Source organism: Papaver somniferum, chromosome 9 (assembly GCF_003573695.1).
Source record: "Papaver somniferum cultivar HN1 chromosome 9, ASM357369v1, whole genome shotgun sequence".
NCBI lineage: Eukaryota > Viridiplantae > Streptophyta > Magnoliopsida > Ranunculales > Papaveraceae > Papaver > Papaver somniferum.
In genome coordinates, this window is record NC_039366.1 from 43116967 (window position 1) to 43189055 (window position 72089).

Sequence of the window (72089 nt, forward strand, 5' to 3'; positions counted from 1 at the left end):
TCATAGCCATCCTCGAGATGTCGTCACCAGACACAATAAAAGACGTACAAAAGCTGAGCGGAAGTATAGCAGCATTGGGGCGATTCATATCTCGGTCGTCCGACAAATGCAAGGATTTCTTTAGCACTCTTAAAAAGGGAGAGAAATTCAAATGGATGGACACCTGTGAGGAGGCGTTTCAGAATATTAAGCTACATCTTGCAAGTCTTCCAGTATTACAAAGACCCGAGCCGTCGGAGGTCCTCACATTATACCTCGGAGCAACTTCATATGCTACCAGTGCAGTCTTAGTTCGAAATGAAGGGAACGAGGAAAATCCCATTTACTTCATTAGCAAGACATTGAGTCCGGCCGAGAAAAATTATACAAGGATGGAACAGATGATTCTAGTACTAGCTTTCGCCACCTTGAAGCTAAGGACATATTTCCAAGCCCATCGGATCCGCGTGCTCACAAAATCAGTTATTGAGGCGGTACTAGACAATGCAGGCTGATCTGGAAGGATCTCCAAATGGGGGGCGCAAATAAAACAGTTCAACGTTTTCTACGAAATGAGAACAGCAGTGAAGGCACAAGTAGTGGCAGATTTTCCACTAAGCGACAAAGATGAGGTCGAGGACATACCCGGAATGTAAGAAGAACGAGAAGACCCGACCGACTTACTCGATGCAAGTATCCCATCACGTTGGGAAGTATTCGTCGATGGGGCGTCAAACAAAGATGGGTCGGGACTTGGGATAGTCTTTACCACACCAAAGGGACGAAAAATGGTCCATTCGTTTAGATTGGAATTTAAGGCAACAAACAACGTCACCGAGTACGAAGCTGCGATTCACGCCCTGAGATTAATCGTCGAGATGGGCCTACAAGATGTAAGGATAACTAGCGACTCACAGTTGGTGATCCGACAAATCACGGGCAAATATGCAATTCACGGTCCAATTCTGCAGAAATACTGGGAGCTCGCCCAATTCTATATCAACCAGATCCCCAGCATCAAATTCCGCCACATATGCAGAAAAGAAAATCGACACTCGGACGCACTGACATACATCGCCTCCCAGCTCGCAGACCCAAGTGTGGAGGGAATTCGTGTCATGAGACTCCTCGCCCCATCCATACCAGAGACACCCGAGATATCTATCGACGTGGCTATCAATACGGCCGATAGATATCCATACGGAGATTGGAGAAAGCCGATTCATTCGTACTTGGAGACAGCCGAATTACCCAAGGGGCGACCCGAGATCAACAAGATCAAAAGCAAATCGGCCGCTTATGAGTTAAGAGATGGAATCTTATACAAAAAATCGTACTTGGGGCCCCTCTTAAGATGTTTGAGCAAAGAAGAAGGCCAGACAATACTGAACGAACTATATTATAGGGCAGCCGGAAATCACAGCCCTGGACAAAGTTTGTCAGCGAGAGCGAAAACGATGGGATACTTTTGGCCGTACATGAATGATGATGCAAAACAAATGGCTCGAGCTTGAGAAGAATGTCAGCAGTTTGGTAAGAAGATACATGCGCCATCTATAACTCTAAACTCGGTGGTGAGCCCTTGGCCCTTTGCCAAGTGGGGGATCGATATCGTGGGGCCATTACATGTGGGATCGGGGCAGAGAAAATACTTAATAGTAGCGACGGATTACTTCACTAAATGGGTGGAGGCGGCACCACTGAGACATATCCGTGACAAAGACGTCTTAAGGTTTATTTGGGAGCATATCATATGTCGTTTCGGAGTACCGGCGGCCATCGTCTCGGATAACGGAAAACAGCTCCAGGGAGAAAACATTGACCTACTATTTAACACCTACAACATCATAAAAAGCAAGGCTACCCCCATATACCCTCAAAGTAATGGGCAGGACGAGATCACAAACAAAACTATCGCCGATAATATGAAGAAAAAATTAGGTGGAGAGTACAGTAATTGGTGCGAAGAACTCTACAATGTTTTATGGGCCTATCGAACCACTCGAAGGGAAGCAACAGGGCTATCACCTTTCATGCTGACCTATGGAACCGAAGCGATAATACCAACTGAAGCAATGATACCAACCACAAGAACTTAAGCCTGGAGGCGAAACATATCGGCATATCTAATATTGGCCAAGCTCGATGACTTGGAGGAAACAAGGGAGATGGCGTTGCAAAAAATGTAGAATTACCAAAGGAGATTACAATGAGAATACAACAAACGAATTCGACCAAGAGAGTTTCAACCGGGGCAGTTAGTGTTGAAATATCTAGCCGATTGGGAACGTGACAAAACGGGCGGTAAACTAGCGGCAAGGTGGGGAGGACCATACACAATCGTGTCTAAAGCGGGCGAGGGAGCTTATCGATTACTCAAACCGGACGGCACACCCGAGCTAAAACCGTGGAAAGCACAACATCTGAAACTCTATTACCCATGAGGAGTTCGAGGGAAACAGGAAAACATACTTGTCATTGATTTCTTTAAAACCGCGAGGGGTAGGAAATATGACATGAGCGACCAATGGTCATTCGTACTCGGGGCAATGCCAGTGAGGAAGTGCCGAGGTGACTTACACTCGAATGGTCATTCGTACTCGGGGAAAAGCCAGTGTGGAAGTGCCGAGGTGACTTACATTCGAATGGTTATTCGATACTCGGGGAAGTGGCAGTGTGCAAGTGCCGAGGTAGCCTAAGGGTACCGGTGGTTGGAAGTCATATACCAAAGGTTGTTAATATGCGATTTATTCTCAGGCAGGTAACCTACTTACATCTGAAAGGTTACCCCCGACACCACCTGTCAGGGGATACGGACCACCCGAGGATTCATCGAAAGACGACGAAAGGCGAAAGAGGAACAATCAGCAGAGAAACACAAGGTCCGATAATACGACTGAATCCAAGCTGAGAGAGTTGGAGGAGAAGATAAGGAAGTTGTCAGGAACCGGCGAAGAAGACAAACTCGCTGAGTTTATAAGCGAGGCCGAGTGGACACCTTTCACCCAAGAGATAGAACTAAGGGCCTTCCCACCTAAGTGCACGCTCCCCACCTTCCCATCGAGGTTCGACGGCACGGGAGACGCAGATGAGCATTTTAAGATGTACACAATGTCCCTAATACAATGGAAAAAACACGAGGTGGTAATGTGCAAGTTCTTCTCTGCAAGCTTGGAAGGCGAGGAAAGTAAATGGTTCTACAACCTCGCACCAGGAACAGTCAACAGTTATGAGACTCTAGTCAAAGCCTTCCTTGAGACATACATGCACAACAGCAGACCTCGGCCCAGGGTCAACAGGCTATTCACCTTGGCCTGACGGTTCAGATAACCTCTCAAATCATTGACCGATAGATGGAGAAAATTGTGTACAGAGATTGGGAAAGTACCCGTCAACCAGCAGATATTCGGGTTTGAAAACGCACTTGGGACATCGAATCCCATCTGGGTAGCCATGTTCACTGAGAAACCACAAACGTTGAAAGAAATGAGGAGAATTTCATCTCTCTAGAAGAAATCCAGGAAGAGTCAAGAGATAGAGGAGTACAAGAAGCTAGTGCAGCGCCCGAGTCAACGTCGGACGATACTCAAAGACGGCCCGAGAAGAGACCGAGTCTGCCCGTGCGAGGAAATGGGAAGAAGGAATGGATAGCTAAAGGGAAGAGGCCAAGGCACGAGGCGAGAACGTACACCCCTTTGAATGCTCCACTGGAAGAAATCTTCAAAGAAGTAGAAAAAAGAGTGACATCATATACCCAGCTTCAAGAGGGATACATTTCGAAGAGACCAAGGATCACCCGGAATATTGCCATTATCATCAGTATCGAGGCCACTCTACAAACAACTGTCGAGAAGTGAAAGACATCGCGTGCAACACCTTATCAGAGATGGTTATCTAAGACAGTTCGTTTGACATCCAGCCCAGAGGACCGCAGCGCCCAATGCACCAGTCCATTAGGTTCGGATCGACAGATCCACGCAGTTTGTCAACACAATTTCGCATTTCTCCACTCAAGCGTACAATCTGAATCCCGGAATAATGTATAGAATCCACAAGAGAGATCATAGTGGGAAGGAAAAGCTTTTCCTATGGAACCATGGATGGTGCGACCTATCTTTTTCTCGGCCCAGGATGTCTCGATGAACGGCCAATCTCGCAGTGATCCTTTGGTTATTACCCTGCTAATTGAGGAATGGGGGTAAGAAGGATACTAGTAGATAGTGGGAGCTCCGTCGAAGTACTCTTCTACGATACGTTCAAAAGGATGGAGTTGTCGGATGATATACTCGTCCCGTCAACATATCGTATATGCGGTTCTAATGGGACGGTAACCATCCCGAAGGGCGAAGTAACTCTAAGGGTATCGGATGGAGGTGGCTACCTGGATACTTTAACCACATTCTGTGTGGTTGATGTTGCCTCGCCCTATGAAGCTATTATCGGAACACCATGGATCGCGGGAATCAAAGGAGTGGCATAGGCCTATTATCAAAGATTACGGTTCCCAACGTACAAGGGGATAGCAGAAGTAGTAGGAGATCCAGAGGTATGTTGTCACCATCTAAGGATCGACTCAAGCTTCAAGCCAGTCCGACAAAAGATGAGGAGAATCGCACCAGAATTACAGGCGGCCGTGGAGAAGGAGCTAAAGAAGTTACAAGAATCGGGAATAATTAGGAAATCGCACTACCCACAGTGGATATCTAACATGGTCGTGGTACCAAAGAGAAACGGAGGAGTCAGAATCTGTATCGACTTCAGCGACCTGAAAAAAGCTTGTCCTAAGGACAGTTTCCCTCTCCCAAGTATCGATCAACTGGTGGAATCTATAGTCGGGTATGAAGCACTGACGTTGATGGACGGATACGCGGGGTATAACCAGATCCCGCTGGCTCCCGAGGATCAAGAACACACCTCATTCTTCACACCAAAGGGCCTATACTGCTACACCAAGATGTCGTTTGGGCTGAAGAATGCAGGCGCCACATATCAGAGGTTGGTGGGAAATATGTTTGAGGACCAGATCCACAACACCATTGAGGTCTATGTCGACGATATGCTAGTAAAAAGTCGCCTAGCCAAGAATCACATCCGAGACCTGCGGGAAATTTTTAGAAAGATGAGAGAATATAAAATGAAAGTTAACCCGACCAAATGCGATTTCTGGGTCACATCGGGCAAATTTTTGGGATATATCATCACTCCAAAGGGGATAGAAGCAGATCTTGAGAAAGTCATAGCCATCCTCGAGATGTCGTCACCAGACACAATAAAAGACGTACAAAAGCTGAGCGGAAGTATAGCAGCATTGGGGCGATTCATATCTCGGTCGTCCGACAAATGCAAGGATTTCTTTAGCACTCTTAAAAAGGGAGAGAAATTCAAATGGATGGACACCTGTGAGGAGGCGTTTCAGAATATTAAGCTACATCTTGCAAGTCTTCCAGTATTACAAAGACCCGAGCCGTCGGAGGTCCTCACATTATACCTCGGAGCAACTTCATATGCTACCAGTGCAGTCTTAGTTCGAAATGAAGGGAACGAGGAAAATCCCATTTACTTCATTAGAAAGACATTGAGTCCGGCCAAGAAAAGTTATACAAGGATGGAACAGATGATTCTAGTACTAGCTTTCGCCACCTTGAAGCTAAGGACATATTTCCAAGCCCATCGGATCCGCGTGCTCACAAAATCAGCTATTGAGGCGGTACTAGACAATGCAGGCTGATCTGGAAGGAACTCCAAATGGGGGGCGCAAATAAAACAGTTCAACGTTTTCTACGAAATGAGAACAGCAGTGAAGGCACAAGTAGTGGCAGATTTTCCACTAAGCGACAAAGATGAGGTCGAGGACATACCCGGAATGTAAGAAGAACGAGAAGACCCGACCGACTTACTCGATGCAAGTATCCCATCACGTTGGGAAGTATTCGTCGATGGGGCGTCAAACAAAGATGGGTCGGGACTTGGGATAGTCTTTACCACACCAAAGGGACGAAAAATGGTCCATTCGTTTAGATTGGAATTTAAGGCAACAAACAACGTCACCGAGTACGAAGCTGCGATTCACGCCCTGAGATTAATCGTCGAGATGGGCCTACAAGATGTAAGGATAACTAGCGACTCACAGTTGGTGATCCGACAAATCACGGGCAAATATGCAATTCACGGTCCAATTCTGCAGAAATACTGGGAGCTCGCCCAATTCTATATCAACCAGATCCCCAGCATCAAATTCCGCCACATATGCAGAAAAGAAAATCGACACTCGGACGCACTGACATACATCGCCTCCCAGCTCGCAGACCCAAGTGTGGAGGGAATTCGTGTCATGAGACTCCTCGCCCCATCCATACCAGAGACACCCGAGATATCTATCGACGTGGCTATCAATACGGCCGATAGATATCCATACGGAGATTGGAGAAAGCCGATTCATTCGTACTTGGAGACAGCCGAATTACCCAAGGGGCGACCCGAGATCAACAAGATCAAAAGCAAATCGGCCGCTTATGAGTTAAGAGATGGAATCTTATACAAAAAATCGTACTTGGGGCCCCTCTTAAGATGTTTGAGCAAAGAAGAAGGCCAGACAATACTGAACGAACTATATTATAGGGCAGCCGGAAATCACAGCCCTGGACAAAGTTTGTCAGCGAGAGCGAAAACGATGGGATACTTTTGGCCGTACATGAATGATGATGCAAAACAAATGGCTCGAGCTTGAGAAGAATGTCAGCAGTTTGGTAAGAAGATACATGCGCCTTCTGTAACTTTAAACTCGGTGGTGAGCCCTTGGCCCTTTTCCAAGTGGGGGATCGATATCGTGGGGCCATTACATGTGGGATCGGGGCAGAGAAAATACTTAATAGTAGCGACGGATTACTTCACTAAATGGGTGGAGGCGGCACCACTGAGACATATCCGTGACAAAGACGTCTTAAGGTTTATTTGGGAGCATATCATATGTCGTTTCGGAGTACCGGCGGCCATCGTCTCGGATAACGGAAAACAGCTCCAGGGAGAAAACATTGACCTACTATTTAACACCTACAACATCATAAAAAGCAAGGCTACCCCCATATACCCTCAAAGTAATGGGCAGGACGAGATCACAAACAAAACTATCGCCGATAATATGAAGAAAAAATTAGGTGGAGAGTACAGTAATTGGTGCGAAGAACTCTACAATGTTTTATGGGCCTATCGAACCACTCGAAGGGAAGCAACAGGGCTATCACCTTTCATGCTGACCTATGGAACCGAAGCGATAATACCAACTGAAGCAATGATACCAACCACAAGAACTTAAGCCTGGAGGCGAAACATATCGGCATATCTAATATTGGCCAAGCTCGATGACTTGGAGGAAACAAGGGAGATGGCGTTGCAAAAAATGTAGAATTACCAAAGGAGATTACAATGAGAATACAACAAACGAATTCGACCAAGAGAGTTTCAACCGGGGCAGTTAGTGTTGAAATATCTAGCCGATTGGGAACGTGACAAAACGGGCGGTAAACTAGCGGCAAGGTGGGGAGGACCATACACAATCGTGTCTAAAGCGGGCGAGGGAGCTTATCGATTACTCAAACCGGACGGCACACCCGAGCTAAAACCGTGGAAAGCACAACATCTGAAACTCTATTACCCATGAGGAGTTCGAGGGAAACAGGAAAACATACTTGTCATTGATTTCTTTAAAACCGCGAGGGGTAGGAAATATGACATGAGCGACCAATGGTCATTCGTACTCGGGGCAATGCCAGTGAGGAAGTGCCGAGGTGACTTACACTCGAATGGTCATTCGTACTCGGGGAAAAGCCAGTGTGGAAGTGCCGAGGTGACTTACATTCGAATGGTTATTCGATACTCGGGGAAGTGGCAGTGTGCAAGTGCCGAGGTAGCCTAAGGGTACCGGTGGTTGGAAGTCATATACCAAAGGTTGTTAATATGCGATTTATTCTCAGGCAGGTAACCTACTTACATCTGAAAGGTTACCCCCGACACCACCTGTCAGGGGATACGGACCACCCGAGGATTCATCGAAAGACGACGAAAGGCGAAAGAGGAACAATCAGCAGAGAAACACAAGGTCCGATAATACGACTGAAGCCAAGCTGAGAGAGTTGGAGGAGAAGATAAGGAAGTTGTCAGGAACCGGCGAAGAAGACAAACTCGCTGAGTTTATAAGCGAGGCCGAGTGGACACCTTTCACCCAAGAGATAGAACTAAGGGCCTTCCCACCTAAGTGCACGCTCCCCACCTTCCCATCGAGGTTCGACGGCACGGGAGACGCAGATGAGCATTTTAAGATGTACACAATGTCCCTAATACAATGGAAAAAACACGAGGTGGTAATGTGCAAGTTCTTCTCTGCAAGCTTGGAAGGCGAGGAAAGGAAATGGTTCTACAACCTCGCACCAGGAACAGTCAACAGTTATGAGACTCTAGTCAAAGCCTTCCTTGAGACATACATGCACAACAGCAGACCTCGGCCCAGGGTCAACAGGCTATTCACCTTGGCCTGACGGTTCAGATAACCTCTCAAATCATTGACCGATAGATGGAGAAAATTGTGTACAGAGATTGGGAAAGTACCCGTCAACCAGCAGATATTCGGGTTTGAAAACGCACTTGGGACATCGAATCCCATCTGGGTAGCCATGTTCACTGAGAAACCACAAACGTTGAAAGAAATGAGGAGAATTTCATCTCTCTAGAAGAAATCCAGGAAGAGTCAAGAGATAGAGGAGTACAAGAAGCTAGTGCAGCGCCCGAGTCAACGTCGGACGATACTCAAAGACGGCCCGAGAAGAGACCGAGTCCGCCCGTGCGAGGAAATGGGAAGAAGGAATGGATAGCTAAAGGGAAGAGGCCAAGGCACGAGGCGAGAACGTACACCCCTTTGAATTCTCCACTGGAAGAAATCTTCAAAGAAGTAGAAAAAAGAGTGACATCATATACCCAGCTTCAAGAGGGATACAGTTCGAAGAGACCAAGGATCACCCGGAATATTGCCATTATCATCAGTATCGAGGCCACTCTACAGACAACTGTCGAGAAGTGAAAGACATCGCGTGCAACACCTTATCAGAGATGGTTATCTAAGACAGTTCGTTTGACATCCAGCCCAGAGGACCGCAGCGCCCAATGCACCAGTCCATTAGGTTCGGATCGACAGATCCACGCAGTTTGTCAACACAATTTCGCATTTCTCCACTCAAGTGTACAATCTGAATCCCGGAATAATGTATAGAATCCACAAGAGAGATCATAGTGGGAAGGAAAAGCTTTTCCTATGGAACCATGGATGGTGCGACCTATCTTTTTCTCGGCCCAGGATGTCTCGATGAACGGCCAATCTCGCAGTGATCCTTTGGTTATTACCCTGCTAATTGAGGAATGGGGGTAAGAAGGATACTAGTAGATAGTGGGAGCTCCGTCGAAGTACTCTTCTACGATACGTTCAAAAGGATGGAGTTGTCGGATGATATACTCGTCCCGTCAACATATCGTATATGCGGTTCTAATGGGACGGTAACCATCCCGAAGGGCGAAGTAACTCTAAGGGTATCGGATGGAGGTGGCTACCTGGATACTTTAACCACATTCTGTGTGGTTGATGTTGCCTCGCCCTATGAAGCTATTATCGGAACACCATGGATCGCGGGAATCAAAGGAGTGGCATAGGCCTATTATCAAAGATTACGGTTCCCAACGTACAAGGGGATAGCAGAAGTAGTAGGAGATCCAAAGGTATGTTGTCACCATCTAAGGATCGACTCAAGCTTCAAGCCAGTCCGACAAAAGATGAGGAGAATCGCACCAGAATTCGCGATGTACTCGTTCACACCGGCCTTAATCGCCTCAGCTAGCTCGCTATGATGAGCGTTTCTCTCGTCCACAATCTGCTGAGAAAGCTGCTCAGACCTCGACTCGGGGACTTGGAGCTAATTAACCTTCGTCTCACCTTCAGCCTTCTTCCAATGCTCCACCTCTTGCCCGAGGTTGTGCACATCTCGCTCCAGATCCTTAACGCGACCCTGCTCGGCTGTAACAGAGAATCACAAGCATGTTATACAAGGAGTATAGCAGAATGCAGAATAAGAACAACAAATTAACTCGATCTAAGGCCACCCTAGCATACACCCCAGAGACCTGATAGAGTTGACAACACAGATTTTAACGACTCCACGGACTTGGACAACTCATCCTCGGCCTTAGAAAGCTTCAAAGTTAACTCACTATAGTATTGTTCATTGAATTCATTCGAATAGAAATATTTCTTATGATCGCTCCACTCGGCCCTCTGACGATTATAGGACAGCTTATCGAAGCCCTTGTTCCTTTCAAGAAGATCTCGGTTGGACTGCTCGGCCACAGCCTTTTCCTTCAAAATTCGTCGCCGATCTTCATGAAGATCTCGATTCTGAAGCCTAACGGAACCATTTTGACTCTCCAAATTATCCGCTAGTAATGTTTTATCACCAGCAAGTCTCTGAAACATCCCCAAGCGGGCCCGCAAGTTATCTATCTCCTCGGGGACATACTCAAACAGGCGATATTTTTCCAATTCCTCTTGAAGTTGTTGGATCTCGGCCTCCTGTCGGTCTATCTTCCAATCCTTATTGCAAATTCGTTGTCGAAGATTCTCCATAAGATCTTTCTCGATATCCCAGTTTCTCTTCATAAGTCTATACTCCGAAGAAGCATCTAGATCTATACTAGATATTTCGGTTAGAAGAACAATAATTGACTCAGGATATTGGTACGAAGAACTCAATCAACAAAATTATGTAAACAATATACCTTGAGCATCGGCGAGTTAGATCTCCAGGTCACGAGATCGTTCCTTCTCCTGCTGAAGAGCAGCCTCAAACTTCCTAATTTCTTGTCGGCGGAGCGCAGCCTCCAACCTCGATCGATTCAACGCCTACAAATTTCACCCCAAGACGAGATTAGTAAGGCCCGAAAACATCAAAACGAAGAGTTCAGAAAAACCACTTACTAGGTTATCAAATATCGACGCAATGTAAGGATACAGGGGCACGACAGCAATCATCTGCTCATCAGTATAGGAGCCGAACTCCTCCGAGTATAATGCGCCAATAGAATCACACAGAGGGCCCGATATGGTGAAAGATGTCTGAGCACTCGAGGAAGAACCAACATCCATTGGGGGCCGCTTTTGGAGCGATGTTTCGGTCGGCACCTGAGCCCCAGGCTGCACGGTAGGAGTTACAAAAGTAGTCTCCAAGGGAATCTCCCCTTCTTTCCGCCCACCACTATCCTCATCAACAGCTGCTCGTCCCCGAATATATTATCCTCATCATCTTGATCGGGGACGTATATCACGATGTCCGAACTTTTCAGCATCACTTCCTTCGCCGCCACTTTCCCCCGAGGAGGATTACGCCATGGAACCAAACCTTCATCACCAACAGTATCGGACCCTCCAACATCTTCATCCTCGCGCCTAGGGATTTTCTGCACAAGGTTCAGCGTCAGAACACGTGAAGGAAAAAAACAGGGACAAGTACATGTACTTAGATTAAAAGCTATATGTTTGTTACCTTCCCCTGGTCTTCCTCGACCCTTGTGCCAGCGCTCCTCTTCTTGGAAATAGGAGCCGATTTGGTAGGCTCGCCCTGAGGCTTAACCTACGACAAGAAAGTAATCAATACCCTGAGCCGACACAGCAGGAATCGAAGAAAATGGAAAGGAAACAACATACCCTGTCATCATTAATCACCCAGAATGAGTAAGGCTCCTCAAGAAACTGAGGAGGAGAGAAGCTACCATGCAAAATCTGGCCGAGAACAAGTAATGGTACCTGATCCAGTATGGGTCATTAATATGGCGAGCACGCTTGTTAGAACCTCTCCCTAGAGGATCAGCATCCAGCATCAATCATTGAGCACCATCGGGCATAGACTTCAAGCGATGAGGGCTGGCAGCAAAACCGGCAAGGTCACTATTGGTAGATGTCCCACTCCGATAGTTCGCAAGAAAATTGGCGACAGTATATTTGGGAGCATCCTCGAGCCTGTAGGTCGACCAATCGGTCGTATATCCGTGACCCTCACCCCGATCTCTCCACTCATTCATCAGACGGAAAGTGTTGCCATTCCACTGGGTCAAGGCCCGAGGCGGATGAAGCTGCCACAACACCTCATAGTAGAAAGGGCTAGCAGGGTTATACATGCAAGTAACGATGACTGCCTCGGATGACTGATCATATCTGTCGACATCGGACTTTCTCAATACACCCGTCTGGCCCGAGACCAGGGATACCTCATAGTTTTGAAGGACAAATTCTTCCTTCAACTGTTCAATAAACTCATCATCATACAAGTTTTTTGAGACTCTCTTATCAGACCTACATGAAAAAGAAGGAGATTCATCAGGGAAAAGGGAATTTATAGCACGATAATCGTGATGGTATGGACTCTCAAGCCAAAACAGGGAATCAAGAGAAACGACATCGCCCTCGGAGAAGGTATCGCTCATGCACCTTTTTTCGGTCATTGACAGAGAATAAGAAGCCATGGAAAGAAAAACGAACAGGGAGATACGAGCTCTGATGAAGAGAAAAGCAAAAGGAAGAACTAACCACAACTGTCGCGAATCTCACCAATAGAAACAAAAAAGACGAAGATTGAAAAGAGAAGAGAGTCACCGGAATTAATGGTGTCGGCAACAAAGGGAGGAAGAGAAGAAAGATGAACATCACTTCGTTTCTCTGAAAATGGAGAACGAGGGAGTGAGAACATAAGGGAGGATATTTATAGGGTACAGCGCCTCAACCGATAGCAACGGTTACAAGTCATAAAGGAGAGTTAGTGGGAGACTGCATGATGGAATTCCCGGCACGCTCGAGGACGTGGGAAGATGGAACGATTTTCTTTCCCTCGTGTCAAGCACACGAGCGAAAGAAGGGGCATAAATGTAGGTGTAGATAATCCACAGGGCTAGGTGGCAAGATCCTAAGCTATAATACACCAAAGAGAAAAGAGCGGCGAAGCACAGGATAGAACCAAGCGGCCCAAAGAGCGAGGTATCACGTGGGTCGGACGTGATGGCCCAATAGGTGTCGGATGTGATGTGACCCTTATCCTATGACAGGTCAGAAGAATAATAAGAAAGCACTTGGTCAGACGAAGGAAGATGGTCAAACAAAGGAACGAGAAGAAAGAAGGGCGACATCGTGCTAACCAGGTGATACAGACTCGGCCTCGGGTGAAGAATTATCGATCAAACCAGGAATTCGGGTGATCAGTGAAGGTCCGATTGAGAACAGCTAAAATGATGTAATGTGACCAACATTGTAATTCTGTTGTATGTCGACTTTGGCCTATAAATATAAGGGAGGGACGAGAGAGAGAGAGAGGTAGGTTGTGAGGAGAGAAAAAAAACAAGGCATTATACTTGAGTTGTGAGAGCTTCACCATTTGAGAAGGAGAGAGCAACTTGTAACCAAATAAGAGAAATAAGAACATTCATCCTTTCACCCCGTGGACGTAGGTAATCATACCGAACCACGTGTACCCTTGTGTCTACATTTGCTTGTGTATCTTCACTTTGTGTTAAATCATCTTATACTTCGTTGGATGTATTGTGTGGTTTTATGCCACTACACATAGTACCCAGAAAAGTTTTTAAGATTATCATTTGGCAGCAGCAGCTTTTTTCTAGGGAGATTTTTCAGCATGAGATTTAGGTGTAGCTGTAGTATCCTTGTCAAGACCCTTCTTTGGCAACAAAATAGAGTTTATATTTGGAAGAACTACACCATTAGCAATAGTAACACCGGCAAGTAACTTTTCTAATTCTTCGTCGTTCCTTACGGCTAACAGCACATGCCTTGGTATAATCCTTGATTTCTTGTTATCCCGTGCAGCATTTCCAGCCAACTCCAAAACCTAAAAAAATACACAACGAAAATCAGATATTAAGCAAAACCCATATCTCAAATCAAGGATTTCAATGAAATATCTCAACATCAGATTCAGAAAAATCAAATCAAGGGTTTCGATCAAAATCAGAAATTAGAAATTACCTCGGCAGCTAGATATTCCATAACGGCGGCGAGATAAACAGTAGCACAGAACCAACACGTTGAGCATAAAGACCTTTCTTTAAGAAACGAGTATGTAGGTACACGAAATAGGATTGCCCCATTTCATACCAAGTAAGGTAAGGAAATCCTAATCAAAGATCCGTGTCAGTGACCTGTCAAATCAATCAACATTAGAAGGCGAAATACAAATCCCAAGCGCGAGATAACTCTCCATCCCGAATAAAGTAAAAGTACCATCAAGATACTAAGGTGAAGCCACGAAAATATTACTTGGCGAAGAAGATAAACCGCGAAGTAGGAGCAATAGGGCGCAAGAAAAAGGACAGGTATCCCTACAAGACCACGTGAAGTCAGCGAAAGGTGGGGAAAAACTTTATGGAATATTCTCCGGGCGAAGCATAAAGTAACCTCGGCGAGATGATATGAGTTGTATGCCACTAAGGTTACTTAGGCCTGTAAATAGAGACCTTTGGACAATGTAAAGGGAGAGATCTTTTGGAGAGGAAAAGGTCTAGCATAGGAGAGAGAGAGAGAGAGAGAGTTAGGGTTTCCTTGTAATCCATAGGCTGGGAGAACGGATTAGGGTATCCTTGTAACCCACGAGTGTAACTTGTATTTCTCTTGAGATTAATAAATAAGTTTAAGTTCTAGTGTTTATTATGTCTTAGATCTTGCATATTCTCCATTTAGGTGTGTTGATGGAATTCCAGTAATCACATTTTGGCGCTAGAAACAGGGAGGGGGAGGTTGGGAAATTAGGAGATCTAGATAATTGGGGTTGGAAAAGTTCAGTTGATATTGAAATAAGGATAGGTTGATGGCTAGAATATCAGATCGAGCAGCGCATGTGATAGTTGTAAGGAAAAGAAAACGATTGGCAGATAAGAGGGAAAGGATGGAACGGGCCGGAACATCAGTTGTAGGAGGCAGACGAGAAGAGAACCAGCGGCAGACGGAGGAAGATGGCCTCAGGGAAGGTTTAGTGCACACATCCGATACAGACACAGTTGTCGAGGAGGAGATGACTCGCGAGGAGATGGAAGAGAATATCTGATAAGAAAACATAGCGTTGGACCAGCTAAGGGAGACGCTCCATCGTGAACGAGAACGGGACTTCGCGGAACAACAGGTGCAGTTGGAAAGGCATAATGCTAGGTTGAGGCAACATGATGTGTTTTCAAAGTTGTTGTAGATAGTGATAAAAGGGTTGTTTTAAGACTTGTGAAGGAAATGAATTTTAGACTTAATCAAAATTTAAAAACAAAGAAAACTTATTACAAAATTGACTTCAAGATATTAGAAAACAACCAAGACACTGATTTCACTATTACACATGAATAAATTATGGTAAACAATCCAAAACTCTAATTATCTTTTAAGACTCTTGTTTCTTAATTCACAAATAATCTGGAAAATTCCCAAAAATTAATTGTATCCCTAATCATAGATTATCTAAACAAAGCATAACCTATCTAATTGAATCACAACTAATGAAATTTTTTTTTGCAAACAATTAAAAACTCTGCAAAAGCAGTGATTGAGTGAATTATAAATTAGAGGAAATAAATGATTACCAATTATTCATGCGTAAATAGATTCCTCACTGCCTTGGTTGTGGGAAAAATTAGCCTCTCATCATGTTGGAAACACGCTCAAAAGTTGATTTCATTTATGCTCAAAGATGGGTTACAAATGATGAAAAGGGAGAAATAATTCAAAACCTGGTTTGTAACAATTATATTTGTTACAAACCAGAGAACTACGACCCTCGGTTGTCACTGTAACAAATAACACTGTTCTGCGAAGTCGCAATCACTGTATCATAAACGACACAAGGGTGTGCGTCTTATGTTCTTCGTGTTCTTCAGCAGCAGCAGAAAAATGGCAGCTTCGTAACTTGATTTTTTTTCGACATTCTGGTGCTCTAATACTCTCCCAAACTATCCGTCACCCTTCCATGATACCTTGTGAACATATTTATACGTGATTGCGACATTGAATCTCCTCCATTAACTCCAAATAATCTTCATTTACTCGGGTTATTTTCTTTTCATTTTTATCACTGATATTGATTTTCACGCGTTCTGAAGCTTCCGTATTGCCATATTTAACTTCTTCACGCTCCAAATAGTGGTTAGGTTCTTCCAAACACGAGCATCACAGTCTAACTCACTGTAATCCCGTGGATATCTTCTTCTGTGTACGTGCTGCCCTGTTTTCTTCTCACGGATTTTTCAGCCAAATTCGATCGAAAAAACACTCATACCAGCTTTATTATGTCATATCACGTCTACCCATTAAGTTTCAGCCCTTTAGTCTACCCAGAACTCCTTCAAGAATCGATCAAAAGTTACACAGTTGAGAATAAAATTTTCCCGCCAAAACGAATTTTTGAAATGTTGAAGATGGTGGTCCCCTAACCAAACTGGGGGTGCGAATAGCAGGTGCCCAACTGAGGTGTGCCTTATCCAAATTGAGGGTGCTTTTAGTACTTTTCTCCGGGAGTCCAAATAGCACTTTTTGATCAACTTTTTCCACACAAGTGTATTTCTCCAAAAACACCTACAAACATACAAAGCATCAAATTTAGTACAAAAATCGAGCACTAACAATAGAGACATTGAGTACAATTTAGACATAAAAATGGGTCTATCAAATACCCCTAAACTTATTATTTGCTAGTCCTCGAGCAAAACTAATAAAAAATAAAATTGAGTTAATCTCGGGAGGGTTTACCGGAGGTGTACCCACAAAACCATGACTTCTACTTGGTCACAAGTATCCAAAGAGCTATGAGGACATATATATTATCAACCTATCTCCAAGTAACTAGACTGCTAGAGAAATTAAAGGTGCCAGCTCTAAAGCTGACTAAACAAAAGGGGAGACACATCCGCAACACTTCTAGATAAAGAGATATCCGTTACACGGCTAGATAAACATTGTAAGATGCGTCTGCTGCTTTACAGCTGGATAAGATTAGGAGAGAGATAAAGATGAGAGGGACATTTGCTACACAGCTGGACTAATTACGTGTGATGAGTTAAACCAGTGCTAGAAAGATCTTGTGCCAGATTGAAAGCGGACTAACAAAGCAACCAAATGTATCTTTCTTCGACTCTCTCATAGTGCTCAGTAGAAACAACGTCTTCTTCGGTCTTCAACTGTTGATGATAAACTATCGAACCTCATAGAACCTTGACAATTAACTCTTCTCTTTGATTTCTTGCTTGACTTATAAATTTCTACTTCCCTTTGGCCTTATTGAACAAAACGTAACGATGATTTTTTTTTTTCATTTTTTTTTTCATTTTTTTTTTTTTTTGGAAACAAAAATTACAAGACAACAATTTACATGGCCATGAGAGAAAGACTTTCAAAACTTGGATCTTCGAAACTTGTGATGTCTTGGTATCATGGATTCTAACAACTTATATCATTTGCTCTTATAACTTCAACTTTGATTTTTGAATTATTCTTTTCTATTGTTGCTTCTAAACCTAAAACGTCTTCAACTTTCTTCATAGATTTTGATGTCGCTCCGCTTGTTGATGATGATAAGTTTCTACTGAGAGAGAGTCGCAATCCAGTAACTAAGACTACATTGTGAGGTTGCTTTGTCTTTCTGGCATTTCCCGACCTACTTGCCTTTCCATCATGTATGGTTAGGTCCATCAAGGTTACCCTCTAAAAGGAACAAGTTCTCTCCTGAATTTCAAGGATCTCAATGTCTTTTTCTCTAATGTCTCAAAAGGTTGTTATCCCTAGCATTCCAATTTCTATCTTTTCGGTGAGAAACAGTATGTAAACTTAGATAACCGGATACTATGTGACGCTAGAAGTTTCAAAAGTGCAACTAAAAAGTTCTTCCCCACCCCCAAACTTAAATCTAACATTGTCCTCAATGTTTCTAATGAAAGAGCAATACCAAAAGTAAAATAACACGAGGAGAAGTTGGAAAGATAGTACCTGGGTGAAGAAAATCAAAAACTAATATTCAACATACAACTTCCTCGATGGTCAATCAAGGGTAAACAGGGTCCTCCAGAGGGACCTCCTCAACATCACCTGTAGGAAAGGGCTCTAAAAAGGGTTTCAATCTCTGACCGTTAACCTTCGAAAAACTACTACCATCCGGTGTCTCAATTCAACAGCTCCATGAGGAAAGAAAGTGCGAACAATAAAAGGACCCGTCCACCAAGAACGTAACTTCCCAGGGAAAAGATGTAAACGGGTATCATACAGAAGGACTTTTTGACTTGGAGAAAATGACTTCTGTAAAATATTTCTATCATGCACAAGTTTCATTTTGTTCTTATACTCCTTCGCACTATCATAAGCATCTATACGAATCTCGTCAAACTCATTGAGCTGGAGTTTCCTATGGGCTCCTGCCTTGTCAAGTGAAAAATTTAGTTGCTTAACAGCCCAATAAGCTCTATGTTCTAACTCAACAGGTAAATGACATGCCTTGCCATACACAAGCCGATAAGGCGACATTCCAATGGGGGTCTTAAACGCAGTACGGTAAGCCCATAAGGCATCAGTAAGCCTAGACGACCAGTCTTTCCGATTAGGATTAACTGTTTTCTCTAATATACGTTTTATTCCCTATTGGAAACCTCTACCTGACCACTAGTCTGCGGATGATACGGGGTAGCTACCTTATGTGTAATACCATATTTCTTCATCAGAAGCCTAAAAGGTCCATTACAAAAGTGCGACCCTCCATCACTAATTATAGCTCGCGGTGTACCAAAACGTGTAAGTATATTATTTTTCAAGAACTCAATCACAACCCTATGGTCATTGGTTTTACACGCAACCGCCTCAATCCACTTAGAGACATAGTCTACGGCGACAAGGATGTATAGGTTACCAAAAGAATTAGGAAACGGACCCATAAAGTCAATCCCCACACATCAAAGACCTCAACAACTAAAATAGGGTTCAAGGGCATCATGTTCCTACGGAAATGGTTCCTAATTTCTGGCAACGCTCACAAGTAACACAGTAACTATGGGAGTCTTTAAACAACGAAGGCCAATAGAATCCACACTGCAATATCTTAGCAGCAGTCTTCTTAGCACTAAAGTGCCCCACAAGCATGATCATGACAAAAGGAAATAATACTGGACTGGTCACTCTCAGGTATACATCTCCTAATAATCTGGTCTGGACAATACTTAAACAAATAAGGATCATCCCAAAAGAAGTGCTTAACCTCGGCTAAAAACCTAGAACGATCTTGTTTACCCCAATGTTGGGGCATTCGACCAGTAACAAGATAATTCACTATATTCGCATACCAAGGTGCTTGGGTAACAAAGAACAGTTGTTCATCAGGAAAGCTATCCCTTATAGGAAGGGATTCATCATGGGAATCAACAACTAGCCTAGACAAGTGGTCTGCTACTACATTTTCGGCACCCTTTTTGTCTCTAATGTCTGGAGAAAACTCTTGCAACAAAAGTATCCACATAATCAATCTAGGTTTCGTATCCTTCTTAGACAAAAAATATTTCAAAGCAGCATGATCAGTATATATGACGATCTTAGAACCTAAGAGATAGGGTTTAAACTTGTCTAAGGCAAACACAATGGCTAACAGTTCTTTCTCGGTAGTGGTATAGTTCAACTGGGCATCATTCAGATTTTTGTTAGCACAGTAAATCACATGAAGTAATTTGTTTTCTCGCTGAGCTAGCACAACACCAATAGCATAATCTGAAGCATCACACATGATCTCAAAGGGTAGGTTCCAGTTAGGTGCCTGGACTATGGGGTCGGTAGTGAGTAAAGTCTTAAGCTTCTGAAAAGCCTCTAAAAAAGCATCATCAAAGACAAACTTAACATCTTTTGCAAGCAAGTTGCAAAGAGGTCTAGAAATCAAGCTAAAATCCTTAATGAATCGACGATAAAAACCTGCATTCCCTAAGAATTACCTAATATCTCTTACGGTTTTTGGGACCTGTAAAGTCTTGATAAGGTCAATTTTGGCTTTATCTACCTTTATACCCTTAGAAGATACGATATTCCCTAAGACAATTCCTGATCGAACCATGAAATGACATTTCTCCCAATTAAGCACTAGATTCTTTTCCTTACACCTAGTCAACACTAATGACAAATGATGCAAGCACTCATCGAAAGACGAACCAAACACTGAAAAATCATCCATAAAACATCTAAAAACTTTTCTACCATATCGAAAAATATGTTCATCATGCAACGCTGAAAAGTCGCAGTAGCCCGAAAGGCATGCGTCTATACGCAAAGGTACCAAAGGGACAGGTAAAAGTAGTTTTTTCTTGGTCTTCTAGGGCAATAACGATCTGATTGTAGCCTGAGTATCCATCTAGAAAAAAGTAATGACTATGTCCAGCTAATCTATCTATTATTTGGTCGATAAAAGGAAGGGGAAATTGGTCCTTCCTAGTGACCTTGTTCAATTTCCTATAGTCAATACAAACACGCCAACCCGTGGTCACTCTGGTCGGGATTAACTCATTGTTATCATTCTGGAATACAGTAATACCGGATTTCTTGGGAACAACCTGAACGGGGCTGACCCACTTACTGTCTGAAATGGGGTAGATAATGTCTGCATCTAACAGCTTAAGAACCTCGGTTCGAACTACTTCTTTCATATTAGGGTTTAGTCTTCGTTTCATCTCCCTAGAAGGTTTGGTATCTTCCTCTAAATAGATCTGATGCATACAAACAGTAGGACTTATACCCTTAATGTCTGTTATGGTCCACCCTAAAGCTTCCTTGTTGTTTTGAAGGACGATCACTAGCCTACTTTCCTGATCACTATCCAAGTCGGAAGCAACAATCACAGGTAAAGTCTCAGACGGGCCTAAAAACACATACTTCAAGGTATCTGACAATGGTTTTAGGTCCAACTTAGGAGGCTCTTCTAACGAAGGAACGAGGGTAGACTTAGAAACTGGTAGTGGTTCGAACTTAGGTTTCCATCCGTTACTAATGTCTAACAAAGGGGTTGAATCTAACAAAGCATTCACCTCATTAATCACATTATCATCATCGAAATCAATCCCAAAGTGAGCTAGGCATTTCTCTAACGAATCTTCTAACAAAGTGTTTGGTAATGACTCCTCAACTAATGTTCCTATCATGTTTACCTCTTCTATGCTCGAGTCATCTAGTTCAGAGGGTAACTTACTAATATGAAAGACGTTCAACTCAATAGTCATATTACCAAAAGACAAGTTTATAATACCAGTTCGACAATTAATGATCGCATTGGATGTTGCTAAAAATGGGCGACCTAAAATCACTGGTATATGGTTCTCTGGGTCAGGGACAGGTTGGGTATCTAGGATAACAAAATCCACTGGATAAATAAACTTGTCGACCTCAATTAGAACATCCTCGATCACACCACGAGGAATTTTAACGGACCTATCAGCTAACTGAAGTATCATCTGGGTAGGTTTCATATCACCAAGTCCTAGCTTGAGGTACACATGGTATGGAAGTAAATTCACACTGGCTCCTAAGTCAAGCAAAGCTTTCTCAACACGGTATTTACCTATTGTGCAAGAAATGGTAGGGGATCCTGGGTCTTTATACTTAGGAGTAGTGGTATTCTGAATAATGGAACTCACGTGACTAGCTAGGAAGGCTTTCTTTTGGACACTAAGCTTACGGTTTCGTGTACACAACTCCTTAAGAAACTTAGCATGAGCGGGAATCTGCTTAATCTCATCCAACAATGGTAGGTTGATAGTAACCTGCTTAAAAACCTCCAATATATCATTAAAGTTCGACTCGCTCTTAGTTGGAACTAGAAGCTGGGGAAACGGGGCTCTGGGAACAAAGTCGGGCTCAGCAGTACCCTCATTGGTCTATTTAGAGACTATATCAGTCTCCTCATTTTCTGTCTCAGAAGGGTGAACTACAACATGTTCACTATCAGGCATGGAAACCTTATTGTCAACTTTCTTTCCACTCCTAAGGGTTGTAATAGAGTTCACATGATTGTACGATTTCTCTGCTTTAGGATTGGGTTGAGTTTGACTAGGAAACTTACCTTTTTACCTCAAAGATTCATTTATCTGACTAACCTGATTTTTTAACTCAGAAATAGCTTGGGAGTTGGCATAACCTATATTTTTACTTTCTTCTATCTTAGTAGAGTTTTTAATAAACGAGGCTAGAGTGTCTTCTAAACTTGTGATCTTTTTATCCGAAGGGTTCTGAAACTGGGGTTGACCTGAAGAGTTCTTAGCATAACCAAAACCTGGGGGAGGCTGAGAATTACTAGACTGACCTTGATTCTGGCCCTTAGACCAAGAAAAATTAGGATGATTTCCCCAACCAGGGTTGTAGGTTTCTGAGTATAGGTCAAACTTCTGACGGTTCTCAAACCTAGCGTTGTTATAGATAGCATGCGCTTGTTCTTCACTAACATGACCTTCCCAAAACGAGTTATTGGGCTCTACTCCACAACTAGAGACTTGAGCGGCTCTAATCCTATCATCAGGTTAAACAAGAGACCTATAGTTAGGCTGATTCAATTCCAAAGCTTCTAACCTTCTAGACAAAGCAGCAAACTTAGCATCTGACTCGAAGCTTGTATCTACCATATTGGTGCTACTTTTATTGACCAAGAGTCTTTTAGGGGGTTCAACACAAGACTCCCATTGTTGGTATTTTTCAGCAATAGCTCCTAAGAAGGTAAAAGCATCATCAACATTTTTACTGGTGAACTCACCAGCGCACATAGACTCGACCATGGCTTTGGTCGAATAGTCTAAACCATTATAAATAATCTCAACAAGTTTCATCTTATCAAATCCATGGTGAGGACACTGGGATAGGAGATCATTGAATCTCTCTAAAAACTTATAAAAAGACTCTCCCTCTTGTTTCACACTAGCACTAATTTTCTGCCTAACAGCTGCAGTTTTATGCTTAGGGTATAATTTCATATAGAAAGCAGCAACAAGTTCCTGCCATGTTTCAATGGACTCAGGTGGTAGGTTGTTCAGCCAGGTCTTGGCTTTATCTTTCAAGGAAAATGGAAACATCTTAAGTTTCAAAACTTCATCAGTGAGGTCTTTTATTCTAACTGTCCCACAGAAGGGTTCTCATCATCTTTTCTTAAGAACATAGGGATCATCTAAAGAATACTAGGTTTTATCTCGAAATTATCCGTATTAGATGGCAATTTAATGCACGAAGCTCGGTTGGTCCTAGTTGGGAACATGTAATCTTTCAAAGTTGCCATCGTTGGCACAACTGAAGTACTAGGGGTACCTTCCTCACGAAGAGACAGATTTTCAAAACTGAAGTTTCCAAAAATTGGGCTCTCAAAAGAAGAGTCTTCGATCTCCCCGCCTTCACAAGAAGAACTACTAGGTTTATCACTAATCAAACGACCTAGAGTGTTTCTTTTCCAAGCCCGCTCTCTGATAACCTCGGGCATACACTAGAAAAACAAAAGAAAAAGAAAAGTCCTAAAAGGAAGGGATGTTCTATGCAAACAAAAACAAGGCTGACTCCACCACAGCAGACCTACTGATTTCTAGCAAAGAAAAAGCATGATGTCTCCACTTAGATTGTTTCTAGAGCAGCTTCTAATCCTTCGAATAGGAATTCGTTAAAATTTGAGTAAACCCCTATGGAATCAATCCGAGTCAGTGAGTTAAATAGAGGCGAGGGAAGCTGCGTAGAGCTTTGATACCCAAGGCCTCACCGCATTCCAAGGCGGCGCAATCACGCATTCAACTCACAGAAACCATCATGAACTTCGAAGTATGCTCAAAAGAGTAACCAATATTTTTCGAACGACTTTCCTATCAAGCTCGTTACCCTATAGGTCTCGTTCTATTCCAAATTTTAGGTTTAGGTTCGCGTTTGGTTTTATTTTCCTAAGGCGGTCAAGAAGAGAACGGTGATGAAATCCGAACCCTTATCTTGTATGGCCAGTCCTTTCTCTTTACTAGGAAATTAAAGCAGCCGTTTTCAAGTCCTCGGCATATATGCAAACGAAGGAATACAGTAACTCGCTGACAGGAACACAGTAACTTACCTCCCGTTCCAGACGGGCGAAGAACCGCTGAAGTCGACTCGGGCCACAACTCCAATGTCGTGTACGAACCCGAGGGGCCAAGGTGATATCATAATCACCGTCCTTCTCTGCAAACAGTTTAATATTTAATACTACCCTTCCGTAGGGTTTAAAAATAAAAGAATGTCCAAATGTCCAAGTCCAAAGTCCAAAAGAAAAGGAAAGTCTAAAAAAAAGAATAAAAATAAAATAAAATGTCTCTCTTTTTTTTCTCTCTTTTTTTAATAAAAACAAAAAAAAGTTCTCCTTTCGCTCTTTTCGCTTTGTCTTTTACTCCAAGTCTTTAAGTATTCACCAAAGCTTTGGAAAAATTTTCTTTCGCTCCCAATTGCAAAATTTGTAAGGAAAAACAAAAACCCAAAAACGTAAAGAAGAACAAATAAAATAAAAACTAATAAAAACCTAAAAAAAAAATCTAAAAACTCTAGCCTAAAGACAAGTCCGCGTCGTCGGCGCCAAAAATTTGATGTGTTTTCAAAGTTGTTGTAGATAGTGATGAAAGGGTTGTTTTAAGACTTGTGAAGGCAATGAATTTTAGACTTATTAAAAATTTAAAACAAAAATTTAAAAACAAGGAAAACTTATTACAAAATTGACTTCAAGATATTAAAAAACAACCAAGACACTGATTTCACTATTACACATGAATAAATTATGGTAAACAATCCAAAACTCTAATTATCTTTTAAGACTCTTATTTCTTAATTCACAAATAATCTGAAAAATTCCCAAAAATTAATTGTATCCCTAAGCATAGATTATCTAAACAAAGCATAACCTATCTAATTGAATCACAACTAATGAAATTTTTTTTTGCAAACAATTAAAAACTCTGCAAAAGCAGTGATTGAGTGAATTATAAATTATAAGTTAGAGGAAATAAATGATTACCAATTATTCATGCGTAAATAGCTTCCTCACTGCCTTGGTTGTGGGAGAAATTAGCCTCTCATCATGTTGGAAACACGCTCAAAAGTTGATTTCATTTATGCTCAAAGATGGGTTTACAAATGATGAAAAGGGAGAAATAATTCAAAACCGGGTTTGTAACAATTATATTTGTTACAAACCAGAGAACTACGACCCTCGGCTGTCACTGTAACAAATAAGACTGTTCTACGACAGTCTCTGAAACTGTAGCTCTTAAGACTGTTCTGCGAAGTCGCAATCCCTGTAGCATAAACGACACAAGGGTGTGCGTCTTATGTTCTTCGTGTTCTTCAGCAGCATCAGAAAAATGGCAGCTTTGTAACTTGATGTTTTTCGACTTTCTGGTGCTCTAAAACTCTCCCAAACTATCTGTCACCCTTCCATGATACCTTGTGAACATATTTATACGTGATTGCGACATTGAATCTCCTCCATTAACTCCAAATAATCTTCATTTACTCGGGTTATTTTTTTTTCATTTTTATCACTGATATTGATTTTCACGTGTTCTGAAGCTTCCATATTGCCATATTTAACTTTTTCACACTCCAAATAGTGGTTAGGTTCTTCCAAACACGAGCACCACACGTCTAACTCACTGTAATCCCGTGGATATCTTCTTCTGTGTACGTGCTGCCCTGTTTTCTTCTCACGGATTTTTCAGCCAAATTCGATCGAAAAAAACACTCATACCAGCTTTGTTATGTCATATCACGTCTACCAATTAAGTTTCAGCCCTTTAGTCTACTCAGAACTCCTTTAAGAATCGATCGAAAGTTACACAGTTGAGAATAATATTTTCCCGCCAAAACGAATTTTTGAAATGTTGAAGATGGTGGTCCCCTAACCAAACTGGCGGTGCGAATAGCAGGTGCCCAACTGAGGTGTCCCTTATCCAAATTGAGGGTGCCTTTAGTACTTTTCTCTGGGAGTCTAAATAACACTTTTTGAGCAACTTTTTCCACACAAGTGTATTTCTCCAAAAACACCTACAAACACACAAAGCATCAAAATTAGTACAAAAATCGAGCACTAACAATAGAGACATTGAGTACAATTTAGAAACAAAAATGTGTCTATCACAACAAAACCGTCAACTTAACGAAAACGTGGAGATGAATGCCATAGATTCGGAAGGAAACACTGTATCTTCGGAGGAAGATCAACTGTGGCGAAGGAGATATGACCACGAGGAAGATGAAGGAGGACGAAGAAGAAGACGATGAATGAATGAAGACGAAGAAAGAGACTTGAGAAGATCACTAGAGATCTCAGAATGGGAAGATCATAGGGGGAGACATGAGGAGGAATAGAGGCAGGAAGACGAACTGCAACGTCAGGCGAACCTTATCCGAGACGAGGAGGAAAGGAGACGACCAGGCGAAGGGAGGCTTAGCGTGATGAGAGGTCGTCACCATGAGGAGGATGGAGGAAACTTGAACCAATAAGTCCTGAACGATTTGAGATACATGAGGGCTTTAATTAATAACTCACGAAAAGGTGGAAGAGTACAGTTAGCAGAAGCAATAGAGGAAGCAGATAAATCACCATTCACCTATGAGATCATGCATACAGACATCCCGGAGAAATGCGTATTACCAACGCTTTCAAGCATATTCAGTGGATTGGAAAGTGTAGTGCAACACTTGAAACAATATACCCTTTCGCTGATGCAATGGGGCCGAAATGACGCAGTACTTTGTCGATATTTCCCTGCGAGCTTAACAGGGGAGGCATTATCCTGGTTCGATGGACTCCCGGAAAAGTCAATATCATCATTAAAGATTTACAGAGGATATTCTTGACGACGTACATAAGCAATAACTTGTTGAGACCAGGGATAGAGACACTGTTCAACTTGAGGAGAAGGCCAATAGAAAGCTTGCGGGGGTTGGTTACGAGATGGAGAACAGTGTGCAGCGAGTTAGCAGGGAGAGTTGATGAACGAAACTTCATCTTAGACTTCGTGAATGCTTTAATCCCAACGGACCTGCTGTACACACAGATATTCATTATTCGAAACTCGATAACGATGAATGAGCTAAGGGAGTACCAGGAGGAATACATAGCGTTGGAGGAAAAGCAAAGGCAGGTTAGCGAAATGACGTTGGCCCCAGCAAAAGAAGGGAATTATAGGTTGTTACCAAGGACAGTGCACGCAGTAGAGGATGAAATCGGGCGAGGAAAGGGAGAGCCAGCAGTTCCCGTCCCAACGAAGCTTGTGGCCGTCTCGAGTGGAGATCAGGAGTGGATTGATCAACAAAGGTATGAGGAGTCAAAACGAAGAAATCATGAGCCACGAAGCTACAATACGGGATACCAACCTAGGAATAATCAGGGACCCAGATACGGGGAAAGGAGGCTCAATGGACCAATCTTTGAAGATGTGAAACTCCCACGACTTAACACAACAGTGGCAAAAGTGTGGGAGGCAGTAGTGCTGACGGAGGAAATCCCGCCCCCACCAAATTTCGGAAGAGAGCCCCCACCAGGCTCTCGAAGTCATGAATTTTGTAAGTATCATCGCTTCCATGGACACCAAACAGGTGATTGCAGGAACGTTCGGCGAATTATACTTCGCTTGATAGAACAAGGGAAACTCGCGCATTTCCTAGAGGGTTATGTGCCACCCCCGCCACCTCGTGAGAATCAACCAATATACCGGATCGAGATAGGCCGAGGAAAGCAACAATTAAACTGTAATTCGATAATTCACGCGACAAGAAGTATCCAAGAATTTCATGACAATGTGATTAAAAAAGTACACAATAGGGATTTTGAGGGAAACGAAATATTCAGCGTCATGACGAAAGAGCCGCTAGAGGAATGGCAGAAGAGGGAGATAACCTCCTCGGCGAAGGATGCACCTGATGGGGAAACTTCGCACACAAATCCTCTAGTTGTGACCTCGGGATTCGGAAAATATTCCAGATGGGAGGAAGAGCAAGCTGAGGAAAGGAGAATTTTGGCAATAGATAAAATCTTAGTTGATATTGGGAGTTCAGTCAATATGCGCTTTTACCATACCTTTAGGACCATGGGATATAAGGACTCGGATCTTGTACCTTCTACATATAACATATATGGGTTCAATGGGGTAGCGTCTAAGACGAAGGGTGAACTGACCGTGAAGATTCTCGCTGGAGAACTAGAGACGAAGGTCACAGTCTGTGTCGTAGATGTCGATTCTCCCTACAATGCTCTCATAGGGCGAACTTGGATACATGGAATAAAGGGAGTTGCGTCGACATATCACCAGGCGATCCGGTTCCTAATGCCAAGCGGAATCGGCGAGATAAGAGGAGATCTGAGAGACGCAAAAGAATGTATAACAAAAGACGTGCATAACTACGAGGAGAAGTTAAGAAAGAAGATGGAACAAAGGAAGAAAGTAAGCGAAGAAAGAAGAGCTGAACAACTAATGGTATTTTCGATAGAGTCTAGCAAAGAACTGAGCGGAACGCATGAGGATAAGGAGGAAACCAATGAAGCAAAAACTCATATCGAGGAAGATAATAACGCAATTCCAGAGGAAGGAGGCAGGTCAATCAAAAACAAGGTGGAAAGGCCAAGAATGGGAAGGTTGCTGAAGAAAATGAAATGACAAAGAATAAAAAGGAAACTCCCACGACAAAGAAGAAGCAAATTCCACGAGAATGAGGGAAGATGAATAGGTCAAGAGGCAAAAAGGCACAGGTACAAGAGGCCGAGGAAAGCGTTGAAATACAAAATTCACATAATAAATTGAAAGAAAGTCGCGAAGACGAGGAGATGGCCCGGTCAAAAGAAGAAATTTACCAAGAGAGGCGAAGGAAAGAGGATCTGGTCAGGGAACGAATAAGGTTAGAAAGGGAAAATGAGAAGTTGATCATCAGAAATAATCATTTGAAAAAAAAGCAGGCAGATAGTAATATGCAGGAGGAAAGATATGCTACGGGAGAAGCACGAACTAAAGAAAGACATCACACGCGAAAACGAGAAGGCCTGGGACGAGGTGAGCAAAAGGGGCGAGAAGACTTGAAGAAGGCCATAGAAAGAAACAATCAATAGCAGTTACTCGAGGAAGAAACAATATCCCCAAGGAAAGGAGAGAAAGTTATTTGCAAATGGTAAACAAATGCTCAAGGAATGAACCGTGCAAGCCAAAAATAGCAGCGCTTTTCTCGTTAAGGAAAAAGGAGCATGAGAGCTTGCGAAGTCTCGTCGCAAGATGGGAAGAAGTATGCAAAGAATTGAAGGGAAGAATCTCGGAAGAGGAGTTGGTGCGATCATTCATCTATGCTTTATCAACCGGGCAGTTGTTATGTTCCGCACTATTCAAGATAAGAAATGCAGTACGAATGAAGGAGTTGAAAAAATACCAAGCCGAGCACATTCGCATGGAAGAAGAATAGGAAAGATACAATGAGATAAGACAAATGTATTCTTTTTATTTTGATGATAAATATGAAGCGATCGATGTACTCAATTTTCAAGAGCATAGCAATAAACATTTAATGAAATATTGATGAAATAAATATTCGCTGAGTAACCAAAGACAGTAAGACCTCAAGATTAGGAGGCAAATAATGAATATGAAATAAAAGGTTTCTAGGGAAACTTAAAACCTTCTCCTAGGAAGGCTGGGAACCTGCGACATGCACCCTAGTTCGCATGAAAATGCAAGAGGCAAAGAACTAACACATGTCGTGGACAACTCTCAGACAGAAATCTAGGGGAAATGATAAGACCTATCCGCTGAGGGTCCCTTTTATGATGGCCTTCGGTAAGGAGTGCAGAAATATGAGCAAGGCGCCGACGTATTCGGTTGAGCTGCAGGTGCCTGGGACGTCTGGAGCGTTATCGGCCATGTCCGTCTGGAAAGTCTTGGCTACGATGCACTCGATCCCAAAGAAACCCCACTTAGGGTGTGACTTCGTAACTCCGAGCCTTATCGGCGAAGAGGATAAGAAGTCGCGAAAACAACTGAATGTCGTAATAACCGGATGGGAGGAGACCAACATGCATGTTAGGGATAACCTCCTTGAAGGGGCACTCACGGGGAATATAAAGGGATGGCACCCTCCAGATTAGGGAGTTGTGTGACCAAAAAGACGGCAATGTCATGGGGCTGCTATTCATGGGAATAGATAGGCCTGTCATATTGTCGCAGAAAGAAAACTTATCAGGGTGAGGCGCTTGATGGATTGTTATTCGCAAAAATAGCAAGCGCCTGAGACTTCGCTGAAGTAATACCCTTAAAAACAGGGTGAGGCGCAATAAGACCTTAATTAGGAGGCGCAATAAGACCTCATAAGCAAGAAATAGACACAGCTACTAAAGCAGCAAAGTTATAAAGAGCATTCTCAGAACCATCTCGTCTCGATTGGATAATGCCAACAAGAACAAGAGGCAAGTATATACTTTTATATTTTTTGTTCTTTTAGCATTATCCGCACGAAACTACAAAGCGCTTAGGATACAATCCAAGGCTACAGGACAGGGCAAGAAGGAACCTAAAGCAAAAAACTAAGATCGGGCGCATACTTTAGCAACCAGTGCTCCTCCCTCTTTTAAATTAGCAATCTCAACCTCGTCGAAAAGCAAAAGGCAGCAGGGATGAGTGAAAAAAGAAAGCCGGAACTGAGGGTGATTTGAAAGGTGAAGGCAGAAACGAAGATGAAAACTCGAAAAAGAATAAAAGGCAAGTATATACTTAAAGGCTTCACTATTTTTTTGAGAGTTTCCATGGTCAGTATATACTTGAGGCAAATGTGAATCATAAACACACGCTTGATAAAACAGAATCATAATATCATGAAATGTGATGATTCCCAAAATAAAGTGTTTGCCCCCCAAGCTTGGGAGCGCCCATAAAAAAATATTAGTTATAAAACACTAATCTGAGACGAGAGAAGGAAAAAATAAAACTGCTACTGAGGAATGGCACCATCGATGATGGTTGACTCAGGGATCTCGCCGCCTGCCTCGGTAATGCTAGTAGAAGATCCCTTGGACCCCTCGTTGTCCTTCGCGGTGTCAACTTTTGGTTCCTCGTCGTTATCAAGAGACAATTCCTCGTTGGTAGGATCAACAGCTTCATCCTGAGGCTTCTCATCATCAGAAAAATCTCCAAAGGAAAAGAATGAGGAGGAATGCCATGCTCAGCGCAATAGTCATTGAAGAGTGGAACCAAATAACTCTGAGTATTCTTGCGGGCCGTCTTGGCAACCTTCTTGGAAGAATCGATGATCTTGTCCATATTATCATTTAGACTCTCAATCTCCTCATTAAGACGAGAAACATCACCACGAGCTTCATCTCTCTCCTTGGTGATACGAAGGACCTGACTCTTATGACGCTCATATGATTCTGCGAAGATAAGAGAAACTACATTAGAAACAAGGAAGTAAGTCGGGTCAAACAAAGATAATAATACACCTAAAAACTACCTTCCGCCTGAAGGATAATAGTATTTAAAGTACTCTGAACATCAGAGTATAGATGATCGAGCTTGGCAACTTTGAGGTTGGAATCTTTAAGTTGAACACATAACTCATGATACATTCTATCCCAACCTTCACCATGAGGGGATTTCCAAGTGCTCTTGTCAGACTGAATTGCGAGAACGCCTTTTCCACGGAGACTTGCAGGCTTGATAGGAGGAGAGGATTTCACAGGTTTTGGACGAGAGGAAGTAGATAATTTATCTTGCAAGAGTTCCACCTTTTTCTTCAAACAATCAACCTCCTCCATCCACAGTGTTCTGAGACCTACGAAGAGTAGCTGCGAGCTCGGTTTTTCTTTTGATCACTCGATCGTAATCTTCCTCCAGTTTCTTATAGTTGAATATCGACGAATGGAGGCTCCGCGAGGTAGTAAGATAATTAGAAACCCGTTGAAGCTCTGACTTAAGGCGCAGGTTGTCATTGTGGAGATGGAGGTTCAGTTCCTCATGACGGGAGCATTCAACTGACAGACGGTCCACTTGCAAGCAAAGGGTCTCGGCCTTTTCATTAAGGATGGATTTATCAGAAACATAAATATCATTTTGAGTTGTAGGGTTCACCTTCTAAGCGCGAATATCTTCCATCGAGGAGGAAGCTTCGTCGACGCTCATTTGACGTTGCATGCATCGAGCTTGACGAAGCATAAAATAAGAAAATAATGGAAGCAAAGGCAAGAACAATAGAGGGACGTCCAAGAAAAAAGAACTTACTCAAAAGCTTCTCTATCTTTTAGCCTTGCTTGCGGGAATGATCTTTTTCTTTCTGAAGGTCCTCCGATAAATCTTTGATTATAGCTTCATCCTTCCTAGCCATCTCGCGAACAAGCCGAATTTCCACGAGGGTGGCCATGTTATGGTAGACTTCCTGCGAAGCAAACTTGAACTCGGAAAATAGATCTCGGAGACGAAAAGGAAAAATAGAAGAAAAGGCACAAATAAATCACCTGGTTCATCAAGGCAGAGTGCTGCTGGAGAGACAGATTCATTGAAGCACTCAAAAGCGCAGACGAGTCTTGGGAGAGGAAGTCGTCAGAAACAAAGGCGGACAAAGACTCCAAAGCACGAGATCTCATAGCCGGATCTTCTTGAGCCTTGTGGTAGATACCTCGAAGGAATTGCATGTCAGGGTCGAAGAGAGGATTTGACATTACAGGCCGGACAGGTTGCTTTCCCTTCTCGCCAGAGGGAGGTACCTCCGGAGAACTCGTAGGATGTTCAACTCCTGGCTGAACAGGGGAATCAGCGACCTTGGAACGGGTAACCGAATCAGCTTCTTTCGGAGGAGCAGGAGCACTAACTGAAGGGGATTGTTGCTTAGTGCGAAAGGTACGACCAAGGAGAGCGGAGGGCTGTATTGCAGCTAAGGCATCCACATCCAGGGTCTTTCGCGGCCTCTTGGATGCACCAGAAGGAGGAGCACTCGTCTGCGAAGTCAAAAATTAAAAACCAAAAGGCTAAAATTTACAAATAAAAGGCGATAAGGATGGTACTTGAGAAGAAGGATGAGGAGTAGGATGAGAACGTTTCTTGTGACCCTTGGGTACCCCAGCAGTGAGTAGTTCGCCCTGCGAAGAGGCATGACGTCAGGATGGATAATTATCACAAAATCGCTAACAACAGACGAAAAGGATACATGTTCAGAGGGAGTCTTCTTAGCAACCACTTTATTATCCTGTAGCGCCTTGACAAGTCCAGCAGCAGACATCACATACTAAAACGAATTGAGAAACATAAGTACAATTAATAGTTCCAAATGATACAAATCGCAGTAGGAAAAATCATACCTCGCTAGGAACAGTCCAGCGAAGTCTCCAGGGATCACATCCCGCGAGGTAAAAATGTTTGGGAAGGGGACCATTGCGAGGAAAGCCATGTTGGTCGTAACCCCAGACGAATGGACCGCCAACTACTAAAGGAAACCTCGCCCAGTCCTCAACAGAGAGACGAAGTTGGGAATCCACATCCAGTAGAAGCTCCTTAATGGGGGGAGAAACCACTTTCCTAACAAGCTCAAGACCCCACTCCTGATGCTCCCTGGTACTTGTAAACACAGCTGAATAGTTGTCCATGAAAGAGTCTATGTTGAAATCTAACGAATCAAATTCGTCCGCTGAAGAAGGGATTTGCGAGATACCATCGCGAAAACGGACTTTGAACTCGTTGGCGATCCGAATCGCATTACTAGTAAGCTGGAAGACCCTGCACTGCAACCTACCGAGAATCTCCAAGAAAATGGGGTTTGAAGGATCATACAAGGGGAAAGATAGTCCCGCTCTCAACTGACCTAGAGAGATTATCACCTTATCAGCAGACCAAGTGTCCGAACCAAGCCACCGATAGTTCACTTCCATCTCTTGGGTAGCAAGAACAGCGGGATCTGGGGAAGAATCAACAGCTGGAGTTAAGGTTAAACCTAACTCCTGGAGCTCGGCCTGAAATTCCTCGAGAGTTTTAAGTGAAGCAGATGCAAAAACACTTTTAGGAGACATGGTGATGAAGAAAGTAGAGGATTTCGGGAAAATAAGGTAAAACTAATAGTAGAGATCCAACAAGAAAATAGGAGAGATTGGAAGAGGAAGAAAAGAAACTCAAGTAAGGGTGGAGAAGTGTATTTATAGCAAGAAGAAGGGACCGGTAAAACCGGGAAGCGACATGATCGAAGTAAAGGTGACCGATGACGGACGGTTACCCAGGGAACGTGGCCACGTGGAATTATGGGTATGGAGAACGTGACGGTTAAGGAAACTGAAACGGTTCTTATTCCATCCTCGCAGCAACTTGGACAGAATACGAAAAGGCAAAATGAAGGTACACGAAATAGGATTGCCACGTGTCATACCAAGTAAGATAAGGAAATCCTAGTCAAAGATCCGTGTCAGTGACCTATCAAATCAGTCAACATCAGAAGGCGAAATACAAATCCCAAACGCGAGATAACTTTCCACCCGAATAAAATACTAAGACGAAGTCACGACAAGATTACTTGGCGAAGAAGATAAATCTTATTTGAAAGTTATTTATACATAATTGAAGAAATGATACACCATGTTATAAATAACTTTCCGAGTTATTTATACATAATTGACTCTTTTATTGTGTACAATCTTAGATTATAATCTAAGAGCTCTAAGATGATACACGTCATCGATCCGTAGGTTTTGCTTTTAACAAATCGAAACTGTTATCTGAATGAATTTTACTCGTGTTTTGAGGAGAGAGGTGTTTCTGATCTGACGGTTAGGAATTGTGTAATGCCATCAATCCGTATGCTTTTTAAATCGTGTACGGGAATGCTAGAACCACCGAAATGCCAATGGAAATTTCTCCCGAGAATTGATCTTGTGGCAGTCATTTTAATGACTCAGCATTGGAATGGTAAGAATGGAAAGTGGATCCCCTTTTATATCTCCTGAAATGTGATTCTTGAGATTTTCTCCGTCCGGGGATAAATCATTTCCGTTGTGTAATGTCATCCATCCATATGCTTTGAGACGAGTACAAAGAAGAAACGATTTAGCATACTGCTGCAAGTGCAACAACAAAAGAGTCCGTTTCTTGTATTGGCTACACCCCTCTCACAAGATTAACGCCTTCTTCAACGGGATGTGAGTGTTAGGCCCTTTTCAAATTTCATATTTTTATTGGAAATAAATTTTGGCGAGGTTGTATCTGGTGCATAATGTATCATCGGTTGGGTTTAAAATATATTTTTTTCAAATTTCATATGAATAATAAATCTTGTTTTATAGGGATTTTGGAGTTCTTTTCAAAAATATAAATTTTATTAAAATCCGACTTATATTTCGGAAATGAAGACGTTTCTCGTGTTTAATCTTAAATTAAAGAAAAAATATAAATATGATAAAGAAAATGACATGATAAAAAAGAATAAAATTTAAAGTAAATGAATAAATTTTATTGTGTCTTTTTCACCCACTTTGTTTTATAAGTACATTACTCCAGCATTTTATGGACTTTGAGCAAATGAACCATTTTCCATAAATGAGAGTCATTTCTCCTTTATATTTTATTTTTGATGTATCAAAACTCAAAAGGACCAATTTTATGTCAATGATAAACTAAAAAAATACATTAAAAAAATGTTCAAATGATTACTTTTCAAAATTCATTTGTAAAACTAAACAAGTTTTTCTTTTTAAAACGAAGTTAGTTGAACATATTGAAAATAAGATAAAACCAGTTGTGCACATCAGTTACATATGCTTGGAAGAAGAAACAAACTCATCTAATATGGTTTCACTTATTTATCTTCCTTGGGAAATAGGGTGTTTCCTCACTTTTCTTATAGATCATAAAATTAATGGGAATTTCGAAGCAGGGTGATTTGCATTTCCTTTCCTAGAAACACCAACGTCATATTAGCATTTTCCAATTTTTAGTTTTCTCCCTCATCTGAAAATTAATAATTAAGATTTGAATGAAACATATATTCAAACCTATAAAGTTGCTCCTAATTTCGTTATATCCATTAGGTGTATGTAAATTTACACTTTCCTCGGATCAATGGTGCAAGAGGATTAAATCATGCAATTAATTGGTATGGAATTTCTTTGGAAAAAGAATGTGATACATGTTGGAGGAAAATACCAAAATTGTGAACATCGAGGAAAAAAAACATAAAAGGGTAAATACAGAATACCCCATGAGAAATTGGCTTTACACCGATTCCTATGGGCAAGGAAAACCTTATAGTTTGTCATTTTTGCATCCGCTATGGAGCTGGCTGATTGGTAAACATGCCTGGCAAAGTGGCAAATTTTCCATGTTGCCAGGCCAGGTCGAGTCATTACCGAGCGGTATAATCTCGACCGCTCGGTGTATACAAACCGTCCGGTCGATGTTAAACCACCAGCGGTGTAAACTCGACCGCCCTGTGCTTCTCATCCAACGGTCACCATTTCATCAGCATATAAATATAATATCCAATTTCATTTCAACTCCTCCATTTCTTCAATCTTCATTCTTCAACTCCACAAATCCAATATGTCAGTTCGACCTCGTAAATTTAGCTTAGCTGAAGATGAACCAACCCATTTGCAGGAATTATGTTCTTGTTACATAAGATATAGTCAATGGGATCGGTTACAAGGATGACTCGGGCCTAACGATTCATCAATCTTACATAGGGATTTTTCAATCTTACAAGCATCAAAGCTAATTAAAACTAACTGTCCCATACATTAGAATCATAGTAACGAGGTTAAATGGACGTTTTTGGTTTGGAAAAAGCCAAACCTATTAACAAATCTGTGTTAAATAGAAGGGTTAGGATCATCGGAAGATCCGACCATTTCTCAGGGTTTAAATCAAGAACAAGGTAACTTATGTAACACAAGTAAACAACATCGGGTTGAATCGGTCTGAGGTGGCTGGTATCGATATGAATCAGTGTCGGAAACTCGATCTTAGAACTTGGTGTTGCAGATGCTGTTGTAGAAGATATTTATGAAGGAGAAAAAGTGCTAAAGATGATCTTAATGCTGAAGAAAAATTCCAAACCAAAAAAATAAATTGTGACCCGAATCGTTCATAGTTAGTGAACCAAAAGCTCGTTGCCGAATCTCATTCACCTGTCGGAGAAAACTCATTTCATAGATGAAGCTTTGACCTCCCCTAGTTGATAAAAAGAGATCTGTTATTTCATCCAAAACTCTTCCCTTTCAGGAAAAATCTTCACCAAAATTCTGGTTAAAATTTATCAAACCATTTGATCCACAACCAATTCTTACTCATCTCATAGGTATATATATTGGAAACGAGATCAAGATAAAACACAGAAAATATAAAATCAAACTTATAAACCCTATAAAACATAAGCTAGAAGAACAAAAAATTACAACCCAAAATAGAAATTGAAAACAGACTAATTCTATTAACCCAAAATAGAGGATGTTGGAGATTATTAAATATTATCATAGAACAAGATGGTATATATGATATTGGTTCGAACTCGGAATTCACCGTGTTATAAGATAAATGTTGCAACGAATGTCTTTATGACATGGATTATCTCTAGTTCCGTACTAAAAGTATGAAATACTCAGACACAAAAGGCATGGGTTCAAAATTTGTATGCGAGTTTCATTTGAACTGCGGATGAAAGTGGAAGCTTCCTGAATCTTGTTTCTCTAGCTAGTTTTTAGTATGATTTTTTGGGCCCCACTCCATTTTGGAGGGGGCCATGATTACTAAGGATATCTTGGTTACACTTATAAGGGGTGTCCTAAAGTGCGGAAATGACTAACCTACCCTTTACCTATTCTAAATCAATAACAAAAAAAATCAAAATTATACCCATCACCTAGCCGAATTTATGAGTGTGAAACAAAAAATTCTCATCTTCTTCTTCTTCCTTCTTTCAACTGTTACTCGTCGTCTCCGAATTCCTGAATTTGAAATTTTTTTCTCATGTTTTTCTCTTATTCCCACAAACTATTACTTTTAATTTGTATCTGATTGTAAATTAAAATTTGAGTAGGAATCATCAAAATAAGGTGAAGATGGAAGTTATAGATAGTAATTCGGTTAAGAAACTTATTAGAAAATCCTAGTTTTGCTAACCGAATTTTAGTAGATGAATAACACAAAGAACACTTCGATTAAATTTTTTTTTTGACTTGCAATTATTTTTTCTAAACCAAACTCCTCTCCGTATAGGCAAATGTTGGGTTCGGTTGAGTCGCAATTTTTTTTTTCTCAATCGAACTCCTCTTTGTATAAATATAGAGTTCGGTCAAGTCGATATTTTGTTTACTAAACCGAACAAAAAATTCGGCTATATAGGCAACTTTGAGAACACACCGAACAAATATCTTGGAGAATTCGGCGTGGAAAGGTAGCCGAACTTAATACTCAGGTGGTGAAAACTCCATTAAAGCTAAATTCGGCTACAGGCGTTAACTGAAAAATTTGACGAACTACACTTGCAGATAAGTTCGCTACCTGTTTTTTAGATACTGTAACCGAACTTTTTTAACCTAACCAAAATCAATTTGTGATTTTTTTATTTTTAGGAATGTTTTGGCCAATTCAAGCATCATTAACTACATTTGAAATATCCCTAAATACCCAAAACATCATATTCTTATTGTGGCTCGTAAAAAAAAGATCTATTTTTCTTTCTTTCCAAAACCCTCTTCTTCTTCCTCTCAATAGTTCTTCTTTGAAGCAAAAATCAACTTATTAATTTCATCTCAGTAATCATTATTTAGCTTAACTTAATTCACTAATCAGTACACTAACTAATTAATAATTAATCATCACACCAACTAATTTTATTAAGAAAGGTGAGTTTGGTATTAACATAAATACTTGAACGAGGGGTGACTTAGATTTACTTCTTAATAATCACCCAAAATTGAAATCATGGCCTCCATGTAATTGTTTGTCAAATCGACTCATTTGGGCTCTGCATGGACTCAAAACTGCATGTTGCGGACCTTAGAAATACTGGTACAAGTTCTTAAAATTTGAGATACCAATTCGTCAATCCCCATTTCCACACTGAAACAACCACAGCGCTAGCGGTATTGCAAAATAACCATCCATACAAGATTTGGGAAGGATTATGGATTCTTATATCAAATCTAAAACCGAGTTTGACTTCAAACTGGTACCGAAGTTCATACCAAAAATGATAAGATTTATGTAGAGAGAGTGTTACGCAACCCGCTAAAAAAAGATAAGATTTAGTTATTAGGGATCATTTGATCCCAATAAAAATGATGAAACCTATTTTGAGGCATACTAGATTTTTTTGAAGCATATTAGATAGTGCCAAAATAGGGTCACTAAATAAAAAAAAACATCAACCCTCATCCACCATTTTTGATAATGACATAAATACCCTTATATAATTAGTGTAAATGATTATGATTAGAATTGATTAATTATGAATTTTAAGGATTGATTAAACATTAAATTATTAGTGCTGAATTAGTAGAAAAATCAAATTTATGTGAGAGAGTTGGGATTTTTGAGAGGAAGAAGAAGAAGTGAAGAAAGAAAGCTTGGGTTTTAACTTTTGAGATTTTAGTGATTAGAAGTGACCAAAATATGTGATTCAAATCAGAGGTAAACTTCTATCGAGGTTTAATTTCCTTTTATAAGTTGAATCTGCCAAAAAATTGAATTTTTAAAACCCAGATCTGCTGACTAGATGAACAGTTCGGCTCAAAAGTTATCAACCAAACTTCACTCAGAAACTGAATCATCCACTAGGTTCGGCTTGAAAAATTGAGGTTCGGCTGGAAAATTGAGGTTCGGCTGAAAATATTGTAAAGTCGCATTAGCCGAACATAGTGTTTCTCTAAATCATACACTAAGTTCGGCTCAAAATTGATACTGCAAGATCAGCCGAACCGATCTTCTGAAAACCCTAATTTCATCTTTGAAATCATATTCTACCAATCAAATAAAATAAAATCAATCAAAAACAAGATGAGTTTGTTACGCATACATTCTAAAATACATCTAAGAGCAATTGAAATTTGGATTTCGCATTCCAACATCGCTCACTTCGATTCGTGTTCCTTTGTTTTGATTAATTTCTTTATTGAATTGGAGTCCTAGATGTTTAAGTTTAAAGTTTATTTTGATTTTTAATTTTAGGTTTTTGAGGATAAGGGAACTATGACAAATTGAAATTATTTAGGGATATATAGATAATTACACTACCTTTAGACACCCCTTATAAACCCACCGTAGATAATATAATGGATGAGTATGCCTCAAAAAAATGAATATGCCTCAAAATAGGTTTCAAAATGATTGGTTTCTTGGGCCGTCCATGTCGGCCCATAATAAAAATTTGGGATACTGACTGTCCTATGAAAGTGTGAAAGAACCACCTCATCCAGGCATTATTGTCATCATCCAACAGCTGCCAGTAACACTAACCTAATATATCTACTTTCTCACGTCAAGGCCTGATCAAAGGCTTAACTAACTGCAAAAGTAAAAGACCAGGAATTCACAGCATCAAATTTAACAAAGAACAAAAGATAAATAAATGGAACTGTACAATTTCAGTGACGTTATTGCTGTTTCTTACAAACTCAAAAATACTGATCGATTAATAGGCAATCAAATCTACAAAGCAATGAAGCATAGACACATTTTAACTCCAATGTCAACAAGTATCATATCATACAAGTGAACCCAAGGGTGCATTCCAAGCTCCAAATTTTGGAGATACAATTTACATGCATGATTTGAACTAGGAGATAGTAGGCCTCAAAGGAGAAGACCAAAAAAATAAGGGAGACAAAAATAACACTTCTAGCACCATTGGAATAACAAAAACCAAAAAAAAAAAAAAGACATAAGAGCTGAATTAGCCGTAATCCCCCAGAAAGGACCAATCAATGACCTTATAAATCTTCAGTAAGTGAATGATTATGACTGGATTGGGATCACCAATATGGACAGAATGCTCTTTAAATAGTGAGCTAGCAAAACAACAACATCCACAATGTTGTTTAATGAATAAAATTAGCATTCACTAAGAACTTTGCATTCAAACTATCTTCATCAGATAAAATTATTATAACCAATAAAGAGAACAAACATCTTAAATTAATGAAACTGACACAAGAAGTTTAGATGATCTTTAGTTAGCGGTGGGCCAATGCCCTGCACATTCCGTGACAGTATTTTCACCGAGAAAAACTAAGAAAACACTAAGGCTGCACTTAGAGGATATCCCAATGAGAATGGGTTAAAACTAATAAGAATGATAGAGACTAATCTGACACTGGAGGAAAACTAATGAACAACAGAGAACTATGGAATAGACTCCACTTTAGATTAAGGGAGCACACTCAGATAACTAATAGAAAAAAGCAACAACAGGCTAGGAAGTTTAGAGTAAATTTACTGTCACTATATGCAGAAACAAGCACGTGACACATTTACTATAAAAACTGCAGCTGAAATACTAACGTATAGGAAAGGCGAAATTTCAATAAATAAGTTCAATTCAACAGATAGAATAAGGAGGCACCTACAACAGAAAGGAGAGACTGATACAAACAGAATGTGCACTAAAGAGAGAAAAACGACTAACTGGATTAAAGACAACATTAAAAGAAAACTAAGTTCGAATTTGTGTAGGGACTAGGAATATAACAATAACTAAGGAGCAAATCAAGAGATTACAAGCTTGCCGACCTGTAACACCAAATAAGGAACCATCAACATCTTGCAGTATCTGAAAAAGGAGATGGCGAGAACTGAAAACGAAATTTGCTGGTCATGGGAGAGATAAATGCATCTGCTTAGACAAATAGGCTAGAAGACACAAACAAACAAAAACCATCTAGCATCATTGTTCACCAAGGAAAGATAAATAAATTAACAATACTGGTTTGACCCAGAGAAATGCAAAAGGATTCGGAAGAGTGAAAACACTACTAGACAAAGAGAGCAAAACAAATTAGAGAAAAATAAAAACTGAAACTCTGATAAGAAAATGATTACCTATGCAAATTGGTAGCACCTTATTGTCTAGAACTTGTGACGACTTTAGGGTATCAAAGAAGAAGTACAAATTGGTGATAAAGATTTTAAGTAGTCAGGTGTTGTTAACAAGGAAACTGAGCTAGTTGAGTTAACAAAGGCAGCACTGGGTCAAAACTGTTCGACACGAAACTAGATGGTTATGATGAATATCTATACACAAAGGAAAAAACCAGCCTAGAAAACACACTGACACATAAAACCAAACAGCTAAAAGCAGAGGCAACACTGTAGCACTAGATAGTAACTGTTCGACAAGACCAAGATAACAAAACAGCGCAAACCAGGCAATAAAACCAAACAGTTATTGACAAGTGCAAAATAGCTCAACAAGATTAGACCAACCGACCTCAAAATAATGGTAAGAGACCAGATAATAAACACCGTGACTGTTTAAAACAACAGAAAAAAAGAGGGGAGGGTGATGCCACTTACCGATGCCCGAGGAGGAAAAAGATAGACAATAAGGAGATAATTGACCTTGCAGGGGAATTAAAAAATAGAGCAAACAAAGTTGCTCAGAAACTAGAACATACAAGATAGGATCAGAAAAGAAACAAATCCACGGTTGCAGACATCACAAATAGGTTAGGATTAAACCATGACCTTCTATCAGACAATAAAACAGACAGTTTAAGGCCTAAGTAAGAAAACAAATCCATGTATGGAATTACAAAAACAATACTAACCAAAAAACTACAAAACTAAGATTAATAGAACTTCGAGCAGGCATTAAATCAAGCATTTTAGGGGCAAACCAGAAACCAGACCCAAGCACGAAAAGGCAGAACAAATACTTGTATAGGTATTAAGGAAAAATCACATCAAATACCAACGTGGATGGCAGCACAACGAATCTCAATGAATCACATCATTTTAGCCACATTCTTAACTCCTATCTCAACAAATAACATAGCATACAAGTGAATGTGCAATTGTGCATCACCAAGCTCCACAATGGTATTTAATCAATCAAATTAGCATTCAGTAAGAACTTTAACTAGGCATTCAAACTATATTCATCTGATAAAATCAATATAACAAATAAAGAGAACAAACATCTTAAATAATAAGATCATAAGTATCAAGTTCAAAGTAACAATAAGTTCTATTTGAATTCAACCTAGTATCTCTTCACCAACAATATAAACTAGTTGAATTCCCTCAAAATATGTACCACCACCACCAGTTACCACCTAATTTACTTATATATATTCACATCTCCACCAACAACAAAATTCCCCCAAAATCTATATCATTCCCAGGGTTTACTATACCATTCCCAGGATAAAATCTGTGTCAGATTTTCAAAATATTAATACTAAACCTAATTGATTAAGTGTTCATGTCATCAGTGTTTCAAATAAGATTAACATCACCTTTTAACCGACCCTCTCCTCCCGAGTCAGTGCAGAACTTCCAGCCACAAATCCATCTTCATCAATTTCGATTTCTCTTTCAATCACCTCTACTTCAGTGAATTCTCCATCCTTTAATTTCAGCTTCCACTTCTTCAAATACCTTTGATTGTTTAACTTTTTTGGTGGAGACGGACTGAATTTCTTCATAACTTGTTTATACACCAAATAACTTATTCCTACAGCTAAACTAAACCCTGAAATAGCTCCTAATACAGCCTTGAACAAAACCTTTTGAGCTCTATTCTCAATCGGACCCATTATAGTTTGATCATTCACACAATCTCTACCTGCACTGAACACAGCATTTTGAATCATGTTTTGAATTGGGATCATTATGGTTGGATCATTAACAGCATCTCTACCTAACGATCTGAGGAAACCAGAAAACAAGTTTTTGATTAAGATTTTTCCATCTGAAACACGGCCACAGAAAAATTTGACAACAGGTAGGTTTACGGGCACCATTGTCTAGGTTACGGCAGAGATGAATGTCTGAAAGGAGAAGATAGAACGAAATCTATTCCTTTGATAAGGTCTAAAGATCTGCCTTTTTTGCTTTAGGGTTAAATGATGATCGTTGATTTGTTATAATATTTGATCTAACGGTTCACACGTACTCTAAAACTGTTAGTGCAGTTATAAACCGATTCTGGGTTGAGTTTTTTTAAAGGAGGAAGTAAATCCAGAATCGGGTTTTTCAATACCAAAATAAACCGATTATCGGAATCGGTGTTTATATATGCCCACATAATCTAATTATACCTTACTTTCAGAAACAAAATGTTCATTACATAGTTTAGGAAATTAGCGCATTATATATATATCGGATTCAGCGTGGGTATTCTAGAATTTGACGCATCAAATGTTCGTCAATGAACCTCCGAGCACGTCGGTACAACGTCGTATATTCTTTGTGGTGAATGAACTTAGTTTCCCCATTACGAATTCTCCATAGCCCATTAAAACGTTCCGGCCGAAATTCAGTGAATTCTTAAATGTTAGTATGCGAACTTTTAACGATGACATAAGTATAAATATTATCGTATTACTCACTTTTTCCCTAAGAGGAGCTTGTGGATGATGTTGGTACTCCGTATTTCTAACTTTAACATACTCTCGCATTGCACTTTTTATGTAGTTGAATCGGAATGCCAAGTCTCTCCATTTGCAGTTATTGGGATTCTCGGTACGCCCGTAAAAGAACTCTTTAATTCTCTTCCAAACATTGAATAGATTTCATTCAGACGTTCACGGAACGTATTAGCAAACGATTTAACGAGACACAAATCTTCATACGGTTCCCATTCCATTTTCTAGGCTAAGTGTGTGATGTGGGAGTGGCTCAAAGAGGTTGTCTTTATATAGATAAAGACTCAACGGCTATTTTTTTTCAAATTCAATTCAAATAATCGGAGTTTAGGTATGTCCACATAGTCTGATTGTGTCCTTGCAAAATCATAAAAAATGTGCCTCTCAATAATCAGATTTTTAATATTGCACATGTAATCCGATTCTTGGCAAAAAAAGTTACAGAAGAACTGCCACTTTTCCTTGCAAGAATCGGATTACATGTGATGCCAACATAAACCGATTATAAAGGTTGTCAAAATATACCTCCCAATAATCGGTTTTTAATATGTCACTTGTAATCCGATTCTTGGCAAAAAAAAGATACATGAACATTGTTACTTTTCCTCACTAGAATCGGATTATGTGGGATGCCCACATAAACGGATTCTCAAACTCTGGATTTTTTTGTTTTGTCAGAATCAGACTTTAAAAGTATACTTATATACCGATTACGGAAACTTAAAACCAGGTGAACAAAATTTTCAGAATCGGTCTATGTGGTGCAACTTCAAAACCCGATTCTGGAATTGTACCCCTGGAGAATTGTCAGAATCGGATTTTGAACAGGTAAATGTAAACCGATTATTGCAGAAAAAACTTCCAGAATCATGCATTTTTTGCACACACACATTGTAGTTGGTTCTTTTGTCGCGTCTTAGACAAACACAAACAATTTTCAAAATAAACCAGATTCAGTCATTCATAAACTAGGAATATAACCAAACATAATTCGATAATAAGTTTGGACACCATAATTATCCATAGTTAAGGATATAAGTTTGAAACCATTCATTCATCAAAATCCCCAACACGACCACGACCACCTCGTCCTCGTTTAGCAGTTGGGGCGCTGCTCGATGCACCTTCAGAATACTTTTTTGAGGCGACTCTCTTCCTCTTTTTCTTTGTCTCCTCCTCCTCCACCGGTTCCCCAAACTTTGCACCCGCTTCTACATCTTCGAGACTGTTCAATTCATCAATCAGATTTTCATTGGCCTTAACATTTTTCCCTCCCATAATATCTAGTTGTGCTTGGGTTATCAAGTGCCCGGCTCGTCTTCTTTGTTTCCATTTTAAACAACAAACATTAAACAAATTATGCTAACACAATTAACAAAACCGTAATTGAGAAATAATACGCACCAGGAATTCGAGAGTTGTATCTTTGTACTCTATCATGGGCCTCTCATCTACTCGTATCACTCGAGTATGCGAAATATTGAGGTACCACGACATGTAACCCGGAATTGCCTCATCATCAGTTTTCAATCGACCATCCATACCATATCCGTTGAAGCTTCTGTTATCCTAATATTTACATGATGGTAAAGGGTCGTGAACAATATCAATATCATTATCAAATGATTTGGTTTTCTTCGGATCTATTTGAAACTTCTTGTGCTCCTCTGATATTTTTCGTACGTATCCGCATTGTCTTGCAATTCTCATCGGGTTGTACATTACATATCATCTTGGGTGAAACAAAGGACCAAAAATAATGAGCTTGCTCTTCGCACCTAACCATTTTTCCTTTTCCTTTGGCCAAACCCCCTTGTAACGGTCAAAGACAACAACTTTCGTCGTCAAGTTGTCCAACTGGCGTCTCAACTTTAGATAAACCGCATCTTGGTTCTTTTCCTTACTCCTGTAGATGTACTTGCCTCCATAACAGTCACCATCCCATTCCTTGTTCTCGAAAGCCCTTGCAGCAAATATTGGGAAGTGAAAATATATGCACACCTGCAGAAAATCCATGTTCCTTCCAATTTGGTTCCTGTCAGCCCTAGAAGCCTTTCTCAACTCGTTTAACGAGTGTGCAAGGGTGGCAGTGCCCCAAGAGTATTTGTGGATCTTGTCAAATGGTTGCAAGTTGCAACAGCTGAATACAGTTGGCGTTCACACGGACACCGGAAACATCAGGAAGATAACGGATCCTAGGACGTAAAGGACATACGCATTGGCCGTGGAGAAGATACGTTCCTTGGTCACCTTTTTTGCCTCTGCATGAAGTTTTTTTGTTCCACTGAAGAGTTCCCTCGACTTCGAGAGATGGAATATCCTTTTCTTTGCTTTACCTACTAGCATTTGTGACTTGGTCATATCCTCATCCCATTGGAACATTTCCTTTGTGAACGCGTAAATCTTGTCCCAATCAAGCTCTTGAGCGTACTCTTTGTGTTTCACGGCTTTACTATCTATGCTTCGCCCGGTAATGAACTTCGCATCATCTGGAGTTATCGTCATTTCTCCAAACGGAAGAAGTATCCGTTTCCCCGTAATATCTCTCGGCAAAGGTGGAACAAAGAGGTTTGTCATAACCAAGATCCAAATTATCGAACGCGGGCAACAACCCCGTAGATTTAACTAGATTAGTTCACAACTTCTCCAATGGTTGATTCTATTCCTTACAGTGGCCAATTCCTCATCATACTCACTGACGTTCCTGGCTTCATACGACAAACAACATCCCTATGATCCTATAAAACATAACAAAACCGATGGACAAATCAAAACACTACACGGATAATAAGTCTTATATTACATAGCATAAGGTTTAGGTAGTTACTGTTGTATGGCAGACGACCGTGGCCCAACTATCTTTGTACCCCCATAACACCCGTCCTCCATCACCAGGTAACCCTTTCATAGGATCATTAGGGTCGCGAGGAAATATCTTCTCCGGGTCGGGCATGTGGTCCCCTTTCCTCTTCTTTGGACTATATTTTTTACCATCTGTCTTACCTTGTTCTTGAGCGTCTCCTCCTTGGACTTGTTCTTGAACTTCTCCTATCTCTCTATCATCTTCATCCTCACTTTCTTCTCCATCATCCTCACTTTCTTCTCTATCATCCTCATCCTCACTTCTTTTCCATCACCTTCCTTGCCACCACTTTCTTTTCCGTCACCTTCCTTGCCACCACTTTCTTCTTCATTGATCTCCTTGCCACCAGTTTCTTCTTTATTGATCTCCTCCTCGCCACTTTCTTCTTCAGCAACTTCTGTATCACCACCTCCTTCTTCAGTAGGTGTATCAGAATCAGATTCTTCTTATGTTGGTTGCTCCGCTTGAGGTGGTGGGTCATTGATGTGGATCGTTTTGGATTTACTCCCCAAGCCCCTTCGGTGGGAAGCATTTAAATTTTGACCACCCTCTCGACGAGGTCTCAATCTCTGAGGGGAATCTAAATCATTTTTCCTCTTATATTTCTTTTCGGCTTGACGTTGTTGCTTGCCCTTGTTTGACCTGTAAAATACGGAGATAAGCGACAAATAACAATGGAATTTAATGCATATTTTTGAACTCAAGGTTTACAATCGGTTTACTCGATATAAATATAAAGACCGATTCCTAACATAACACATCTACAATTGGTTTATATAAGTGTTAATGTAATCCGATTCTAACAATAAAAAGTTACAGAAACATTGGGCATTGTTTCTTACAACAATAGGTTTACTCAATACTGTTATAAAACCCGATTGTAACATTACACATCAACAATCTGATTTTATATATGAAAATGAAATCCGATTATGGCTAAGTAGTGGCTATACAATTGGGCTATATGGACACATATGTATTCCGATTCTAACGAAAAAAGTTACAGAAAAACGGTTATCCCTACAGTTATATAATCGGGCTATGTGGGTATTAACATTGACCGATTATGGTTCAAATTTCTCGAACCAGAAAACACATGCAGGGAAATCGGTCTTTGTGGGCATGAACAACAACCGATTCCTAATACAATAAGTTCACAAATACATGAACATAGTCCGATTCTGGTAAACCCAAAAAAATTTGATTTCAAAATTTCTAATTTTTGAGCGATTGCATGTTACTAAAACCTAGTTTAGAGGATTGGGTGGATAGAAAAGTACCTGATTCGACCCATTTCTTCCTCTTGTGCGATGAAAGATGGTTGAACTTCCTCAACCGTTTTCTTGGTTTTGTTTCGAATTGCTTCAACAATTCCGGGATCATTCTCACTAGGAAATTTCATGTTTATAGGATGCTTCACTTGCGTTGGTTTCGACGACATTTTATAGAAAAAACAAAAGATTAATTGTTTTTGAATCATCGATAATCGAAGATGTTTTGGTTTCAAAAAAAATGAAAAAAGAGGGAGAAGAAGAGAAGAAACGGTTTATGAGGGGATGCAAAAAAAAATCTGATTTTGTTTTTAAGTTTTATTAATAAGAGTTAATGGGGTAAATTGGTAGTATTAATATTTTTTAGGGGATAAATTGGCAGTTTCAGCAAATTTAGACATCCCTTATCATTTCCTACTAGATGTATGAAGTAATTTATAGGCCCAAATTAATCAAAGTAGGCCCCAATTTAGTCGGATTTTTTTCTCAAAGGAAGCAAATATATATTTTTTTAACTTTTTTGTAAGAGGAAGCAAATATTTCAAGTGCTCCGTTTCAAAATATATGTCAGCTTTATTTATTTTTTTTTACTAGGAAAGAAATCATACATTGGAATAAAACTTAGGCTACATAGTCATTTTCAATTTGTGCCTTTAACCATCCAGGCAAATTACTCGCTCTAAAATTACTAGCATCTTCATTGTACGTCTCTTTAGCTAATAGATCAGGGATACATTATTAGACTTTTTTTTAAGTAAACTACAACTCCCATTTTCAAAAGAATTAAGCAAATCTAAACAGTCCAAGATGACCGAGTTTATTGTCCATTTCATAGCATCACGTTTACCTTTTAACGCCTCTGTTACATTCCTGTCATATATCTCCCTCCAGATGCATATTACGTATATCCATTTCCTTTTCCCATGTAATTGCTTGCAGTGCTCCCAACGCTTCTGCTTGTTCCTCGTCGAAATCCTTCAATGGAATGGTCGTTATGTCTCTACAGCTCCCTACAAAATTGTGACAGATTAGTCCAACTCCATACTTATTTGAATCTAAATGAAAATTGGCATCAAAATTGATTTTCTCCATGGGAAAGCTTGGGTTTTCCTATCCTGCAGTTCTAATAACTCTAACACTTCATAAAGGCCAGTTAGCCGCTATGTGTTATTGGGATTTATCCCACTCAATCATGTATTGTTTGGCCTGGAAAACTACCGAAAGACTGGGTGTCTTTATGCTTTCAAAGACTAACATACACCTAGGGCTGTACATGGTTCGGTTTTTATCGGTTTTTGGCGAAACCTAAACCGAAACCAAAATACTCGGTTTTCCAATAATGAAAACCAATGAAACCATATAGCATATTCGGTTTCATTGGTTTCGGTTTCTACTCGGTTTTGTTAGAAACCATACGGTTTTTGGTTAACCGAATGATTTATAAACAATAATGTGCCAGTGCTTTATAGTTTACACAAACAGTACACCCAATACTACAAGCGGCAGAAAAGTTTACTGGCAACATATCAGAGGCATAAATGACGAGCAACTAAAATGACAACAAAAGGCTTTAACTCGAATAATCCTCCTAAGAGTCCTAACCATTCATTAACTACAATTCATCAGTGTGAAAAGATTCATTCTGCTATGGTCACTATTAATCGGTTAACCAATTGGTTTTTGGTTCGGTTTTGAGATAAAACCTAAACCGAAACCAATACTTTTGGTTATCTGAAACTGACAACCATTAATAAACCATAGCAATATGATTTTGGTTCGGTTCGGTTTAAAATCTTCGGTTTCAGTTTTGTGCAGCCCTAGATACACCTGGCCTTCCATATGAACCACATGAAAAAACCTGTAGAAAAAATGGACATGTGATATTAGATGGTCTTTCTACCGAGAATTCTAGAGAGAGATTTAGAGAAGGAAAGAGTGAAAAATCTAAGTGATATTTGTAATTTATCTAAGGGTAAGACCTTCAATTATAAAGAGATAGTTTTCTGGGCTATTTTGCGTTTCCTCCCCTGCCAAGATCGCTAATTAGCATTTCCTCCCCAAAAAGATTGAAATTCGTGTTTCCCCCATTGTTAGCTTTTCCATCCACTGCACCGTTAGCTGAGTCAGGATTAATTTACATGTGGAAAAAAGGTACACGTGTTACATAGATTACCCAAAATATCCTTCTCTTGTTAGATTAATTAAACCTAAGTCACATCTCTAAATGACCCAGATGCCGTCGTCGTCGTCATCTCTCCACAAATAGGAACATGATGAATTGTGGTGCGATACAATGATGAGAAAATGAAAAGGGAGAGAGAAATTGGTTTGTATCGTGAATATATAGTTCCAGCAGTGCAAGCAGTGATGATGTTTTGACATGGTACAAAATTGAAGTTCTGCCGGATGAATTAGATGGCTGCAATATGAACTTGATGGTTGCAGTATGAAATTGATCGAGTCAGAGTTGGTTATTTACCGGATGAATTAGATGGCTAAAATATCAGTAACAATGGTGGATTTGATTTCTGGGGTTAATTGACATTCAACCAGACAGCTACAACTGGTACTCCTGGCTATTTTCCACGGTTCATAATTCTCAGGCGAAATTACAAACACCTTGGACGCAATTTGTGGGTGATGTAGAGATTAAGTTGTTGTGTTCTTCTACCCCAGTCCAACTCTCCTTCCCTGCAATCATACACACAAACCCATTCTCATAATCACTCGAAGCAACCTCCTTCCATTCTGCTACCAATCAATCAAGCCCAACCTTCTCCTCAACATCAGTAGCAACAAAATATTTCCTCTTTTACCGAATTGCGACTCAAATCAACAGAAAGAACCCTAAATTCACCATCTCAGTAACAACAAATTCAATCTCCTTCAATCTAACTTCCTGCAACTCCATCTTCTTGGTTTTCAAATCTCAATTCGAGTTCACCAGACCAGCTTCTTATCCATTACCAGCTGAATTACAACAGTTCACCACGAACCCTAAACTAATTTGAGTTCTGAATCTCCATCTCCGTCTTTCTCTGAAGTTCTGGTGTTAATTAATGGTGAAGTTGGTGTCGGTTCCATGGTGTAGTTATGGAGCAATAATCCCACAAGACCAATTCTTCGTATCTTTGAATCCTCTTCTTCCGTCATCTGAACCCATGGAAGGAAATCAATCAGTTTTAATATCACCAGCAGGAACTCTATTTCCTTGTTATTCTAGAAACCCATCTTCCATCTCTTGATTTTAACAACATCAGCAATCGATTCAATCCTAAAGTCATTTCATAAATTTAAGGAACCCTGCTCAATTTCGTTATTCATCTCGATCTGTTCTTGAGAATTTGAGGGCAGTAAACAATCAAGAATGAGTTAGTCGAGGGTATTTTGGGACGAACGTAAAACACGTGTATAATTTATGCCACACGTGCATAGGTGCTGACTCAGCTAACCGGATATTGGATGGAAAAGCTAACGATAGGAGGAAACACTAATTTCAATTTTTTGGGGAGGAAACGCTAATTAGCGATCTTGGCAGGGGAGGAAACGCAAAATAGCCCTAGTTTTCTTCGCGACGGATGCAGGTCTACAAGGCTGACCCACGTTAAATACTTGTGTTCATCTTTACTTTCATGTTTTTTACATCTTGTTTATCTTTGAATATTGATTGTTAGTAATTTTATATCTGTTAGATCTACTAGGATGTGGTCATCAGAAAAGATGCAACTACATTAGATCTAGGAAAAGTGAGTCTTTCAATCAAGGTTTTGGGATTGAATAGTGTTGGATCTAACAACATCACGTCATCACATATATTATGATATGCTTTTTCCATGAAGGAAGAAAATAATTTTTTTTGAAACCCAAGAGTCTCCTTCTTTTCGAGACCTACTCTGAACGCACACTCTTTCTATTCTAAATCTAGTTAGCAATCCAGGATTCGTCATATGTATGTAACGGCAAACGTACGAGTATTATACGGATTCGTAAAAGCCAAATTCAGTCAAAAATATAGTCAACAAGTCATGGTTCGGCAGTAATTCAGAACGGAATACGTACGTGTATAATTCGTTTTAGAGATGTGAATCCGTTATTGAAAATTTTGATAAAAAGAATGATGAAGTATGTGATTTTTAATTTAAATTGGTATATATACAGTTACAAGGTTTATCATAAAAGAACTGTTGGTTCAATGGATTAGCACACTCTCTCGTGTGAAGGAGGTCGCAGGATCCACTCTTAGGTAAATAAGTTTTTGAAAAACAGGCTGGAGTAACAAAACTGGGCCAACTATGTCCGTTCCAGCTAACTGGGCAACCGGATTATAGCTCAGTTATTCGTTCCCGACTAGTTCGTAAAAATTCGTGAATCATTCGACGAATTACTAAATAGACTCTAAATCAGTTAGAATCTTATCGATACATCATCAGTTAGAATCTTATCGATACATCATCGTACAATCTATGCATACCCAATACTAAATTGATACCCATAAATGCAAATAAACTAGAGTATACTGCAAAAACTTTGAAAACTTGCTCGTTCCTTCTAACCTGCAAAGACGAGTAAAAAAATCATTATTCAAAATCATAACTTGATTTTCCATAAAACTGTGAGCAATTCACGAAATTTTCACTAATGTTGGTTGCAAAATCACGAATATTCTGTAGATTTTGTTGTGCTCCTACTTGCATTATTCATTAATATAGGTTCTGCTGAGCGTCTATCTTATGTTGTGTTCCCAACAAAACTCTTAAATATTGACATTAAATATAGATTTATTTATTTAAATTCTAAAGTGATTTGGAAAATAATTTTTGCAGTATTTAATTTTTTTGATTTCATATATTACAATTGCTTATGAGATATATATGTGTTTACGTCGGTAAAGTATGATTTCATACTCATGAAACTTTGCAAACCATGGCTTAAATGTTCATGAAATTCTTTCAAATCATTCTGATTTTACTTCCAAAAATAAGTCAAATAAATTGACACAATTTTTATTAACCGGAAACAATTGAATCATACACATACACATCCATACATAATAATGGAATATATCAATTGTACCAAAATTTTGTTAAGCAAAAGAAAAATATATGCAATAAGAAGGTTGTGCCTACCTCATCTACTTCCTTTCTAGGTGAGCACTGATCAAACCTAGTGGTCTCTCCATCTTCCTTTATGGAGCCACAGACTCAACCACACTTCCACTAAGTGCAGAACAAGTTATAGCAACACAATCTTATGATGCTTATCCGACCAAGAAGACACTGAGGTCATGACCCAATCCCACAACGCCGAGCACCAAGGAATGCGGAAGCTATTTTTACAACTTTATGAAGGCGAATTCTATTGGCCGACTAGAAAAGATGTCAACATACTTTGAACACGTACAATAACTCTTATCATTTATTGTTCAAAGATATTCCTTAGTACTCAAGGAGATCCTGTGCCGAAATAAATTGATGGTTATTAGCGAATTAGAACAAGAGTGCAAGCTACATTCAAGTAGGACTTTAAGCCAACCCTTCCAAGATAAAACCCTTGTGATATTTCGCCACATCACCAAACGTTTCTTGATGATTTTCCTTTGAACAGGGAAAACTTAACCTAAGTTTTTCATTCGGATGAACTGAAGATGAAATATATCATATTTGAACATCCCAGGTTTGGAGATTACTAGAGTTAGACCCGAGTTTCTCATTCGGATGAACTAAAGATGAAATATAGTAGATTTGAACATCCCAGGTTCTCACATCACTAGAGTATTATACAATATGTACAATATATATAGCTTCCCAGTTATGTTTTCAATATAGGAAGACTTGAAAGATACATTAGGAATGAAAGAGTTCAAGTCAATACTACTAACCTCAAGAGGAAGGATGATGTTGTCGAAAGTCATTTCGCTGTACAAGACAACGAAGATGTTATCGCAAATATAAGCGATGACTGCAAACCGATCATATTGTTGTTTTTCTGTTTGTGTAGTTCATAGTGGGGTGCTGTAAAACTTTGGAAACACCAGATAAGAAGATCACTTACTAGGATCGGTCACATCAATTACAAGGATCGATCATACCATCATGGTGATTACTTAGGATCGGTTACACCAATTAATAAAAACTAGTCATACCAAATCATAAGTCAGGCATTGTGATTAATTATACCAATAAAATTACGCCGAGAAGCTGATGCTTGTTGCTCTTTCTGCAGTGGAAAAGGTAGTAAAAAGTTAAGGCAAAACTATAAGTGTCTATCATCAAAAGTATTATAACTAGACACACCGTCAGATTGGATTTGAAAGGGATATAAAATTTCATCTCGGACCTAACTTAGGTAGAACTGTTCGCATACTGGTATGCAAACTTGGTTCCTGGACTTCTCAGTTAAAACCGTTCGCATACTGGTATGCAAACTTGGTTTCCGGACCTGAATCATACCAACTTAGTTTGTACACTCATGAATCCAAAATATACATTTTTGACTCATGCAAAACAGGATAACATCGTTAATTTGGTGGTAAATAATGAAGAAGAAATCACGGATACAAAACCAACAATATTCTCAAGATATGCAATGAATAACAGAATTCGGTTTTCATCATTCCAATAAATATTTTTCCAATATTTACGAAATCTCTCAATAAAAAACCTCCAATTAGTAAATCCACATTACTAATTTTTATTATTTTATGATCCAATTATTTCCATAGATCACTTTTGGAATCTATATTTTATGGATTATTACTGGAACCCATAACAACCGGAGTTGTTATATAAATTTATAATTCCATTTGGACTACTTCTGGAGCCAATAACAACCCATGGATTCGACAAAAAGATGATATCAAAGGTCATCAAGTACAATGTGAAAGGAAATCATGTGATTACTGGTTTTGAAATTGATCACAATAACATTTCAAAACGTATCACTGAAAAATATGTTGTTTACAAGTCTTTTAGATTTGTAAGATCATTTCGGTTTGTCCTTTATTTGCTCGAACCATTGTCATTTTGTGACAAAAGAGGGGAGAAATATATGGAGTAAAAAGTGATTTTTAGCCAATCACACGAAACACGCAGCTACTGAAGGGATAAAGATAAATTGCTGATCTTTGACCGTCGGACTGATGTGGATGAGAATTAGAAGTGCCACCAGCTGGTTACCATCTACTCTTAGATTGCTGGACCAGATGTACATTCTTATGAATTGGAACCTGTCCATGGGCCTGAACATCCGTCCTAGATGAAACTTGGTTATCTTATCTGCAGTATTACTTCGTAAGGTTGAGGAAAGATTATGAGAATCGGTAACTCGTTTTCCATATTGACTCATCTTCTTCCGAGTTAGCAGCATCCATGGACCAAAACTTTCAGTAGTTTGTTGTTGGTGCTCCACAGGTTGAGTTGGCATAGAAGCAGTAGATGTAGACTACGATAAAGTACTGAGTTCTGGATATTGAGTTTGACGATGAGATAATCAACCACATTAGAAGAAAATCATATTCACCCCTTCATATTCAATTCGCTGAAAATCTCAGCCAATTTTGATGCCAGGAAGTAAAGGTTTAGATAGTCTAAAATTGGGACTCCAGTGCCGCATAGATATGTAATGACCATATAAAAACTGAGGACCTTCTAGCAAAGCCTTCTTATAATCAGAAAAATGCTCAATTTGAAACAGGAAGAAATCATGCCCTAAATCTAAGATTTGCATTGAACCAGATGGTTTCCATAACTCTCTTGTAAGATCATTAATAAATTTGAAACCCACTGTTTTACCTACAACCTTACCAATCAAACAGTTTTTCCATCGGGCATATAATTTCTGTTTCAGACAAGCATCAATTGAAATTGATGGGATATTAGATTCCATCTCCATCTCTGGTTCATCTTCAGCAACCAGTTCTGCAAAGTTGTCTTCAAGATCATGTGATGAATAACCCTCTTTGAATTGGCTCAAATCAGCCTGATCTCCAATCAATTTCTGCTTAAAAGATTGATCAAACAAAGGGGTTTTTATCCTACTGTGTTGTTGAAATTGGGATGGTAGCATCTCTGTATCCAAATCATAACTAACATCTGGAATTTTAGATCCAGGATCGATAGTAAAACCACCACCAAGATCTCCTTCTTCAAATAGTTCTGAGGATTTATCCTTGGCTATCACCGATATAAACTTAGAAAGAAAAACAGAAAGAGAAGGGAAAGGGAAGCTTACAAATGGCTGTTGAATAATAAGAAAAACTTAAACCTTTTTTTGTAAAAGACCGGAAGTCCATTTGGCATCTACATTGTCCCCAGAAAATTAGGTCTTTTACGTGGCTCGTAGCTCATAATAGGATACATGTGCATGAAATTCTTTATCGTTTTGGTATTGGTACATACCTTGAATGCCCACTGTGTCACAATCATTTTGAAACTGAGCTCCAATATCTTGTGGTTCAACCTATTTGAAGTACTCTTGCGTGCAGGTGGAATTTCAGATTTCAGTTACAACCTATTAGTCTATCTTGGCTTATCCAATTGTGTTATAAATTGTCTTTCAATGGACTATAGGGAATAACTTTCATTCTGTTTCTTCTGTGGCATATTTGGCTTGCTCGTAATGAACTAGTTTTTAAATACACTCCTTTTAGGAGTCTTTTTGTGTTAGGAAAGGCATGTCGTGCTGCTAAAGAGTATCAATTTAGCATGCCGTATCGTGAATGTTCCAATAATAAACAAGAAATGTTAATCTCTTGGAAACAAGAAATGTTAATCTCTTGGAAACCACCAGCAACTCCTTATATTAAACTTAACTCTGATGATGCTGTTTCTTCTCTTGTACGAGCTGGGGTTGGGGGAGTTTTGCGAGACTTTAGAGGTCAGTTCTTAGCTTGTTTTGCGAGCCACATATATCGTAAAGGTAACACTGTTGCAGAAATTTGGGCACTTAGGCAAGGTGTTTCTTTGGCTAATCAACTCGGCTACTCTTTTGTGGATTTTGAAAGTGACTCCTCTTATGCTATTCAACTCTGTCGTAAATTAGTTCCCAGCCCATGGTACCTCAAACACTTGGTTGAGGATATACATTTTTGGTAAATTTTTTTGGCAATGTTTTGTTTACACATATGTATAATAAAGCCAACTGTGTGACTGATGTTTTGGCTAAAAAAGAAGCACACTGTAACATGAATGATGTCTGGATTTCTACTCCTCCAGATTCATCACTGCTGAGTTTTTTGCTGATACTCAGGGGAGGGCCTACCCCATTTTAGGCCATAGTTTTCTAATAATTACGCAGTTTGCAAAAAAAAAAAAACAGTCAGTACATAAAATGTTAGAAACCAAACACAAGATTCTGAAAATTAACCCAAATATATAATATATATGTTATACATGTGAACTAATCAATGTATAATAATTTGACAAAAAATTTATATGAACCGCCTAGTTATATTAGACAAAAACCACACTGTCCCAAATTTTTACAAGTATGTTGCTAATCGCATTTGGGCGGAGCTCACCCCGATGTGAGGAGGCGATTTTTGCCTAGTTCATTTAGACGGTCGACACAAAATCACCCATAATTAGATTAGATATCCATGTTAGAGTATCTTATCCTTAGTACCAGACCAACATTCCACCAAAGTTTGCGCCAGTTGGATTACAAATATCTATAAGTGCTACATGGGTTTCTAAATACCAAGAAATCTACGATTGCTACATGAGTCACTAAATTCCAAAAAAATTATCATTCTAGTAAATTTGGGGGTAAGTAGCGGCGGATCTAGTTCATAAGGCTGAGTCTAGCGGAGGAGGTAAGGGGGCACATGTACCGTCCCGCCACGACACTTAGGGACAATGTCTTAGTCTAGTGGTGAGGGAGGTAATTAGGATATGACGGGTTGCTTTCTCGCCCAAAAGTGTTTTATTTATATAAAACACTAAAGAAGGGTCCAAAATATGATATTAATATATTTTATTAGTTTTCTTATTATAATAAAGAGTAAGCGAGGATTAAATCTTCATTTTTCTCTTTTTTCTGACTAGGATTCTATACTCGTTTTTCTATTTTGAAATCCCCTCCCACCTTACCTACACTCAGCCTAACAAGGTAGGCACCCAAGCCTAATAATTTTTAGAAGAATTGGGCTTCAAAACCCATTTATATCTAATTGCCAATTTAACAAATTTTGAAAATTAGGCTTCAAAGCCCATTTATTTCTAACTATACCCATTTAGCAAATTTTGTCTCCACACTCCACACAGAAATATATATATATGATACATGTAAATTAATCCATGTATAATAATTAGACAAAAATTCTATATGAACCGCCTACTTAGACGTCGCAAATTTTCAAACGGTTGGGCCCAAAAGTGACCTCCCTGCTAATCTCATTTGGGCGGAGCTCACTCTCATGTGAGGAGGCGTTTTTTCCTAGTGGATTTATGGAGGGTTTGGATGTAGAATTTTAAAGATGAGATTCATGGGTCGAGGGGATTTCGTGGAATTACGTTTCCTTCATTACATTTGATTGTCCAAATCCCTGGAATTATGTTTCCAACAGGATTTACTTTTCCAGCAAATTTCCATATGGAGTCCGACCCCTCCCCCTAAGATTTGTTGGAAAACTTATCAGGAGACTTATGAACCCACTTTTTTTAGTCCAAATCCCATATATATATATACAATCTTAAGCTTCTTAGAGAAATGCCAAACAATACATGGACTTTAACACAATTTTTTTTTATAAATCCTAGAAATCTCAACTGAGTTACCAAACATACGAGGGATTTACATGAATCCCAAAATATATAATTATGTGGGATTACAAATTCCTGGAAATTGTGAATTCTGCAACCAAACTCACCATTAGGCGTCTCACACAGAATCACCATAATTAGATTACACATCCATCTTAGGGTATTTTACCCTTAGTACCAGACCAAGATTCCACCAAAGTTTGCGCTATTTGGATTACAAATATATGTGGTTGCTACATGAGTTACTAAATTCCAAGAAATCCATGGTTGCTACATGAGTTTGGAGACTTGAAAATTTTGGGAGTTTATGTGTTGGGAATGAACCAATATTCTTTTCCTCATTTTCTCTTTCAATTAAAGGAACGACCCAATCTTGCAGTACACTTGCGTAGTACTATTTTTTTCCCTCTTCTCTAAAACTCCGCCCTCATCTAGATACGCTGACCGGATATCTCCTTTTTCTTTCTCTTCAGTTCTTTTCACGTACCAAAATATGACTGCTCATACTGGTGTTAGTGACTTCTTCATGTATTATGATGTCTTTTGTTGCAACTGCTCTTACTGTAAAACGGTTGATATCGGATTTGAACAACAATCGTTCGAGAATATGCCTGATCTGGATGTCCCAGAATGTCAAACTATGTTGTAAGTAGAATGTCCTAAACTAGTGTCAACAATGGTTAGAGATTTGTATGTATACCAGTCTCACGTACCTAAAATTATATTGGATTTTGGTAGGTGGTACTTTAATAAACATTGTAACGTGGATAGTAAAAAAAATTGGTAGACATATCGAGTTTTTCAGGAGATATTATACATTTTTTGTCTCCACAAATCACAAAGACTCTTTACAAATCTCTTTTTTTCGTCTCTACAAGTCACAAAAACTCACTAAATACTCTCAGAGAATGACTAAAAGTCTCTAGATTTCAGTGAATATCCGGAAATCACTCAAATTAAAAATCTATAGAAGTCCATAGAAATCTCGATTGACTACCCCTGTTACCATTCTAGTAAATTTGGGGGTAAGTAGTGGCGGATCTTGTTTTTAACAAGGGCACCGAAGCCTAATATTTTTTGAAAACTCGGGCTTCAAAGCCCATTTATATTTAATTTGAAATTTGGGCTTCAAAGCCCATTTATATCTACTTGTGCCCATTTAGCAAATTTTGTCTCCACCGGGAAATCTCTAACTCGGTCGGTGTTACAAATGAATTTGATAACATCTGTAGAAATTGGTCACTCTTTGCATTATACACATGCTTTTCAGCACCAAAATCCATTTTGAAGTTGACTCGCAAGATTTATAACAAAATATATGTGAAACCCAAACAGCGAGGCCAGATAAAATAGTGCAGTGAAATAGTTTCGTTTACAAACTTACATATATCGAGTTATTAAAGTCAATCTTTCGCATTGCTAATTGGATCATGGCACACATGCACCCACAGTAACTAGGTCATTGTGTCTTTTACATTTACACCTATATATTAAGATGTGTATCATTAAGTCAAGATTTCACCGTTAAGGTCTCGTACCCACGTTTATAAATTGTACAAATAGCAAGGAATGTTACAACAACAAAGCCTTTTTTTTTTTTTTTTGATCGTGAAAGGGGAAAATATTGATTGAAGAAATAAGAATTGTTACAACCAGACTTTGAATAGCAAATTACAAATGGATACACCTTTCAATCGAAAGGGCAGAGATGACCAAGGAGATCAAAAGAATCCTTACAATTGCAAGCCGTAAGAAAACTAAGCCCAGAGGACACAAACTCATCGAAGCCCATGACCAATTCCAGATACCCGGATAACAACTGTCCATGTAAAGTAGAAGTCCAACGAAGATGAAACCCTAATCGTTATTCGTTACCAACAACAAAGCCTGTTGTAAGCCTCTAATGGTTAGCATGATCAACTATTATATGGTCACGACGTCCGTTTTTCAAACTACAATCAGTGCCAATTAACAAACTCTCCATTGAAGAATAAATCCCCGTACTACGTCGGTTAATTAATTAATGCAACAATACAAAAACATATATCACCATCGAATTTGTTTGAAATATTTGCTCAAGAAAAAAGTTACCAAATCATTTGCAAATGTTAAATGTCGTACCATTTACTAATACATTTAAAACGAGAGGGATAAACTTGGCAAGGTTTGTGAATTTCTAAGGCTAACCCCTATGGGTTAGAGCTGTTAGATTGGCCAAAAAGTGTTGCAAATCAAAAAATAAATGTGGGAAAAAAGTTAACACATGTACGTGCTACTTCTCTTCTAGCATTTGCTCGCAGTTCAACTAGCAGCTAGTTTCAAAAGCTAAACCGTTTAGCGTTCAAAAAGTAACCAAAACGCTGAACCATTCAACGCTAGAAGAAAATTTTCTGATTTGACGGTTGAGATTTAAAGTGTTGAACCAAACAGCGCTGAACCGTTCAGCGCTAGATGGTGGTCCCACTGACGTGGTCTTCTAATCTAGCTGCTAGATTAGCCATCCCATAGGACATAGGAGGTTTCCCTAGCTGACGTAGATGGCCAATCTAGCTGCTAGATTAGAAGACCATTGGGGTTAGCCTAATATGTAAATTAATGCTATAAATAGAACTGGCGAGTGCACGTTAAATCTCACAACTCAAACTCTGCAATCTATCATCCTTACTAGAACATAAATCTTATTGCCGATAAGAAAAACAATCCTACTACAAAGTCATGGCTAAAATTTGTGGATCATCTTTCTTAAGTTTTTTCTTTGTTTTGGCAGTTCTATTTGCTGCTGGTAAGTAAATTTCCTTTGCAAAAGGGATACATAGCTTATACGCATTACTTTTTATATAAAGTTGCATTTATAGCTACCAAATTTATGTCAAAACTTGTTTTTATTTTAGCTATTTCCAATGCTTGTCAAAATTTGTCTATGTTTTCATGTAATTATCAAAACTTGTGTATATTCCGTTTTATCAAATATCAAAATACGTAATACATCTCGACCAGCTAACCACTGTTGCTAAATTAACTTGTTATGATGTGTGTGCAGAGATGGCAACAACTGAAGCTCAACTAGTATGTGATGTTGGAAAGCTAGTGATACTAGGTGGTGGTCCTTGCACTACTTGCCTAGCTAGATGTTTGAAGAAGTACCCACTCCCGCTCCTTATCGCACACGTTTGTGTCCCAGTGTTGGGAACAGATGTCTGCGCTTGTTGCCTTGTCGACCAGACTGCTTAAAATCAATGCCTGATGTCATGTCTAGTTGGTTACAAATCTTAATTTGCTCGCCAACACAACTTATTTACTATTTTCAATAAGTTTGGTCAATTTGCCGTGAATCTTGTTTAGCCAATGTTGTTTATCAGTTTATGAATGGGCTAATAAGACCCATGCTGTAATGTTTTATGTTTGTGACGTGTTTTATGAATAATATATATTTATATTTGTGACGTGTTTTATGAATAATATACACAATATAATGAAAGTTTGAGAGATATACTATCTTAGCTTTTAATACACGAACAAGAGCACAGTATGAGTTGCAGCAGACTGTCCGATCGAGTTCAGCAATGAAACGCAATAAATTTTGTGTTTGTATCGCAGAAAATGACATTGCGCAGTACGTTTTAGATGGTTACCTGTCCACCATACACAAGCTCTAAATTGACGATCTGTATTAGACTTTTGTTATGATTGATTTTCTACTGTTTCTTTTTCGCAATTATGTAATGGTGCTCCTATCCTCCTTCCTCAAGTGAGATACTGGGACTAAAGCGAACCAGGCCGTCCATGGTGCTTCCATGTTCCATGTGCTTAAACATGTGAATTATTGTTAATAGAAATTCAACAATTATTATTTTATCTATCACGTTTAACAACCAGATGAAGAACACTCCAAGTGGATACATAAATTATTACAATAGAGTACTTTAAAGATGTAGATCTTATTATGATTGTTGCGCTGTATATATATTTATATACTACCACGAGATAAGAACGTCTGAATAAACAAATTTTCTATATACATGAGCTCTTCCTATATATATCAATGGTGTTTAGTCTTGTTAAGGCCACAGTACAGTAGTCCATACAACTGAACCCTTTTCTTTTCCGTTCCTACTAACAAGTTTCTTGTCAACACTGAGTAAATATGTTGTCGTGGTATCAAGATCCTAAGTTGTTTATGTTAATTACAACGCTGCAACATCTAGTGGTTTTGCCGTATTCAGGTGCATGAAAGAACTTCACGGCCCAATTAAGAGATCAGATTTGAAACATTTAGGAAACGGTTTATCTAAATATCTCTCTTTAGGAAATAACAAAGAAAGCGATTTTGATGCTTTCTTAGCTTATCTCGTTAATATTTGTATTGGTTCTGGTTCAAAAATATATAGGTTTGTGAATTCTCAAGGTTTGGCCATCAATCAGGAAATTACAGGAGTTGGAGCCATCTATACCTGGTCACGTGAACCACTAAACTCGCCTTTTTATAATCTACCCGGTATTATTCTACTCGGTATTATACCTCCAGTGGATGCTGAGAAAGAAGCTCTTGAGAGAGCAGTTTCTGATTTGAAAGTAAGAATTTCAACGCTTGAAGCTGATGTGCGAAGGGAAAAAATGAGAAACTAGATCTAGAGAAACAAGTTTCAGACTTGACATTAAAACTTAGAGAGTGTTCGGATGTTAGTAGAGGTGGATCAGCGGATGAACAACCATGGAAGTGTGGTAATAATACTGGTCAATGCAGGAACATCTTATGCATCCCGTACACTATTTGAGTTGGAGATGTAGGGTTCACGCATAGGGCATATGTTAATCAGCTGTCTTCTGATCAGCCTAAAGGAATTCACATGTTCATTTGATTTTAACGGTCTTCTGTTCTTATTTATGTTTTTTTGTTGTTGTGGGATTTGTGTTTGATGTTGTTTATGCTTCATTTGGAGTGGTTGTAATGTCTATTCGAACTTGTATCAGGTCTTAGATCATTCGAAATTAATATTGCCTACTTGGCTTCCAGCGGTGGACCAAATGTAATAGTTGTTCTTAACTTGTAATTTTATATGCTTCTCGGCACGTACAATTTGTAACTTGAATTCTCAGCTAAGATTAGGTTCACATAATACCTTTCATTAATATCCATGTTCTTTCGTTATTTTATATGCTGTTTTTTTTCTTCTTTGCTCTAATTTTTGCAAAAGGTTTGTTTCCGTCCAGCTATGGATTGATCTTTCTTTGAAACTTTTGGAGCTTTTCCATTACTTCTTATTCGGCTTCCATATCACGTTACTTTCCCTAAACAACAATGCAACTTTTCATTACAAGTAACGTTTAGCATTTTACAATTTCTACTGCTAAGTTGTACTCACTGTGGATGGAGTTATTTTTTTTTGCTCGGTAAATAAAGAGATATATTAAGAGGAAGGCAAAAGAGTACACGGCTGCAACGCAGCTAATTAAGCCACCAAGCAAGGGGGAAAACACAACAGGAAAAAGAAAACCCAATGAGAACAATGCTAAGGAGGATCAAAGAACATCATTTTCCAGTAACAGATAGCTTCGTGAAGATTAATACCAGACATGGAAGGGAGACATCTAGCCCAAAGAAGAGATGTGATTTTCAACTCGACTATAATCGCCTCCACATTACGTTTTTTACCATGGAAGATTCTCGCATTTCTTTCAATCCACAGGCTCCAACATAGAAATAGAGTTATGTATCAGCTCTTGCGTTCTTTCAACAATTACATGTTTTGCTGGCAAATGCACCCTTCCCGTTTACACCTAGAAATAGAGTCACCAACGTCAACTGGTTATCATCTCACCAAGCAACCTCGACCTATCCATGTAACTTATATCACCTCATCGAAGACATCCTCAACCTACTATGTCAAATTCTTCTTGTGCGAATCACTCATATGGAGAAGCAAATCAAGTAGCTGATGCTTAGCAAATAGAGGAGCTGATAAAGCAAGAAATATACATATTTCAAATCAATATGCTTAGCAATCTACAGATAAACAGAAATATGGATAGACACACATCACCTAGTTTTTTTTAAATCAATTTTACCTGTTCTGGATAGAGCCCAAACTCCCACAGGGCGTGTAACAATGTACATAATTTATTTTGCACCTCTTGCATAAGGTGGGGTGGTGGGAGGGGGGGGCATTAACAATGTACTGATGATTCCTCATCTAGTGCTGGTTATCGAGCTTAGAATAATAAATTACTGCTCGTGATCGGTATGTTGATATTTCATACTTATAGGGGTGTACATCGATCTGGGCAGGCCAGCCCCAGCCCGATTGTAGCACAGGCCGGACCAGACAGGCTCGTAGTCCTTACTACCCATTAAGTTTAACAGACCGGGCTGGGTAGTAGTAAAAATTTAGTGTCCATGACCCGTCCATACCCGTGAAACAATACAGGCCAAATCAGGTCGGGCCAGGCAGGCCTCGGGCCCAAAAGATAGTTCAAAAATTACAAAATAATATAGTTTAGTTTTTTTTTTTAGCTTGATGATTGATGATACACCTCTAACTCGCTCAAATGATAGTTCAAGCAATTCATATTCATTACTGTGAAATATAAGTCAAAATTTTCTTCAACCTCAATAATTTGTCCAAACTTGAAATTTAATTCATAGTAAAATCCATCACACCGCTGGAAAACTTTATTTCATGTTATCGGACAGTCGAGTCGGTTAAATAAACAGGCTACCGGATAGGCAAACAGGCCGGGCTCCAACTTTTGAACAAATACCCGGGTCCGCCCACTTATAATTATCGGGCAGGCCGGATAAGTCCATGACAGGCTGTCGGGCGCCCATGGGCTCCTTCGAATCCGGATGGTACACAGCAGACCACAGGTTTCCGGACATTTTGTACACCCCTACATACTTAAAATAAATAAATAAATATACGTAGTGGTTGCTGAGAATTTGTCTCATACTCTCGTGTCGCCATAATATTTGCATCACCAACTAATTAAACGGTCCATAAAAGAAAAAAATTAATTAAACTAAGATGATCAGATGAGTGGAGGATACGAACAAAGACTAGAATGGGGGTAACACAATAAAAAAGTATATATACGCACTCGTAACTGACTGGCCATTTGTCGGTTAGAGCTAGCACTATAGTGTCCTCCATCCCTTTCATATCTCTCAATGTAGGAAAGGAATAGCACAAGGAAGGCGACTTCACTATGCTGCCTTTCTTCCCTTCCCTATACGATATGGAAACTCAGTAGTCGTATGAATAGTGCCACACGGCTACTCAATTGCCGTATTTTTTTTCCCAGTTTTTTTTTTCAAATAAGAATATATTTGTTTAGGTAAAAAAAGATATTTTAGAGTAAAAAACGATATATAATACGTAAAAAAGAGTTTTAGTGAAAAAAAAAAAGAGTGAAAAAGGAAAGTTTTAGTGTAAAACTTTAAAAACCAGATACGGAAACTCAGTAGCTGCATAAAATGCTACGGCTACTGAGTAACCGTAAAGTGTAAATTCATACGGCAACTGAGTAGCCGTATTACCATTGATACGGCTACCGAATAGCCATACCTTTTTACACGGCTACTGAGTAGCCGTTTCAGAAAAAATATTTGTTTGATCTTTCTTCGTTTACACCTCTCTCACACCCGATCCTAACCATCCATCATTAATAATGGCTTTATCTTCTCCACCGTCGGATCCCAACAGTCATTTTTTCAAAATCCCTCTATAAATACCACTCTAATTCTCTACTCAAATCACACCAAATCAATTTCTTCTTCTTACATCAATATATTTCTTCACTAAAATCTCTCCAATTTATTTTTTGTTTAAGTAAGAGTTTTAAATTTTGTTTTGCTCATTAATGTCGTAGACTCGGAAGCAAAAAAGGAAACATAGAGCGAGATTTAGTACTTTGGAAGATCATCACATTATTACTCAGTACATTGCTCTTGGTTATAGCAGTTATGAAGATATGGAAGAGTTTTGGAAAATCCTTTTTAAAAAATTTGTGGAAGCTTGTGGTGGGAATAAACACGAACATACTCCAAAAAGCGTTCGTAATCGGTTTAGCAAAATCAAGAATGAAGTGGATAACTATTCCGATTGTGTTGCAAGAGATACTATAAGTAATCCGGGCTTGGACTCTATTAACCGGGTATGTTATTTATGTTCATTATAGTTGTTGTATATGTTGTTTGTAAATAGTTTAATTTATGCGTATCTTATTTATGATTTGTTTACATTGATGTAGATGTTAATTGCGAAAAGCTTACATGTTGAAATACACAAAAAAAACTTTGATCGAGATATTGAGTATGAACTGCTTAAAGATGTTCCAAATGTACAAGTAGGTGTAGCTGAAGATATGGACCAAGATTCTAATCCTCCGCCATCTCAAATTCATGGAAATTTCTCTAATATGTTTAGTTCTCCAACCCCATTTTCTCAAAATCCACCTACAAGCCAATTCGTCGAGACTCCATTTGCAAATCAATTTCAAAACCCTTATAATGTCCCTAGCGGTATCCCTTTTCCATCAGGATATACCCCTGATACGAACCCAAGTACAATACTTGGAACGACGTCAGGTGGATTTACAGGAGATAAACGCATTTCTAGAGCAGTGAAAAAAGGCCAAATTAATAAAAAGGTCTTCGGGACAAGTAGACCCGCCACACCATCCTCGCAAGACTCCCAGATGAGCGACGCAGGCAATAAACTTGTTGATTATCTAAAAGAATCCCGAACGGCAGTCGCACCTCGTCAGCAACAACAAAACCAAATTATGGAAAGGTTGCTAGAGACAACACAACAACAAATCGAAGCTGCTAGAGAGAAAGAAGAAAGGAAAATAATGCAAATAGATCTCGAAAAGATGGCTCCAAATGCAAAAAAAAATACTTTGAATTAAAACAGAATGCCACATTGGCCAGGCAGTTTGAGAGGCAACAACATAATATGTTCAATTTGTAATAGCTTAGTTTATTTTTTTTTTAAGTAAGGCCGTTTTTCAGTTCCAGTAATGTAGTTTCCATTTTCTCAGTAACATTAATTTATGTATTTCTAATTACGATAATTTGAATTATATTTTCTTATACCAACGGATCCTTAGTAACGGATAAATTCCAACGGCTACTTTCAATGCCTATTATAAATTGTCATAATCTTCCTCAACAAAAACAACCCAAAATAGTTGGACTTAGTATCCTCAGTGTCTCCAAATTTTTTTGTTTCTGAAGATAACATGGTAATGGTTGGGTATACCGTAGAATAAGATGTTGCAATCACCACAGCGTTTGTAAATGTTGCTACTCTGCCTATTGAAAATATTCAATACCTCTGCGCCCATGAACAATGGACGCTGGTGTTCGACGGCTTTGTACAAGCGTTTGAAAACGTTAATAACCGAACAGGACGACAAGTTCAACAAAGGATTTCTCGAATTGATATAATGGTTCGCAAGTACGTTGCAATTCAGAAAAGGATTCATGGTTACGGCCCACAATACATGACAATTGCGATTAGATTACTGTAGGAGGAAATGGCCAAATTTGTGTACCAACTAGATACTCGTACAAAATTTACATGTTTTGAGTGCTACTTAATCTTTAAAGCTAACCTGGCTAACAAGGATTATTACAATCCGGAAATAAATGTCGGCGGTCCTCCAGAAGACGGACTGATAGACACATTTTTGTGTCTAATTTGATCTCAATATTATATATTATTGTCTCTCGATTTTGTACTAATTTTGGTGTTTTATGTATTTGTAGGCATTTTTGGGAATAAAACATTTTTTTTGGAAAATTCGGCTCGAAAAGTTGATTTTGGCACCCGGGGGACACATGTTATGCGGACTCTCTGCTTTGGATAAGGGGCACCCACTTGATAAGGGGTGACCACTTGCTATTCGCACCCCTGAACTGGATAGGGGGAGGTCATCTTCTTTGTTTGAATTTGGTTTTGGCGGGAATACTTACATGCACGCTGTTGATTTTGGGTCGGATTGTTGGAGGGATTTCAGCGAGATTCAATCGCTAGAAACGATTGGGCTGGGCCTGAATACACTAGACAAGATTAGTATGGTCAATTTGATCGAGCAAAATGGGCCAGCAAAGCCGTGGGATGAAGATAAAGCTAAACAGGGAAGAGAAGATAATATCGATTCTGTTTGATTCTAACTTGGAATTTACGTGGCCAATTAGTTAGAGAATATCTTGTCTTTGATTGTTGCTCTATCTTAGGAAGTTTTACAACCAACAGATACGTGAAGAGCGAAATTTGGAAGAAATATATCCGAGAATATTTCTTCATCAATGCCGAGTAATGGAGGATTATATGAAGTTATGGCGAGATATTTCAGTGCTGTTGGGTTATAAATAGTTGCTGAGGTATCCTAGCGAAGGGATCAAGAGTTTGGGGAAGGTTTGGGACGTAGAGGAGCGAAGAAGAAGGATTAACAGCAGTTCCCACCTGCTGCTGCTGCTGCTGCCATTAGAGGACCTTGAAGAACACGAAGAACAGACTGCACAGAGCAGTCTTATTTTCCACAGCATCAACAACAGCAGCTAAGTATCGTTGTTTTACAGCAGTACAACTCTATCGTTGATTTGTGACGCCTTTTGTGGGTCGTAGATTCACTGTTTTATACTTTTTCACTCTTTTTAATCAAATTTTGAGCATCAATTATGTATTTTGAGAACATGATTAATATGAGTAGCTAAACCCCAGCACTGGGATGATGGAGGAAGCCATTCTTTACGCATATGATAATTATATTAATTCTTTTTTGACTACTTGCACTTTTTATTAGTCGATTTATGATTTTTCTTAATTGGTTGTGATATCGTATGATGATGTATGCTTGGTCGTAGTGCTTTTGATGCGTCATTCTAGTGATATACAATAAATATTCTAAAAATCTACCTTGGCAAGAATGAGAGTCCTTATGATTTGAGCTATAATTATTTCGAATAAATATATGCATTGTGTGAATGATTAATGGTGGAATCCTGTGTCCTAGTGTCTCTTGATCCTGTGACAAATATTTTGTATATATTTTTATTTTTAAATATTTACAAGTCCGAGCAAAGAACTTTTACTACCACTTTCAAAATTACAACACAGACCGGACGAATAGTATATGCGGTTGTTGTTTAAGATTTTGTGGGTACATCTTCTGTAAATCCTCACGAGACTATAACTCGTCCACTAGGGTCACCTAGGGGTTTAAAGGCTTGTTGCACGTGCTAAGTGCAATCGGGATTACTACGACAAGTAACCTAGGTTTTTGTTAAATAATTGTAATGTACTTTTACAACGACTATTTTCAAATGACTATATCGCCACGGCTATTTTATAACGACTACTTTATAACAACTACTTTATGACGGATATTATAAATTGTGTTATATATATTCAAACAACAAACACCTATTTTCATACACTTTGCAAAACTTCTCACATATTTCAATATCTCTCATAACTCTTTATACGAACTCAACCATGTGATCGTTTGATTCAATTGAAGATTTGGCAATCATCAAAGCATGGTACAAAGAAACTCGAGTAGCAGATCTCTCTCCTGTAATGCCAGAGCCCGAAGCCTTTTGGGCAAAGATATATAACCAATATAGACAAGATTATGGGAATCCTAAGAGAAGAAGTGTTCAACAAATTCATGATAGGTACCAGATTATCCAAAAAGCCGTTTGCAATTTTATAGTTATTCAACAACGGATCTTCAATGCAAGCCATATTAGCCTGTCCCCTCAACAATTTGTAAGTATTTTAGAATTTCTTTTTTCCAAAGCTAAATTGATTGATTTTAAATTACAACAATAAGTATATTAACTTGTGTTATTGTAGCACGAAGTCGTTAAAGCGCGTTATTTTGAGGAAAAGGGTGAAGCATTAACATTTGATGAAATCTACAATTTCATGGTATCCAAAATCCCAGAGTATCAATCGGAGGACAATTCACCTGCTTCATCCAGTGAAGATTGAAAGCATAATAAATATTTGTTTAAGATTTTGTGGGTAAATCTCTGTGTAAACCCTCACGAGACTATAACTCGTCCAATAGGGTCACCTAGGGATTTAAAGGCTTGTTGCACGTGCTAAGTGCAATTGAGATTACTACGACAAGTGATTTGGTTTTTTATTCAATAGTTCTGAACTTGTTGTCTATTTTGTGGAATTTCAGTTTTATTTATGTTAAACTTTTCTTAAATATTTTTTTTTGTTTGTTGCTAAATCACATTTTTTTTATTGATTGAAAAGCAAAAGCCAAGACTCAAACATTACAGGACTGACTCAAGAAGAAAAGCAAAAAAAAGATCACACAAAAGGAAAAGCTACAAACAAATAAAAAGATAAAATTCAGATCTTGAAAAAAGAAGTAATCTTGCTTTCATGACTATTTCCACTTCTGGGGGCTGTCATTCTGTAGCTGCCTTCATGCACAAGCTAAAAAATCCCTCTTTTGAATCTATTAAGATTAGACTTTACCTCATCAAAATTTTTTGCATTTTTCTGAAACCATAACTCCTTCACATTAGAGCATGCTG

The 72089-nt window shown here is 39.3% G+C and overlaps 1 pseudogene; it reads right to left on the reverse strand.

The window, feature by feature from the left end:
* Positions 1-13673: 13673 nt before the first annotated feature.
* Positions 13674-14163, reverse strand: LOC113311885 (annotated as a pseudogene).
* Positions 14164-72089: the final 57926 nt, after the last annotated feature.